Raw genomic sequence first — 72,089 nt, 5'->3', positions numbered from 1 at the left:
ATTTGACATTTTATTTTATGAAATATTTTATGAAATAAAAATGATTTCTTTGTGTCTATTTGTATTATTTTCTTTGAATTGAAATGTCACAGACTACATTCTGTAGTTATACTGTAATGAAACAATGAAAAACAACACACAAGCAATAATAAAGTGTGCTGCTTCTATATAAAGGTGTATATGAATAAGATTCATATTTAACGGAATATGTCTATCTAATAACCACAACCAATGTATAATATACTGTATCTTGTTTATTTGTCAGTGAGGAATTTGCCTTTGACAGTGTGGCCGGTAAGATAATATTTATTTCGTTTGGATAATGGTTAGCTGCATTAACTATGCTTTAAATTAAATGTAAGTGTGTTTTAAAATACTAACCATGCTGATAGTAAGTAAGTGGTCATGAAATTAGATTAAGTGCCTTGTGTTAAAACAGGAGTCTATATTTCTTATTTTAAAATATAATTGTAGTCTTCTTATCCCCCCAAACAGGTGGGGAGGAGTGCCAGGATGTTGGTGAGAAATGTTTAGATGATATGATGCTGCACAAACATTTACTAATTATGATGTAAATGAAAAATAGGTATGTTTTTTCATTCTTATATTTGCAATACTGGGTAAATGTAAATTTAAAAAAATATAGATATTTTTAGCATCTTGAATTTTATAAAAGGATGTTTAAATACATTGCTTTAATAAGAAAATAAGATATTTCATCTTCTAATCTCTCACACATGTGATACAACATACCAACATTTGAGTGAGAAATGCTAGATAATGAAGTTTTAAAAAATGATGATAATAATGATAATTACAATTTTGAATAGGTATGTTTTTCTGATACTGGGTAAATGGTCATGACTGAAATAATATGCCACATCTTGAGTGAAAATAATTAACATCTTAACATCTTCTAATCAGGTGATGAGATTGATACAAACCATGAAATGGGTGAGAAATGCTTAGATATTATGAAGCTCCATAGAAATGCAATGATTATTTTGTGACATTTACAGTACTGGGTAAATGGTGATCTAACAGACTTCAGGGCCTTGGGCATTTTTTTTGTTGCTAAATAACACGTTTTAATTATATATATTTAACTTCCATCTTCTCATCTCTGAAACAGTGGATGCCACGTACCAAGAAATTCTGGTGAGTTGTGAGATCCAAATGAGCTTTGACTAATGATAACTAATGATTATGTTGACTCTTAGTTATATAGGCTTACAGGTCTAGACTCAATTTCTTCCTCTTGTACTTTTCCGAGCATATTGTAATTTTACATTTCAGGTTGAAACACGGACAATTAAACACGTTATAGCACGTATTTGAGGTGAGTTCAATAGTTTGAAATAGTAATAATAGTAAGTTAGGTGTATTTATGGAGATTGCCATACGTCAGGCAGAACGAGTCAGGTATTGTTTCATGGTATCTAGCGGACCATGCAAAATATCTTGTCTCACTTTCTATGTCAATGGTGTAATTTCTGATGGTTTGACACGTAAGTAGGTAGCATAGGAAACCACAGATGCATTCAGTCACATTCTTGCTATTCATTGTACTTCACATAAAGCAACCCAAGATAAGAATGGTTTACATCATGATCTGGGTATATATCCTCTGTGCAGAGAATACAGGCTTGAGACCTTTTCCTCAGAGCCTCAGTGTATCATGTGGTGTACACTCTTCAATTTAGCATTGCGTCTGTGATAAACCTATTTAGTCATTGTCTTAATTAATGTCATTGTCCTACCTCATCTTGGATCCTACAATATCCTGAAAACTGAAACATTTCTGCTATAAGACTGAACACACAGCTGTCATCTAACGCGACGAAAGATTTGTTGGACCGGATATAATATGTGGAGGACTTTTCATCCACAGATGCAGCAAATCAAGGCCCATATACAGAAGTTGTGTATGCCAAGTCATGCAAGAAGAAAAGACGTCATCAATACATGCCTTAATCGTCATTAGATCGGCATTAGTTCAAAGCAGTAGTGCATGTGTACTTCATGGTTTACAGGATCTATAATTCAGTATTTTATGTATTGTGTATTCAATGTGTTGGACTACTCCCTGCATGTTCAAGTTGACGATGATGCCAAATTGTTTTGTGACCTGACATTTGCGGTGCATTGTATTACATTTGTTTGGAATCATTTTGAAGTACCACATGAAGTATTATTGCTGGATATACTATTGCATTCTCCCTCATGAAAAAAAAATATGTTTCAATGTTCTCAAACTGGGAATGTGGTATCACATTAGATGACAGCTGTGTGTTCGTCTTATAGGCAGAGTTTCAGTTGGCACAGCAGTTTAGAATATCACCTTTGATAACAAGGAAGACTGTGGGCTCACTTAGTCTAACCAATAATGTAAGGCTGTCCCATTCTACAGTCCCCCTCTAAAACATGCAAGGATACATTGTAGTTTAAAATAAGCCATTCTTAAATATGTGAATCTTAGACAGTTTTTTGTTTTTTACTTTTATGCAACTAGAAAGCCCAGTGATAAATAATACATATATTAACAATGGACATAGTCCAACCAACCTACGGACAATTAAATAAGGAAATTAGACTGGCACTGCAAGGCTAATCACTAATTACACTGTATCAGACACATTTCAATGTTGCTGATGTGAACACCATAAACAATGAAGATGAGGTCAGAGGACTGATGTGTTTCTTCAAAATGAGCTGCCCAGGACCAAGCCAAAGCTCTGTGAAGAAACTTTGCATGAAGGTTAGACGCTTCTAATTTGGTCCTATACAGTTTACCATAATTCACATAGCTACATGGTTACCATAATTCACATAGCTACATGGTTATAGACACAGTATGTTATGTGTGAAAACATCACAACAGGCTGAAGATCACACCACGAGTCCTATCTTATTCACAATATGTGAGTATTTTCACAGTATTGATCAAGGTAAAGCATACATTTGGTCAAATTTTATTTTCAATATTCAACCTGGTTATACCAACTGTTATCTCTATTTGTTTCCAAATTCAGCTTTACTGGTTAACTTGGCAGAGACAGGTACACTTACATAATTTCATTCTAAAACACAAATAGTAAAATCTGTCATTTTATTAGCTAATGTCCGAGAATATTCATTGTAAACATTGGAACTTGTGAGACTTACATTTTTGTTCATAAATTGTATTTTTCACTCTTTAATGATGAAGCTAGTATCTACCCAGCAAAGCTCTTTGGAGCTGGTACCCACATGAGAGAAGGAATGCCTGTTGATGTGAAGTGCAGCACTACAGGCAGCAGAAAACCATTGAGCAAGGTCTATGTTTACCTTTGCAAGAATGGAATTGGAATGAGAGTAAGAGAGCTGGAGAAAGGTGAAGATGACACGATTTTCACCATCAAGGATGTTGAACGAGAGGACTCAGGCATCTACAGCTGTGTGTACACCATAGAAAAAATCAAACTCAGTCAAGTGAATGCAACAGGTGTCAATCTAGTCATCATTCAGGTCTACAGGGATGGAGAAGGTAGGACCTACTTTGTATTGTATGTGGATGGATATTCAATTGTTAATATTGACTATATGGCAAGCTCTGTGTAAATATGTACATGTCTATCTGTTCTGCACTTCAGAAGAGGTTCATCAAGAGGTCCATGAAGAGGCTGCACGTGATGTGAGAATGGTCAATGTAATCCGACTGATAAGTTCAGCTGTTATGGTTATTCTTCTTTTGACTGTAATGTATGCTAGTTACTACTGTCCAAACATATAATGATCTGTTTCCTGGATGATGCACTGACAGAATAACAATACTATTTTCTTGGTAATTCTTACATGTAATCTACAATAGGCCGAAATCTCCCTGTGCTCCTCCCTCATGACACAATTATAATTGAATTTGAAAGAATATTCATTGAACCTACCAGACCAGGTTGTTGTCGATATCAATCAGGCCTTTGGTTTTGTGGTTGGGGTGGTGGGTAAAATGTTCAATAAATTGTACATAATTTAATTTATTTTGTTAAATGAATGTATGGTGGCAAGCAAGTAATAAATATTGTATATTTAATTATAAATCTTCCTGCTGTCTGTGTTTTGAGTTATGCAGACCAGAAAGTCACACAATTTAAGACACTTTTAGGGTAGAGAGAGTTTAAACAATATTTCACACCATGATCATGTTCGTCTTTATCCTGTGTGAGTATTTATCAAATAAAGAACATATTTTATCATATTTTTGGAACAATATTAACTTTCAATTTGTTTCACGTTTTGCAATGTATTCCTTGTCAAGAGGCCATAGCCCAAGCAAAAGGAATGTCAACGTTGTTTCATTAACGTTGTTATCGTAACCAAAAACGTTCTAGTATGTTTTTGATCATTTTGAAGATTGAATTCTAATTTAAAGCTACACAGGTTTTTTGTTGTTGTTGAGTTTTTGTATTTTAATTTCAGAAAATATTCATAAAATATCTGTAGTAATAGTGGAATGATAGTGTTTCACAGTATTACTTACCCACCAGCGTTGTGAGTTGTGATTGGCTGTGATATTCGCCTATTGATTTTGTTCTTCCGTCTGTAAGGCCCAGTACATCACCGGGAGCAAGCTTCCTGTCATCCAGGAACTTTATACCAGGCGGTGTCAGTGGAATGCCCTATTTATTGTCAAAGACTCCATCCACCCTACTCATAGACTGTTCTCTCTGCTACCGCATGGCAAGCGGTACCGGAGCACCAAGTCTAGGTCCAAGAGGCTTCTAAACAGCTTCTACCCCCAAGCAATAAGACTCCTGAACAGCTAATCAAATGGCTACCCAGACTATTTTCACCCCCCAATACTTTATAGAGCCACCTTTTGCAGCAATTACAGCTGCGAGTATCTTGTGGGTATGTCTCTACAAGTTTGACACATCTAGCCACTGGGATTTTTGAATGATATTTTCAATATAATATGGAACACAAAAATACTGTATATGCATGTTCTATGTGCCAACTACTTTTCCTTTTTTCAAATATTAGTTAAGGACATTTTTCCAGCAAAGATCTATGGGACAGAAACAATAATAATGGAGGACAGTGACCGAGTAGTAAAATATAGTACATTTGGGCGCAAGGATGAGTCAGAAGTGGTACATGTGTACTTGTGTTTGGATGGGGTTGCAGTATATGTGGACTAGCCAACAGAGGGGCAGTTACAGTTGTGTGTTCTCTAAAACCCAATATGTCATGTTTTGTCATATATTGTCATGTCTTGTCCTTGTGCTTCCCCTTCTGTTCGTTTCCCCCTGCTGGTCTTATTAGGTTCTTTCCCTCTTTCTATCCCTCTCTCTCTCTCCTCTCTCTCCTCTCTCTCTCTCTCTCTCTATCTCTCTATCGTTCCGTTCCTGCTCCCAGCTGTTCCTCATTCTCCTGACTACCTCATTTACTCTTTCACACCTGTCCCCTATTTTGCCCTCTGATTAGAGTCCCTATTTCTCCCTCTGTTTTCCGCTTCTGTCCTTGTCGGATCATTGTTTGATGTTCGCAGTTCTGTGTCCTTGTTCCGCCCTGTCGTGTTCTTACCTTCTTCAGATGCTACGTGTGAGCAGGTGTCAATGTCAGCTACGGCCGGTGCCTTCCCGAAGCGACCTGCAGTCTGTGGTCGCGTCTCCAGTCATTCCTCTCTACTGACGAGTGGATTTCAGTTTTCCTGTTTTTGCTTTCACCTAGATAATATCCAGGATTATCGCTTTTGTCTAAGACTGGAATAAAGACTCTGTTTTCGTTAAGTCGCTTTTGGGTCCTCATTCACCTGCATAACAGAATGATCCGACCAAGAATGGACCCAGCGACTACGGATTCTATCTACTCTACTGTCGAGTTCCAGGGAGCGATGCTCGGCAGACACGAGCAGGAATTGTCTGCTGCTCGTCATGCCGTTGAGACCCTGGCCGCTCAGGTCTCCGACGTCTCAGGACAGTTTCAGAGTCTTCGTCTCGTGCCACCAGCTACTTCCTGGTCTTCCGAGTCTCCGGAACCTAGGGTTAATAACCCACCATGTTACTCTGGACAGCCCACTGAGTGCCGCTCCTTTCTCACCCAGTGTGATATTGTGTTCTCTCTCCAGCCCAACACATACTCAAGAGAGAGAGCTCGGATCGCCTACGTCATATCACTCCTTACTGGTCGGGCTCGGGATTGGGGCACAGCTATCTGGGAGGCAAGGGCTGAGTGTACTAACGATTATCTGAACTTTAAAGAGGAGATGATACGGGTTTTTGATCGTTCTGTTTTTGGGAAAGAAGCTTCCTGGTCCCGGTCTTCCCTATGTCAAGGTAATCGATCCATAATGGATTACTCTATAGAGTTTCGCACTCTTGCTGCCTCCAGTAACTGGAACGAGCAGGCGTTGCTCGCTCGTTTTCTGGAGGGACTCCAAGCTAAGGTTAAGGATGAGATTCTCTCCCGGGAGGTTCCATCCAGCGTGGATTCTTTGATTGAACTCGCTATTCGCATTGAACGACGGGTAGATCTTCGTCACCGAGCTCATAGAAGAGAGCTCGCGTTAACTGTGCCCCCCCTCTCCCTGACACTACCACCTTTCCCCACTGACTCAGGTGTTGAGCCCATGCAGCTGGGGGGGTATTCGCATCTCGACTAAGGAGAGGGAACGGAGAATCACCAACCGCCTCTGTCTCTATTGCGGTTCCGCTGGTCATTTTGTCATTTCATGTCCAGTTAAAGGCCAGAGCTCATCAGTAAGCGGAGGGCGACTGATAAGCGCTACTACTCTGTCCTCTCCGTCAAGTACCTGTACTACCTTGCCGGTCCATCTACGCTGGACCGGATCGGCAGCTTCCTGCAGTGCATTAATAGACTCTGGGGCGGAGGGCTGTTTTATGGACGAAGCCTGGGCTCGGGAACATGACATTCCTCTCAGACAGTTAGGGGAGCCCACGGTCATGTTCGCCTTGGATGGTAGTCCTCTCCCCAGTATATTATGTGAAACACTACCTTTAACCCTCACAGTATCTGGTAACCATAGTGAGACCATTTCTTTTTTGATTTTTTGTTCACCTTTTACACCTGTTGTTTTGGGTCATCCCTGGCTAGTGTGTCATAATCCTTCTTTTGATTGGTCTAGTAATTCTATCCTTTCCTGGAACGTTTCTTGTCATGTGAAATGTTTAATGTCTGCTATTCCTCCTGTTTCTTCTGCTCCCTCTTCACAGGAGGAACCTGGTGATTTGACAGGAGTGCCGGAGGAATATCATGATCTGCGCACGGTCTTCAGTCGGTCCAGAGCCAACTCCCTTCCTCCTCACCGGTCGTATGATTGTTGTACTGATCTCCTCAAGAAGCGTTTTGCATCCGCTCCTATCCTTGTTGCACCTGACGTCACTAAACAGTTCATTGTCGAGGTAGACGCGTCGGGGGTGGGCGTGGGAGCCATTCTGTCCCAGCGCTCCGATACTGACGATGGGGTCCACCCTTGCGCGTATTTTTCTCATCGCCTGTCGCCGTCGGAACGTAACTATGATGTGGCTAACCGCGAACTGCTCGCCATCCGTTTAGCCCTAGGCGAATGGCGACAGTGGTTGGAGGGGGCGACCGTTCCTTTTGTCGTTTGGACTGACCAAAAGAACCTTGAGTACATCCGTTCTGCCAAACGACTCTATGCGCGTCATGCTCGTTGGGCGTTGTTTTTCGCTCGTTTCGAGTTCGTTATTTCTTATCGCCCGGGTACTAAGAACACCAAGCCTCATGCTTTATCCCGTCTCTTCAGTTCTTCTGTAGCGTCTACCGATCCCGAGGGGATTCTCCCTGAGGGGCGTGTTGTCGGGTTGAATGTCTGGGGAATTGAGAGACAGGTCAAGCAAGCACTCACTCACACTCCGTCGCCGCGCGCTTGTCCTAGTAACCTTCTTTTCGTTCCTGTCTCTACTCGTCTGGCTGTTCTTCAGTGGGCTCACTCTGCCAAGTTAGCTGGCCACCCCGGCGTTCGGGGTACGCTTGCTTCTATTCGCCAGCGGTTTTGGTGGCCTACTCAGAAGCGTGACACGCGCCGTTTCGTGGCTGCTTGTTCGGACTGCGCGCAGAATAAGTCCGGTAACTTTTTTTCTGCTTCTGCTCCTGGTCTTGCTGGGTCTCAGTCTGTCCCCAGCCACCGCATCTCTCCTGCCCTTGCTGTGTCTCAGTCTGTCCCCTGCCACCGCATCTCTCCTGGTCCTGCTCCTGCACTTGCTGTGTCTCAGTCTGTCCACAGCCACCGCCTCTCTCCTGTTCCTGGTCTTAGCCTTGCTGTGTCTCAGTCTGTCCCTAGTTGTTACTCGCCTGGCCTGTTTGGTCCTGATTGCTCTAACGCTTACAGTTCTCTACCCGTGTCTCATTTTTATAAGAGTAGTAGCCCTAGATTCCCTCTTCATCGTCTCCCGTTACGGTCCTGAGGAGAGGAGTTGGGTTCTTTCTCGGGACGTGCTGGACCGTTTGTTGATCTATGATTTCCTCCGTTGCCGCCAGGGTTCCTCCTCGAGTGCGCCAGGAGGCGCTCGGCGAGTGGGGGGGTACTGTCATGTTTTGTCATATATTGTCATGTCTTGTCCTTGTGCTTCCCCTTCTGTTTGTTTCCCCCTGCTGGTCTTATTAGGTTCTTTCCCTCTTTCTATCCCTCTCTCTCCCCTCCCTCTCTCCCTCTCTCTCTCTCTCTCTCTATCGTTCCGTTCCTGCTCCCAGCTGTTCCTCATTCTCCTGACTACCTCATTTACTCTTTCACACCTGTCCCCTATTTTGCCCTCTGATTAGAGTCCCTATTTCTCCCTCTGTTTTCCGCTTCTGTCCTCATTGTTTGATGTTCGCAGTTCTGTGTCCTTGTTCCGCCCTGTCGTGTTCTTACCTTCTTCAGATGCTGCGTGTGAGCAGGTGTCAATGTCAGCTACGGCCGGTGCCTTCCTGAAGCGACCTGCAGTCTGTGGTCGCGTCTCCAGTCATTCCTCTCTACTGAAGAGTGGATTTCAGTTTTCCTGTTTTTGCTTTCACCTAGATAATATCCAGGATTATCGCTTTTGTCTAAGACTGGAATAAAGACTCTGTTTTCGTTAAGTCGCTTTTGGGTCCTCATTCACCTGCATAACACAATATCCACTCTCTGAAGAGCAAGAAAAAGGAGATAATTCACTTTCCATCCAAGTGATGGGTAAGTATCGTTTTACTCTCTAGATCTGTTATCGTTGTTAGAAATAGTGAACATATGGATACAATACAGTTAAAGTCGGAGGTTTACATTCACTTTCGCCAACTACATTTAAACTAATTTTCACAATTCCTGACATTTCATCCAAGTAACAATTCCCTGTCTTAGGTCAGTTAGGTTCACCACTTTATTTTAAGAAAGTGAAATGTCAGAATAATAGTAGAGAAAATAATTTATTTCAGCTTTTATTTCTTTCATCACATTCCCAGTGGGTCAGAAGTTTACATACACTCAAATAGTATTTGGTAGCATTGCCTTTAAATTGTTTAACTTGGGTCAAACATTTTGGGTAGCCATCCACAAGCTTCCCACAATAAGTTGGGTGAATCTTGGCCCATTCCTCCTGACAGAGCTGGTGTAAATGAGTCAGGTTTGTAGGCCTCCTTGCTGGCACACGCTTTTTCAGTTCTGGCCACGCATTTTCTATAGGATTGAGGTGGCCACTCCAATACCTTGACCAATACCTTGACTTTGTTGTCCTTAAGCCATTTTGCCACAACTTTGGAAGTATGCTTGGGGTCATTGTCCATTTGGAAGAACCATTTGCGACCAAGCTTTAACTTCCTGACGGATGTCTTGAGATGTTGCTTCAATATATCCACAGAATTTTCCTCCTTCATGATACCATCTATTTTGTGAAGTGCACCAGTCCCTCCTGCAGCAAGCACCTCACAACATGATGCTGCCACCCCCGTGTTTCACGGTTGGGATGGTGTTCTTCGGCTTGCAAGCTTCCCCCTTTTTCCTCCAAGCATAATGATGGTCATTATGGCCAAACTGTTCTATTTTTGTTTCATCAGACCAGTGGACATTTCTCCAAAAAGTACAATATTTGTCCCCATGAACCAGTTGTATCTTCCTTGCTGTGAGGCCTTTCTGGTTATGTCGATATAGGACTCGTTTTACTGTGGATATAGATACTTTTGTACCTGTTTCCTCCAGCATCTTCACAAGGTCCTTTGCTGTTGTTCTGGGATTGGTTTGCACTTTTCACACCAAAGTACGTTCATCTCTAGGAGACAGAACGCGTCTCCTTCGTGAGCAGGTTGACAGCTGCGTGGTCCCATGGTGTTTATACTTGCGTACTTTTGTTTGTACAGATGAACGTGGTACCTTCAGGTGTTTGGAAGTCAGAAGCTTCTAAAGCCATGACATCATTTTCTGGAATGTTCCAAGCTGTTTAAAGGCACGGTCAACTTAGTGTATGTAAACTTCTGACCCACTGGAATTGTGATACAGTGAATTATAAGTGAAATAATCTGTCTGTAAACAATTGTTGGAAAAATTACTTGTGTCATGCACAAAGTAGATGTCCTAACCGACTTGCCAAAGCTACAGTTTGTTAACATGAAATTTGTTGAGTGGTTGAAAGACGAGTTTTAATGACTCCAACCTAAGATTTCCAAAGTAATATTATTATAACACTCCCCCCTCCAGAGAATTAAAATGACCAGTCATTCTTACCTCTGCAAGAATGGCTCTGGCGTTCAGATGGAGGAGTTTGATGTTAATCGGATGTGGGCAACTGTTATGATTAAAAGTGTTATTAACATTGACACAGGCAACTACAGTTGTGTGCTTGATCTGCAATCAAAACCCCTGGATACAGGCAGGAAATTATATGAAAATAATTCAGCCTTTCTTCAGGTTAATGGTGAGAATGTATAGCTTAAAACTTTGCAAAACACTTTTTACTCATAGTCACTATATGAAAGGAAGAGTTCAAGAGACCAAAACAATGGACAAAAAAAGGGTAATTCATCCATCTACTCTGTATTTCAGAGGCTGCACATGATGTGAGACTTGTCATTGTAATCCGATTGATAAATTCAACTGTTGTGGTCGTACTTCTACTGACTGTAGTGGCTGTTAATTACTACTGTCCAGACATCGTGAGTTCAATGTCTTGAAACATGGGACACAGGGAACTTTGGTATAGTTTGGGGATTTTCACAAAAGTCAGGTAGTAAGTTATACGTTTCTCTGTTGGGGGTGTTATTTCTGATCATGAGAGGTGCAAGAGGCCATTTGCATAGAAAACCTGTCCGGATGTAGACCTAGTCAGTCACATTCCTATTTTTAGCCATGACCTCTGTCTCACAGTTATTTCACCCGCATTGCTGTTTACAGAGAAGCACTGAAGTGAAAATGTATAATGGTGAACACAGGAATATAAATAGGACGTGGGGTCTCTCCACACATAGCTTCCATCTACATGTCAAGTCACAATGAGGGACGAGGACCTGACGTTCTCTGTGGTTTTTGTTCTCAGATGCAGCAACTGAAGGGCCTTAAGCAGAAGCCGTGTACCAGACCACACACACAGACAGGATGTTATCAGTACATTTAATAACAGCAAACTGCAATCTTTTGTCAAGCCATACACGTGGACTGTTTATCTTGCACTGTGCAAGTCTACAATATTGCATGCTGTAGTTTAATGTAGTTTAATGCAGTGAACATTATTGTTAAGTCCACGTTATTGTCAAGTCCACATTTTAATTATGTTGATAACTGATACACTCAGCATTCCATTTCATGTTTCACTCGTGCACTAGTTGAGCTACTGAGCTAGTGAATAACAATGCATGGATCCCTGCAATGGTTTCAGTAAAGTTCAAAGGATATCAAAGGCCCGACCTCCATTCGTATAATCATAGGACATAACATAAACAACATAAATAGAGACGTTACATATGCTCTCTTGCAAACTCTAGTTGATATGATTGCCTATTTTTTTGGACTTCATTTTGTGAAGTAGTGGAACTTGAATGATAGTTTTGAAAGGGATGAAAACATTTTCTAGAGTACTACAGGCTACAGTATCATTGTTGGACACTATTGTTGGAAATGTTTCTATTCGTTATAAATGTGTTGGTGTGAGCTTTTTATAAGCTCAGTATCATAGGCCTGTGGAGTTTGGAAACCAGCATTTGAAAATTAATAGGAAGACTGTGTGTTACACATTGCAAAAAGGTCTAATGTAACACTGTCACGCCTGTGGCGCCAGACTGCCTTCGTTACTTACACCTGTCACCATCATTACGCGCCGTTGCGCATCATTGGACTCACCTGGACTCCATTACCTTGTTGATTTCACCTCCTATATCTGTCTGTTTATTTGGTTAGATCCCTGTGTCAGCATTAATGTTGTTGTGTGTTCCTGTCCAGACGCTGTCCTGTCCTGGTCCATGTCCGTGGTTAATTAAATGTTCACTCCCCTGTACCTGCTTGTCATCTCCAGCATCGTTCCTGACAGTGACTCCCCATCACTTACAAAGCCCTAGCTAAAACAGACTCAAAGATCTAATGTTGCTGAAAAAAAAAAATCCACATCAGTAGATACCAACCTACACCTGTTATGCTGGTGAATGAGGACCCAAAAGCGACTTAACAGAAACAGAGACTTTATTCCAGTCTTAAACAAAAACGATACTCCTGGATATTATCTTAGGTAAATACAAAACAGGAAAACTGAAATCCTCTCGTCAGTAGAGAGGAACGACTGGAGACGCGACCACAGACTGCAGGTCGCTTCGGGAAGGCACAGGCCGTAGCTGACATAGACACCTGCTCACACGCAGCATCTGAAGAAGGCAAAAACACGACAGGGCGGAACAAGGACACAGAACAGCAAACATCAAACAAGGATCCGACAAGGACAGAAGCGGAAAACAGAGGGAGAAATAGGGACTCTAATCAGAGGGCAAAATAGGGGACAGGTGTGAAAGAGTAAATGAGGTAGTTAGGAGAATGAGGAACAGCTGGGAGCAGGAACGGAACGATAGAGAGAGAGAGAGCGAAAGAGGGAGAGAGGGAGGGGGAGAGAGAGGGATAGAAAGAGGGAAAGAACCTAATAAGACCAGCAGAGGAAAACGAATAGAAGGGAAGCACAGGGACAAGACATGATAATCAATGACAAAACATGACAACACCATTAATCACTACATATGAATCCCACAGCCTCGAGTCTCTAACTGTAATGATACAGGTATCAAGGTGACGGAGGACTAGAAAGTCAAAGAAGATGATAAAGTAGTAACCCATAGTAACTGATTGAACAAATACATTACATGTTTGGGTTGCATTGTAATCAGAACATCATATCATAGAAATTGTCCAAGTCACTGCTTCGTAAATGCTGCTGCATTAGCGAGCATTTACCATACATTTAACTGTAGTTAAATTCATCACAATACATGCATGCACACAGGTTCTCTCTTAAGGATGGATAGCCATTGTAATATATTATTTTCATGATCTCTTTTCTACTGATTATGTGTGTGTAAACAATCACATAGGTTATAAAAAGCAGTCGTGCTGCGTCCAGCCATCTCACTCAATGTATTACCTGGTGTTAATCAGAAAGGTGTGTGATAGTTGGGAGAGAACTCAAAGGTAATACCTAAGTACTGGTGCTTGTTATGGTGAATCAAAAAGAAGTAACAACTAGGTAATTATTATGTAACTACTAGATTAAATGAACTAAGAGATTTGACTGTGTGTGTCTTTAATATAAGCAGGGCGAAATGGGTCATTGGAAGCTCTGTGATGCAACCTCTCATCATGATCAAAGACGCTTCAAATAGGCCCCTATTGTTTCCCAGATATTCACACTTAAAAACTGTACATGATGATACCTACCTACCTCAGTCTTGCATAGTGTCAGATAGGCCTAGAGAATCACAAAAGGCTTCAAGTTACATCATGGGTTCCATCTTTCTTATGATATGTGAGTATCTTTACAAATGCAGATTAGAGTAAGCAAATGGTCTCAAAATGATCCGTTCATACAGTACGTACTCAGTATGTAGTCAATCTATTACTAATAGTTGTATGTTTATCTATTTTTATTACTGCCTGCTCCGTAAATCTCCCATTATTTCTACACAGTAACAGCAGCTGGTGGGAGGAGCTATAGGAGGATGGGCTCATTTTAAAGGCGGGAATGGAATGAATGGAACGGTATCAAACACATCAAACATATGGAAAACACGTTTGACTCTGTTCCATCTGTGCCATTCTAGCCATTACAACGAGCCTGTACTCCTATAGCTCCTCCCACCAGCCTCCTCTGGTTAACATTGACCTTTTCTCTGGCCGATTATATACTTTATACTTCCATTGAAGTAAGATTTGTCCTTATTGATGTTATAGGGGAAGTTTTAGGGTGTGGCAGATGGGGGGAGGGGTTTATTCCACGTCATTGACCACATGGATACACTTAGATAGAATAAGATCTGTCTAAATGATGATGCATCTGTCATTTGGTCTCTATTTCAGAGGCTGCACATGGTCTGATACTGGTCAATGTAATCCGACTGATAAGTTCAACTGTTGTGGTCATTCTTCTATTGACTGTGGTGGCTGTTAGTTTCTGCTGTTCAAAAAGAGGTAATTATGATGATTAATATGTCTTTCTGGATGACATACAGTAGTGATCTACTGACAGATAACAACTGTTGGTAACCCTTTGTGTTAATACTCTCTTCATAATGCATTACAAACAAGTACACTGAGTGAACAAAACATTAAGAACACCTTTCCATGACATCGACTGACCAGGTGAAATCTATGATCAATTATTGATGTCACTTGTTAAATCCACTTCAATCAGTGTAGATGGGCCTCCTGAGTGGCGCAGTGGTCTAAAACACTGCATCTCAATGCAAGAGGTGTTACTGCAGTACCTCATTCTAATCCAGCTGTCATTGGGAGTCCCATAGGGAGGCGTACAATTGGCCCAATTTCAGCTAGGTTAGGCTGTCATTGTAAATAAGAATTTGTTCTTAACTGGCCTGCCTAGTTAAATGAAGGGAAGGCGATTGGTTAAAAGTTTTTTAAGCCTTGAGACATGGATTGTGTATGTATGCCATTCAGAGGGTTAATGGGCAAGACAAAAGATTTAAGAGCCTTTGAATGCAGTATGGTAGTAGGTGCCAGGCGCTCTGGTTTGTGTCAAGAGCTGCAACGCTGCTGTGGTTTTCCACATTCAACAGTTTGATATGTGTATCAATGGTCCACCACCTGAAGGACACCCAGCCAACCTGACAACTGTGGGAAGCACTTGAGTCAACATGGGCCAGCATCCCTGTGGAAAGCATTCGACACCTTGTAGGAACGTTATACCCTGACGAATTGAGGCTGTTCTGAGGTTAAAGGGGGTGCAACTTAATATTAGGAAGGTGTTCATAATGTTAGGTATACTCACTGTATAACGCCTTATGAGACATGCATAACACATTATAATTGCAGAAGCTAATAACTGCTCTTAAATATAATTACATTCATGAAGCATTAAATACTAGTTCTACTGTACTCCTCACACATGGCATAATTGTAATTGAACCTACAACAAGGGATTATGCTGTTACATTTTAGTGGGATATAAATTATCAATAGGCTTTTATTTGCCTTTTAACATGCTACATTAACATGCTAAGATATGTGTTAATATATTGTAGAGAAAAGAGCCAAGCAGCGAGTGCCCAAGGAAGATACTTGAGTAGTAATAGTCCTTCTGTAGCTCAGTTGGTAGAGCATGGCACTTGTAACGCCAGGGAATCCCCGGGACCACCCATTGAATGTATGCACACATGACTGTAATAGCTAAATCATATATTATTATTATTATTTATAATATCGTCTCCATACTAGTGTTACACAACAAGAGATATTGAAACAATGGACTTTGTTTCATTTTCACAGGCACTGAAGCTAAAAAGGACTACAACAGTATGTACTGTAATATGCCAACCTGGTCCAATGGTACAATATGACGGTGAACGCAGGGGGCAAGTTAGCTTTACAGGGCCAGCCTTTTGTCAAGAAAAAGGAAATGAATTAGCAACCTACAATCAATAACCAATGTTACTTTGTGGGAAATGAATGAGCAACCTACAATCAATAACCAATGTTACTTTGTGGGAAATGAATGAGCAACCTACAATCAATAACCAATGTTACTTTGTCCGCCCACGTGTTCTCGCACACCCCGAGAGCTTCTGGTCAGCGGGGTGGTGGCACCGGGATCCTCATCTCTCCCAAGTGGTCATTCTCTCTTTCTCCCCTTACCCATCTGTCTATCGCCTCCTTTGAATTCCATGCTGTCACAGTTACCAGCCCTTTCAAGCTTAACATCCTTATCATTTATCGCCCTCCAGGTTCCCTCAGAGAGTTCATCAATGAGCTTGATGCCTTGATAAGCTCCTTTCCTGAGGACGGCTCACCTCTCACAGTTCTGGGCGACTTTAACCTCCCCACGTCTACCTTTGACTCATTCCTCTCTGCCTCCTTCTTTCCACTCCTCTCCTCTTTTGACCTCACCCTCTCACCTTCCCCCCCTACTCACAAGGCAGGCAATACGCTCGACCTCATCTTTACTAGATGCTGTTCTTCCACTAACCTCATTGCAACTCCCCTCCAAGTCTCCGACCACTACCTTGTATCCTTTTCCCTCTCGCTCTCATCCAACACCTCCCACACTGCCCCTACTCGGATGGTATCGCGCCGTCCCAACCTTCGATCTCTCTCTCCCCCGCTACTCTCTCCTCTTCCATCCTATCATCTCTTCCCTCCGCTCAAACCTTCTCCAACCTATCTCCTGATTCTGCCTCCTCAACCCTCCTCTCCTCCCTCTCTGCATACTTTGACTCTCTATGTCCCCTATCCTCCAGGCCGGCTCGGTCCTCCCTCCCGCTCCGTGGCTCGATGACTCATTGCGAGCTCACAGAACAGGGCTCCGGGCAGCCGAGAGGAAATGGAGGAAAACTCGCCTCCCTGCGGACCTGGCATCCTTTCACTCCCTCCTCTCTACATTTTCCTCCTCTGTCTCTGCTGCTAAAGCCACTTTCTACCACGCTAAATTCCAAGCATCTGCCTCTAACCCTAGGAAGCTCTTTGCCACCTTCTCCTCCCTCCTGAATCCTCCTCCCCCCCCCCTCCTCCCTCTCTGCAGACGACTTTGTCAACCATTTTGAAAAGAAGGTCGACGACATCCGATCCTCGTTTGCTAAGTCAAACGACACCGCTGGTTCTGCTCACACTGCCCTACCCTGTGCTCTGACCTCTTTCTCCCTCTCTCTCCAGATGAAATCTCGACGGCCGGCCGCCCAACAACCTGCCCGCTTGACCCTATCCCCTCCTCTCTTCTCCAGACCATTTCCGGAGACCTTCTCCCTTACCTCACCTCGCTCATCAACTCATCCCTGACCGCTGGCTACGTCCCTTCCGTCTTCAAGAGAGCGAGAGTTGCACCCCTTCTGAAAAAACCTACACTCGATCCCTCCGATGTCAACAATTACAGACCAGTATCCCTTCTTTCTTTTCTCTCCAAAACTCTTGAACGTGCCGTCCTTGGCCAGCTCTCCCGCTATCTCTCTCTGAATGACCTTCTTGATCCAAATCAGTCAGGTTTCAAGACTAGTCATTCAACTGAGACTGCTCTCCTCTGTATCACGGAGGCGCTCCGCACTGCTAAAGCTAACTCTCTCTCCTCTGCTCTCATCCTTCTAGATCTATCGGCTGCCTTCGATACTGTGAACCATCAGATCCTCCTCTCCACCCTCTCCGAGTTGGGCATCTCCGGCGCGGCCCACGCTTGGATTGCGTCCTACCTGACAGGTCGCTCCTACCAGGTGGCGTGGCGAGAATCTGTCTCCTCACCACTCGCTCTCACCACTGGTGTCCCCCAGGGCTCTGTTCTAGGCCCTCTCCTATTCTCGCTATACACCAAGTCACTTGGCTCTGTCATAACCTCACATGGTCTCTCCTATCATTGCTATGCAGACGACACACAACTAATCTTCTCCTTTCCTCCTTCTGATGACCAGGTGGCGAATCACATCTCTGCATGTCTGGCAGACATATCAGTGTGGATGACGGATCACCACCTCAAGCTGAACCTCGGCAAGACGGAGCTGCTCTTCCTCCCGGGGAAGGACTGTCCGTTCCATGATCTCGCCATCACGGTTGACAACTCCATTGTGTCCTCCTCCCAGAGCGCTAAGAACCTTGGTGTGATCCTGGACAACACCCTGTCGTTCTCAACCAACATCAAGGCGGTGGCCCGTTCCTGTAGGTTCATGCTCTACAACATCCGCAGAGTACGACCCTGCCTCACACAGGAAGCGGCGCAGGTCCTAATCCAGGCACTTGTCATCTCCCGTCTGGATTACTGCAACTCACTGTTGGCTGGGCTCCCTGCCTGTGCCATTAAACCCCTTCAACTCATCCAGAACGCCGCAGCCCGTCTGGTGTTCAACCTTCCCAAGTTCTCTCACGTCACCCCGCTCCTCCGTTCTCTCCACTGGCTTCCAGTTGAAGCTCGCATCCGCTACAAGACCATGGTGCTTGCCTACGGAGCTGTGAGGGGAATGGCACCTCAGTACCTCCAGGCTCTGATCAGGCCCTACACCCAAACAAGGGCACTGTGTTCATCCACCTCTGGCCTGCTCGCCTCCCTACCACTGAGGAAGTACAGCTCCCGCTCAGCCCAGTCAAAACTGTTCGCTGCTCTGGCCCCCCAATGGTGGAACAAACTCCCTCACGACGCCAGGACAGCGGAGTCAATCACCACCTTCCGGAGACACCTGAAACCCCACCTCTTTAAGGAATACCTAGGATAGGATAAGTATTCCCTCTCACCCCCCCCTTTAAGATTTAGATGCACTATTGTAAAGTGACTGTTCCACTGGATGTCATAAGGTGAATGCACCAATTTGTAAGTCGCTCTGGATAAGAGCGTCTGCTAAATGACTTAAATGTAATGTATTGAACTCCTTAATTTGCCAAATTGGTATACTGTTTGGAATGTAGAATTTGGAATTATTATAAACCAATCAGTAAACAGTCAAGTTTAGCAAGATATTTGTTTTTATATTGTAACTGTAGATTAGTCCACTAGCAGAACTGTAAGGAAAGCCTGTAAATGTTACTAAAAATGTGATATTTAATAAATAAACACATCTGATATAAAGTTCTACATGTTGCTGATGATTTCAATGATAGCTTATATACCAGGCCACTTTTCCTATGCAACATAAGGGTGTGACACTGTAATGACAAAATGGCTTTGTTACGAAAGTACGCCTAAATATGTCTAAAGTATTTGAGAAAACGCACCAAACAGACCTATGTTCCGGGTTTTGACTTGTACAATGTGTGGTTACCATCATTAGTCTGAATAGGTATGGTACGTCAACAATGCATTTCGCTGAAACCACCACTGAAGTCTCAGCCAACATCATGGCAGCATTAGGACTCCTATGGCTTGTGAGCTGTGAGTAATTTTCTACTTTTCAAGTAATACAAACATTTTCAAATAAATATTTATGTTCATTTCCTGAACAAAATACTTTCCCTGAGTGATTTCATTTGTCCATGCAGCCATAGCATCCATCCTTGTCAAATGTGAAGATGCAACATCTGAACACAAAAGTAAAGTATTTATGTTTATTGTTTTGTAGTGATTAGTGTTTTGGAAATATTTAATACATCAGTGTATACAATACAGTATATATTTTTTTTAAACAGAAATTACATTCTTAATAATACACACACTTACACTTAAGGAAAATCCTAACTTCCATTTAAGTCACATTTTCAAAAAGAAAATGAAGGGCACACCCCTTATTGGTATTTTTTTAATGCAGAAATCTACCCAGCAAAGATATTTGGACCATCTAGTGTGACTGAAGGGGTAAACATCCATTTTAAATGCAGCACTACTGGCATCAGAGGACCTGAGGACAAGTTCAATTTTTACCTTTGCAAGAATGGAGTTGGGATAAAAATTACACTGCTGGAGAAAGGTGAAGATGATGCTATTTTCGAAATGAAGAATGTCACACGAGAAGACTCAGGCAACTACAGCTGTGTGTACACCAGATATAAACTTGTACCCAGTCACTTGAGGTCAATAGGGGATAATTTAGTAGTCTTTCAGGTTGATGGAGAACAGAAAGGTAAGATTCTGTCAATATTATGTTTGTAATGATAAGATTGCTATCCATACAGTATATTTGTCAATTTGTTGCAGTGCAGTTTGAATATTTGTAATTCAGTCACATTTTCAGCCAATATATTGCTTTGCAATGACAGACTACATACTCTGACTCTGCAGCAAGTTTAACACCAGCGTGTACTGTACACCAGAATCTATTATATCAATCTTCTACACAGAGGGACTAAAGAATATGGGAGGACAAGGGAGAGCGGGACTGGCAGCAGCCTTGGTCCTCCTGTTTCTGACGCTGTCTGTACTGCTATTAGTGTGGAGGTACTGGGGAATCCTGAAACAAAGTAAGTGAAGTTGACAGTCTGTTCAGTTTAGGCCAGGAATCACTTATTAACACAGTGCGCTGGACAGCCGACAATTCAGCTTTAAAAGGCACTTTCACCGCCATTTGCGGAGATCTCATTCACAAAACACTGCAGATGACGCCTCAATCGGAAATTCCCTTTAAATGTCAACCAAGCAATGTGGAATTTTGAATTTGGATCTAATCCGTAAAGAGTTAAGTTTAGCAAGATATTGGTTTATGTATTTTAACTGTAGATTAGTCCACTAGCAGTTCGCATTCACAAAACACTGCAGATGACGGCTCAATCGGAAATCACCTTTAAATATCAAGCAAGCTATAACGCAGATCAAACGCGGATATTTGAATCCCGGCCTTACAATCACCATGTCTAGCTATGTGACATGGTGGGGGAAAGTGAACAAACGCTTGATGTTAAACTAAGTATCTATGTATTTTAACACAATGCTTTAAGTCATTCCTTACTGTTGCTTTCTGTTACAGTGATAAGCATTGACCATCAACCAAGGTATAGAAAACCTACCAAATTAAAACAAAATATTACTTGATTTATCAATGTCCACATTGCTGAGACAGGGCAAAAAAATACTTGTATTCTTACTTGTACACTTGTATTACTTGTTCTAAGAATACTTGTATTCTTAGTGAGAATCAGGATACGGATCAAACATACAGTCTAATCTCAGTTGTACCAGGTATTGTATATCAGTTCATATTTTGCATCACATATTGTTCCTTTCCTTCATTTTTTAAGAACTAAGTTATAATGTATGTTTTCTGTCTTTGATTTTCATATCCTGGATGTTTTAGTCGCAGCTGGTATCATGTAAGTTTCTCTTCAGCACCATTTCTTTTTTTAAATGGGCAATTATGCTATTTCACCATACTATTGAGATTGATAAAACAATGAAGTTACCATATAGGTTTAGTATGCATTTTGTAAGAGTACTTTTCATACAATAACCCCTTTCATAGTCTAAGATGATATCCCTTTTCCATGGCTTCTGTAAGTTGTTTACAATGGCGTCAATGTCTTGTCTGTAGTGAGGTCCCCTTTGATGTTGATGAAGGACACTATTCTATGATAGGTGAGTGGAGAGGTACAGTTTGTCTAATCATGACATTATTAATACTAACCGAGCCGAGAAAACACTTTGTTTATGATATACTGTATCTGACTATTAAGAAAGACATTCTAATACAGGGCTGGAATCGTCAGGGAGACTACAGTAAGACATTTTAGTAACTACCACATTATTTCTAAAGATATGACACAAATAATAATACTAATATTTCATTTGTAAAGTGCATTTCCCACACTCAAGATGCACAAATGATCAATGATATATGCCAAATGATCAATGATATATGTAATATTTCCCTTACACAGAAAGAATCCTGTGCCCTTGGGTTCACAAGGTGTGTCAGGTATGTATGCGATCTCATAGTTGTTCCTCTCTTTTCTGGAGTCCCTTAGACTTTACAGCACATAGAACTGATCTCACTTTTATTCCCAGCAGGCATGGGATCGATGGTTCATCAGTGAGTCTGAATCCTGCTCTTACATTTCCTTCAGTGTCAGGGACATTAACGAGTTGTATTGTTGATATTTCTCTAATTACATATTTACATGTCTGAGTTTGAAGATAATTTTCTGTTTCTGTAGCTCTCCAACTGGTCCTACAGGAGATGAGGCTCTGTACACCGTAATAACTAGAGGTAGGTACTAAAAAAGAAACCAGTAGAATAGTATACGTACATGTATAGTATACATATATGTACTGTCTGATGGGTTACAAATGTAGGTTCACATCATACCTATTTTTGTCTGTTGTCTGTTATACTGACGTAGAGGCAGCCCTGAGCATCCCACGTAACCAGATACTACACAGGTTGATGAATGTTTAGCCACATACACACAGAGACCAACAGGCCTGCAGACAGAGGAAGGCAATGTGTCCCTCACCACTCAAACCACAGTGCACTGACGCAGCTATATTTATATAAAGATACACTTAACTGTAGCGATTTGGTTTTCCACAGACACTTCATTCTCAGAACACTCAGTTAACTTTCTCTACATACAGTGTCCAGCATGTTTGACTAAATCTAGCAACCTCTCCCCTCAGTGAAAAGACCAGAGCAGCAGGGTGAAACTGCCATCTATGCCAAAGTGAAAACAAAGAAGGAGAAAGAAAAACAGGACCCTGTTTACAGTCTGTGTCATTACAAATACAGTAGTGCTATACAGTAGTATATGACATGCGAAATGACATGACAGAACATGTGGTTTATCTGCCCTTTTGGTCATAGAAGTATGGGGATAGTAATACTGTACACCTAGGTGTATGCTAAAATGTGTTTTTTTAAATACTGCTTTGGTTTTGAACATATTACTCTTTGATGCAGTCTGCAGTCTGGGTGCTATCTTTGAGCCTAGCAAAGATGTAGATGACATTATTCCACCTTTTATTCAATAAAAACAAACCAAGCTTGAAATGAAAGCAATATAAATTCAAACAAAGTGTTAGCCAATGTTTTCCACGTGTTTGTTATGCCAACATGGAAGTATGAATTAAGACACACAAATGAATGATAAGACAAGACCGAGACATGCATAGAGAAAGAGATGTGGACAGAGGGGAATATGTGGCAGGCTAATGTGGGTACAGTGTTTCAATAGAAAGCTCAGTCTAATGGGAGAGTGTTAGTATAATTGAATTATGACAATGTGCTTTCATCAATTGAAAGCCCTTCATCTATTTTATGAGAATTTGTAAGATTTCTTGTTTGCATAAAATAGACGCAGACCAGTCTTTAAATAATAAGTAATAGAATTTATTCTCGGAGCGCGCTGCCACTTAAACACATGCATCAGTTTATATACAGATCATGACATCATTTAACCGAATCCCCTCCTCTCGACCGGGACAAAGTAAGGTGAGAAGTTCATTCTAACTTACTAACACACTCCCAGATAACTTTTGACCCCTCAACATTATCGATCACCACTGAACTGACAGTTTTAATGAACAGAAACCCTAGGAATGCACTCACTGCCTTATCTAAAAACCCCAGAGCTAAGTTTCAGTTGGGTGAACCATAGGCTAACGACCTTATGTGTTTACACAGTCCACAACCCATTTGTTCCTGCCTAGTTGGAATGGTGTTCATTAACATTTTATTACTCCTTGTCCTGTCACACAATTTCTTCTTATGAACTCATATTGTCTATTACTTATACAACAGAGTATACGTTTACCTAGATACAATTCTATTTAAAATGGGGATATTGTTTATTCATTTATCCAAAATAAATCCATAATAAATTCAACAGAGAGGGAGACAGAGCTTAGTAATAGACAAGCCACTATCATCATGCCTCCCAGCAGAGAGGGGAGGAGAGGAGGAGAAGTGGAGAGGAGGGAAAGAGTGGGAGGCTGTCTGCAACATATGACCATTTCTCCACACACACCATGACCCAGGGGCTAGGCAGAAGAGATTGATTTTTTTCCTCCCAGCATTTTCCATTTGCTGTCACTCTCACAAGACATCGTCATCATAGACCCATGTCACACACCAGATGGTTTCACTCCTACGCGACGCTCATCCCTCAACTCAACAGTGCAGACGGCCGTCCCGCTATCTGACGTGAGACAATGCATGATAGACATGATGGAGTTCTGTGGCTCACAGACATGCATACAGACACACACACGAACACAAACACACAAACAAACATACATACACACAAAATAACATCTCAAAATCGAAATCTTCTCATCCCACAGGTACTCCAGCTACTGTGGTATCAGGGGAATGGATGCTGTATATTAGACAAGCTCTCAATACACACATACAGATGCACACTCCTCCACCCCTATTAACCCTGACATTAAACCTGAAGCAACTGTCTGAAGCTACCTTAGTTAGACGTATGGCTGAGGCAGCCTCGCTGCTAGCCACTGTCTGTGGGGAGAGAACGAGAGAGAACAACAACAGTGTGCTGGATCTATGTAGGTAGAGCTGCTGGGGCAGGGCTTGCAGTGTAGACACTTGGCTGTGGACGGGCTACAGGCTGCAGGCAGTGTGCTGCTGGGGAAGATAACTGGTAGTGATTAGTGATCAGACTCTTCTGGGGGAGAGAGGGGGGCTGTTTTTTCCTGGAGGAGGTTGAGGAGGAGGAAAAGGAGGAGAGAGAGGAGAGAGAGGAGAGAGAGAGAGAGAGGAGAGAGAGGAGAGAGAGTGCACTACCGTTCATTTAGAGGCAGCAGCAAGGGACTGAAGCATCGCCTGTCTGAGCTGAGGCAGGGCTGCATTGAATGGGGGAACACTAGAGACCAGCGCTGCCTGTCTGTCTGTCGATACTGCCTGGACTCTCACGCTGCATCCAGGATAGATTGTGTGTTGAGTGGATGATAGGAATAGAGGATGCAGGTCTGATATGCACAATATGTCTGTTTGTGATCATATGTGTATTGGTTTGTGTGTGTTCACTACATCCAAGCAGGTGAGTGTAATGTGTCCGCATGTACACTGTTGTGCGTGTGTGTGTATGTGAAATGTGTAAAATGAAACGTGTGTGTATGCAAATGTAAAAAATTGTTTCTGTGTGAATGCAGTATGCGTCTGTATTCATGTTTGTGTGTACATGTTCGGTATCTATACGGATGTATACATGTCCCATAACTTCTTCTGTGTGTGAACTGTGCCGTGATTTTAATGTTGTGTTTTCCTAGGCTCCAGCTGTGTTGTAGTCATGGCTGCCTGAGGGACTGCTCCCTGGCTGTGTGGATCTGGAGCCCCCTCTGATATCATGCTGAGAGTTGGGCCAGCGGCCACCACTCTACTCCTGCTGCTGTCATACTGCTGCTGCCACCTGTGTCACTCTCTGGGTAAGTTCTCCTCACAGTACCACCGTGGAGGACATGGAAGACACTCTCAGAGTGATGGGCCATCAGAGATGTTATCAGACTGAGAGATACCTACTCTGCACAACTAGGATCATCTACTGGGAACAGGATGATAAGGAGATGAGTGGCAGGGCAGGTGGAATATCTGGGGTTGGGAGATAGTGAAGAGGCAACGCCAGCTGAGACTAATACTAAATTAAAAGAGGAACTGATTAACAGATGGGCTGAGTAATGTCAATATGACCACTCAGTATATCCAGACCTAATGTCCCTTTTAAGTAGATTTCTAATCAAGGTGTATGGTCTCAGGGACTTTGCCAACATGTATTATGAAGGTCAGTGGTTTGGGATCCTGCTCTCAGTTAATTCAGTATATATGATACGCAGCCCTGTCTGGTTTAGTGCAGTCATTTCCTGTGGTTGGGGACCTTCTGTTCAGCTGGGAGAGGTGATGAGCTGAATAAGGGAAGAAATATCTCTATTCACGACTTGGCGAAAGAACCTCAGAGTTCAAATAACTCTGTCCAGTCAATATCAGAAATATAAGCTGGCCAGCCCAGATAGCTCCACACTGCTGCCTCCTCCACGCCAGCCAGCCTTTGCAGAAACAAGATTGATTCTCACACTGACTGTGAGACGCTGATTGTAATTTGTTTTGGATAAGAGCGCGAGCGTCCGCTGAATAACTAAAATGGAAAAATGTAATGGAGCTCCTCTTCTGGAATTCTGTCCTTCGTTAGCGGGCTGGGTTTAATACCATGGGCTGTGTGGACAGCAGAAGAGGGTTAGGAGATGAGTACGGTCACAGATTTGAATCTGCCATCTCTTAGGGCATTTTTGTAAACCCCACATCTTCGAGGTGACTCATAAAATATGAACACCTTTCATCAGTACAGTACACAGCCAGGGATCCTCTGGAGAGATAGACTGGCCTAATGCCTCACTGGTCACACACTCAGGTTACGCTAATTGTAGATACAACCAGTGATTGAACATAATGAAGATACGACTGAGCATTTATAACACAATCTATACACTGGATTAGAGATATTGTAAAGGGTTGGGAAGTGGTCTTTAGATTGTGTTTATCATTCAATCATGACAATTCATGCTGAATTGTTGCTCCATTACAAAAATCAGAGGAAGCACCTATAGTGTAGTCCATGTATGTAATGCCCTTGCTCTGTGAGGATTTCCCAGTTGTGCAGACTCTTCCCCTCTGCTTTGGAATAGATGTTTTTGCTCAGTTTAAATGAATAGTGTCCCGTGGTTCTCAACATACTTGCTGGTGTTAATGAAGGACGTCAGAGCTAGCTGCAGAAGAGATTTGGCACGAGTTGTCTTTACTCACTTAAATGATTTCTATTTCATATATACCTTATTTAAAAAGTATTACTTAAAGGTATCTCATTGCTAAGTTACTACTTGTAATGACATACAACAGATGATGGTTGTACTATAGGTGTTATATGACACATTGTTGGATCATATTTATAGTGGTTTTCACAAAGGGTAGTGTTCAGAATCTCTCAGAGAAGCCAGACATGAAGCAGGATTTTCTGCAGGAAGCTGTGCTGAGAGTGACAGAGACAAAGTCGAAGGATGATGAATCTGCTAATCCCAGTGATATTGACTGAGGTCTAAGAATGCTGCTATTGATCCTGAGCCTGAGGATGACACAGGGGTGTTTATTAACTGTCCTCAGCCCCGTCATGGGCCTGTCATCCTCAGGTCAATTTGCGGTCAAATTGAACGCACAGAAAATAAGACCATAAGCATGTGGGGAATGATTTAAGAGCATTGTGTCCATGAAGAATTGAATCAATACTTCTTCATTTTCTCCTTGCGCTGGAGAGCTGTTTCCAGTGATAATACAGCAACGTTACATCCTTCGTTTGAACTAAAGTGCTGAATATAATAAATGAATCCTGAGAATTGCTTGTGCTTAATTCTGCATTTACAGAGGCTAACTCTAGATTTTCCTCTCAGCCTGCAGTTGTATGTATGTGACGGCTGACATCATTAATATGAAAGGTGCACCCCCGTTCTCTCTCTGTCTAAAACCCAGCGAGCCCTTAGAGGGGCACAAAGACCTCACTGTGTCCTTCACACGTAAAAAGTCTCCTCTATCTATAGATCCATCCTCCAGCCCTTCTCTCCATCATCAACCCCCCTAGGGCCTACACCACTAGGCTGTCATGGATACCAGCACGTCACCGAGGCCAGCTGATGCACTAATACAATGAGGTATCCATCAACCACAGTCACACGATCAGACCCATCTGTAATGAAGTTATGGAGAGAAAAACTCATTGGAGCTTCCTTCCTCATGATCCAGATAGAAAACACACTGAGACAAATGAAATTAGAAGAGCGGGGGATGACTGACTGAGGATTTACAGAGTGAGAGAGACACCACATAAAACAGAGCTGATAGGAAGAAACACATTTGTTTTGGATGATGGAGGGAGGCTGACTAGTCTGGCAGCCCACACTATTGAACCCTTCCCACTTGACACTGGTGGTGGCATCACACACATGGAATAATGGAGTCATATTTAATCTCTCCATGTCTATGCAGCCCGCTAACAGTGAGTCATCAATTACGGAGGAAATAGGTGCACAAACGCTACCCTGGCTGCTATCTTTAGTATATACTGTGCCAAACCTTCATCAGCTTTTAAAGGTTTGGGCAGCCTTTTGTTGCCTGAACCACAGCCAAGTGACTCTTAACCTTTAATCACTGTTCCATTGTTTATAGGCCTACTTCCATGGTGAAGAGCTGGAGATGAAGCACCACTGTATTTATTGGTAGCAGAGGAGTCTCGTCCATGGAAGAAGAGGATTCATTTCTGGGAAAATACAATAAAATATATTATTCAAACATCCTCCTTGTAAATAAAATTACACCTCTGTAAATATTCACCAACATATTTGATCAAATGTACTAGTTTGCAGAGAATTCTAACAGGAAGGACACATTTGACCTTTGTCTCCTTCCACGAGGAGTGGAAAACACCAAATCATGAATAAAAGTTATTGACTATGTTGCCATGACAAAGTGACAGTTAGATTTCTTCCTCTCTAGAAAGTGAATGTCTGGTCCTGATCTGGGGATAACAGAGACCAGAGATGTGATTGCCGTGATGCTGAGAGTGCTGGGGTGATTTCTTGCATGTTAAACTGGAGATTGATGGGGTTATTGACAACGTGTCAGGTGCCAGGGACTATGAATCATTGTCAATGTGCTTTTGCTGGGCTGAACATGGGCCAGGATAATGCCCCCTGTTAACACGTCGCTGACATGATGCAGCTTAAGGAAGGCTAATGTGGTGTTTCCCTGCCTCTATAGGAATCCCTAAACTGTCCTCCTATGCCAAGACAGAGGACAAACTGTTCAAGAACCTCTTCAGAAACTACCAGAAATGGGTGAGGCCTGTGGAATACCTCAACGGCACAGTACAGGTCAGATTTGGACTGGCCATCTCCCAGCTAGTGGATGTGGTGAGAAAAATATGATTATTATGGGATATTGTGGTTTGTGTCTTCCTGATGATTATTTTGATGTTTGTCAATGCAAGCTGGACTTTCAAGGCAAAGAATCGGTGGTGGAAAAAGTACCCAATTGTCATATTTGAGTAAATGTAAAGATACCTTAATAGAAAATGACTCAAGTAAAAGTGAAAGTAGCCCAGTAAAATATTACTTGAGTAAAAGTCTAAAAGTATTTGGTTTAAAATATACCTAAGTATAAAAAGTGAAAGTATAAACTATTTCAAATTCCTTATATTAAGCAAACCAGACGGCACCATTTTTTCTTATTTATTTATTTATTTATGGGTAGCCAGGGGCACACTCCAACACTCAGACATCCTTTACAAATGAACAATGTGTGTTTAGTGAGGCCGCCAGAGGCAGGGGATGACCAGCAATGTTCTCTAAGCATGTGAATTGGACCATTTGCCTGTCCTGCTAAGCATTCAAAATGCAATGATTACTTTTGGGTGTCATGGAAAATGTATGGAGTAAAAAGTACATTTATTTTCTTTAGGAATGTAGTGAAGTAAAAGTTAAAGTAATAAAAAATAGAAACAGTAAAGTACAGATACCCCAAAAAACTACTTGAGTAGTTGAAAGTATTTTTTACTTAAGTACATTACATCACTGGAAAGAATATAACACTATAAATATATTTAGGCTAATTTACATTGTTGATTTTTGTAACCACATTTACACACATGCGGTATAACAAGACAAAGGTACAGAGAAAACCTTTACAGTAATGGTCTCTCCATGACAGGACGAGAAGAACCAGTTGATGACAACCAATGTGTGGATGAAACAGGCAAGATCTTAAACATATTTTTTGGGGGGCATAGTATATTTAAGTGATCATTCCTGAGAAGCCAGTGTTAGGAGGATATATTGGCAGGGGTGTTGTTAGGCAAACCATGCCAATATGTCCTCCAATCACTGGCTTTGAGGGACATTATCACTTTTATATGACGAGTTACCAACATATTTCAATAATGATTTGCATATTTTCACTAAAAAGTTATTTTGAGGAATGTATTCATACTATTTCATCGTTCCACAAGATATAGTCCCGGTCGTTCGTTCTATCGGTTCGCTTCCCAGAGACGTGACCAAGTTGTTAAGTATTTTTGTTCTGTATTTATGGACGAGACCCAGTCGTTCATTCTAAATGTTCTATTGCCATACTGGCTGGCAACGTTCTTGCTTGCTAGTTAGCCAACTATGGCTAACTTATAGTCACGTCAAACAGTGCAGACAGAATAACAACAAAGTAACTGAATCTGCATTTGTTTAAGCTGTTTTCTAGCAACATTTATTTGGATACATCCATAACAATGACGCGCAATTTCACCTGGCATAGAAAACACTGTTGTTCAGAGGAGCTAGTCCACAACACAGCCAACACAATCACTTCAAACTGAAGCTGGACAGACTGCAAACTAGATGCACTTCATCTCATTTGACCTGTTTTCTATTGACATTTCTTTGTATATATCCATAAAAATGTTGACTGGCTGAGAAAAAGCTGCCTGCCTATCTGTCTTGTCCCGACTCCCAACCCCTACACATTCATTACTATGGGACAGCTGGAGATCAAGTTTCTAAATGAACAATGTTACAAATGTCAGACAGACAGACAGCAAGGTTTATACAAATCTCCACTATTGAAAACCAATTGCTAGTCTAAAAGAAATGGGAGATAATGTCTAGACGCTTTTTACATTCAAGGTCAAGGTTATAAGTTGCCTGTTTGGGCTGATCAGACAGTGGATTGTGCAGTGAGATTGAACAGTGCAAATAGGCATTTCAACATCATAGCTTTAGATGGTTTATAACTTGTGGAATAGACAACAGCTAGAATACGGTTTTAACCAATCAGCGTCCAGGATTAGACCCACCCATTGTTTAATTCATAACACTCTACAGCATGGTTCCCAACCAGGGGTACTAAGACCCCCGGGGGTACTTGGCCTATCCAGAGGGGGTAATTAAAAAGACTCATAAGTCCATAGGGTTACATGCACGTAAGCGGAAACTTCAGGCGTACTGAAGGCAGAGCCAAATTCAATTGGGAGGAAAGTAACCAAAAAAGGTTGGGAACCACTGCTCTACAGCAGCGTCAGCTTTACAAACAAAGGCGATATGGAATTTAGAGCAACAATCAATCTCCCTTCCTCCTGCATGTTCCCTTGTTCTGGTGGCATTTCCCGATGAACTCACATCTTTAATTTCTCACAAGCAACCCAGTTTGCAACTCCCGCCCCCCGGCAACCTGCCTTGCCACCCAGCCCTCATGGCAGCTTAATTCATATCATTCGACTGCATCTGCTCTCTGCAGCCAGGGAATCATCACTCCCAGACCAGGGTGAAGGCAACATCTATTCATCAGCGGTGAATGAGGAGATAAGATTGAAGATATGTCCCTGTCCACATCATTGCTTTTCTCCCACTATCTACTTTATTTGGCCATACATTTTTATATCCACCATGTGACAATGCAAACACTCTGAGATATTACATCTGCTTATCACAGATATGCAGTTGCATTGTTACACATACACCGAGTGTACAAAATATTAAGAACAGAACTGTTGAGTGTGAAAAAACCCAGCTGCGTTGCAGTTGTTGACACAATCCGGTGCGCCTGGCACCTACTATCATACCCCGTTCAAAGGCACTTAAATACTCTGTCTTGCCCATTCGCCCTCTGAATGGCACACATACACAATTCATGTCTCAATTTTCTCAAGGCTTAAAAATCCTTCTTTATCCTGTCTCCTCCCCTTCATCTACACTGATTGAAGTGGATTTAACAAGAGACATCAACAAGGGATCATAGCTTTCACCTGGTCAGTCCCATGTCATGGAATGAGCAGGGGTTCATAATGTGTTGTACACTCAGTGTATACTGTAGTGGAATCAATTTTCTCTCAGGGGGAGAAAAGTAATTTATGGTGATTTCCAGTAGCAGTCTGGTCAAAAGAATCCGCTTGTAAACAGAGATGGCCATTCATGAATGATGATAAGGTTGTATCATCTGTGATCTACATCTGTTTATATGAGTTACTATGCTCTTACTAAGTGGTAATGTATTACGGCAAAGAACTTTTCAAAGATGGCTACGGCGAAATACAAGACTTCACAGCAAAAGTCAGAGTGCAAGAAGGAACCAAGCCAATCTTTCACAAACCCCGTCCAGTTCCCTATGCAGGAATAAGGCACATCCTGTCACCACCTTACCACCCGGCATCAAACGGAGCAGCGGAGAGAGCTGTGCAAAACTTTAAGAAGGACTAGACTCGAGGTTCAGTCTGTGCCCACCCACCAAAGGCTTCCTCGGTTCCTGTTTACTTACCGTAACACACCACACACAGTAACGGAATGTACACCAGTTGAGCTGTTTCTGAAAACGCCAACCACGTACCCGCGTACCACGTACCACGTACCCGCCTGACATTGTTGAAACCAGACTTGTCAAGCACTGTGGCAAAGCACCAGCTACAGCAGAAGAACTATTCTCCTGACGGTGGACATACGAGAGAGACAGAGCCTGACCTTCCACCCGAACCTGGCCCACCACAGGAAGCCCAGGAGGAGCGGAGATATCCTATTCGACAGCGAAGGGCACCTCAAAAGCTTGACCTGTGAGTTGAGCTGGTTAAGGAGGTAACAGACAGTAAAACAAACAAACTCTTTAATATGTCCTAGATTAAAGGAAAGATAAAAGGACATTACCTGGGTTAGTTATTAGGACACAAATTCCATCTTCAGGGCAGAATAATCCCCTGGATTTGTGCTGGGCTTTGAAAAGTCTGCTTCAACCCAGTAGTTGAAAAATGTTTAAGAAGGCATTGTTCAGATAATGCATTAGTAGTTACCTAACATATTTACCTTGTTCTCTGGGAGTTAAACACTATGGGGGAGAAGTGTAGAATCCGTGATCTACAGCTGTTTATATTAGTTACTATGCTGTTACTAAGCAGTAATGTATTATGGCAATGTTATGTTACTACACCTAATAGGAAATGCAAATGCGCACTATTGTGCCGGGGGCGGTAGAGCACGAGAGGTTTTGGCGAAACGAAACAAACTGTGTCTCCTGCCTGGTCATTTCTCCACAACACAAATATTACAAAGGTGACTCGTCCATCTCTCGCTCCTGTTTAGGAATGGTTGGACATGAAGCTACGCTGGGACCCTAATGACTACCTGGGCATCACTACCATCAGAGTCCCATCGGACTCTGTCTGGATCCCAGACATTGTGCTCTATGACAAGTAAGTACCATGCCTATGACTTCCACACAAGGGTTGCAAAGGGAGGATATATTACCTGTGGTTGACTTGGAGAATAGCTGTCTGGTGTTGTGCCAAACCTCCCTCCCTTCTAATTTCCTTAATTTTGTGGCTAGAGTCAAATACTTTCTGTGGCACACATCAGAGTCAAATAGTTTCTATAGAACAAACTTCTATAGAACAAACTTCACGTTAGGATAGGCAACTGAAAATAATAATGCTGATCAAGGCAGAATGAAGGTGGGATCTTAACTGAACAGCAATGGCGAGTGGGTATTCGTTTCCTGTTTCTGCTTTGTTCAAGTTTATTCGCCGCTTGAATCTGTGAGTGGCAATATCGGCTATTCGAGATAGCGCAGATTGAAAATGTGGCATGATACCTGCTCCAAATTGCCAAATTAGGTTTTGTAAGGTCATGAAAAGTCTTGGAAATGAGCTTAATAATTGTTTCTAATGTAATTCATAAAAGCACACTTTTAAATATGGCCAATCAATAAAAGAAACGACATATCAACCATTATCGGAATGACCCTTTAGTGCATGTCTGTGTTGTTGCGTGTGTGCCAGTGTGGGGTTGCGTGTGTGTGGGGTTGCGTGTGTGCCAGTGTGGGGTTGCGTGTGTGCCAGTGTGGGGTTGCGTGTGTGCCAGTGTGGGGTTGCGTGTGTGCCAGTGTGGGGTTGCGTGTGTGCCAGTGTGGGGTTGCGTGTGTGCCAGTGTGGGGTTGCGTGTGTGCCAGTGTGGGGTTGCGTGTGTGCCAGTGCGAGTGGGCGGTTGCCGGAGGAGAGAGTGCAAGCAACATTTCAGCAGAAGGTATACGGTAATGAACGACAGACTAACTAGATCACCAATTCAAAATATTACTTGTAGCAGTTATCTCGCTAGTTAGCTGTCGCTAACTAAGCGTTCATTTCATTGTTGCCTTTCCACCTGCACTGTAGAGTCTAAATATATCTGCAACGTTAAACAACTTGGATTCCCCTCTATTATTTTATTTATTATATATAACCTTTATTCAAACAGGGAGTCACATTGAGATTAAAAATATATTTTACAAGAGAACCCTGTACACATAACAATACAAACAGAATATTAAAACAACATACACATGTATAAAACAATACAATTCAGCACCATAAAAATGTCAATAAGCATTTAATAAAAGCAATCACATTCAACTGTATCCTCAATCAATAATGGAAACTGCCCGAGTGGCACCAGCACATCTAACTGCAGTGAACTTTGCAGAATATTCCACAAATTTGGGGCATAAAAACACAACAGAGATTTTCCCAAATCTGTGGAGACTGGAGGGATCTCTAGTGTTATCCATTCCTGTGAATGGGTTTGGTAACTTATGTTTCTTCTCTTAACTAATGATGTTACTGTCACGAGAATTTTCAATCCCAATGATAATAACTGACAATCAATAGCTCTGACAATTCCCCGAGATCTGTAAGAGCATGGGTTTAATAATAATTAGTCAAGGACTCAGTTTATGCAAAAAGATAGTCCATTATACAAAGACATCCATTTTATAGCTGCGCACATACTTCCACACAAACAGTAGGTATCCTACGCACATACATACACACCAACAGTAGGTGAGTTTTATCCTTCTCCATAGTTCTCACCACTGTGTATCACTACCTAGCCGACAGTTCCATTCCCCCGAGATTAGGGAAACCTGGAGAAGTACTCCCTGTCTTCATACATTTTCTCAGAGTTCCTATTTTCTTAGGCACACACACACACACACATACAAGTTCAAATCCTAAGCTACACCTTGCTCAGACAGTCTGTGTTTTTCCACTATACAGATACATTGTTTAATCTAATTCTGACCAAAACTACACACATCATCAGCAGATTATAATTTTATGATTCTAATCAATTTCATACAATTACAAGGTTTCAGAGTGGAATTATTTTATCATTATCTTTCAACATTTAAATTATTTTATCGGTTACATATAGAGAGAGGGTTTCTGTAAGATTGCTTTGTAAATAAATAAAAGAGAATGCAGCTTCCTTCTTACAGACAGAGAGGTCCATCCCACATTTTATACAGACTACAATGATGAGTCCTAAAGTTGTCCCCCTGTGATACAACTTATTGCTGAATGGTAGACTGCATCCAAGAATTTAAAAACATAGGTTGCCGCATGTAAACAATATCACCCAAATCCAATACATGGAGAAGCGTTGTTTGAACAATCTTTCTCCTTTTTTAATACTAAGACAGTTTTTTTATATAGAAATAAATCCTATCTTGGATTTTAGCTTCTTAGTCAGATTTTTTTTATGCGTTACGAAGGACAACGTGTCATCAATCCAGACACCCAGGTACTTATATTGAGAAACAAGCTCAAATTGGGCTCCATTTATAGCGCAAATATGCAGGTTCTTTATTATTTTGGTTAGGTGAGGGTGTGACGAGGGTAGTTTGTTTAATTTTTGTATTGTCTAGGGGTTTTTGTATGTCTAAGGGTTTTGTATGCCTAGGGGTTTATATGTCTATGGTTGCCGAGATTGGTTCTCAATCAGAGGCAGCTGTTTATCGTTGTCTCTGATAGGGGACCATATTTAGGTAGCCATATTCATTGTGTGTTTTGTGGGTTGTTATTCTATGTTTAGTTGCCTATCTGCACTAGCCATATTAGCTTCACAGTTCGTTTTGTTGTTTTTGTATAGTTTGTTCAGTGTTCATTCTTTCATTAAATAAGTATGTACGCTTACCACGCTGCGCCTTGGTCTCCTCATTATGACGACTGTGACAGAACAACCCACCATAACAGGACCAAGCAGCGTGAAAAGGAGGAGCAGCGTTTAATGGGGAAATGGACTTGGGGGGAGATATTAGATGGAGCAGGACCCTGGACGCAGCCGGGGAAGAAATAGAAGCAGCAAAAGCGGAACGGCGAAACTACGAGGAGAAATACCGGAGAATAGAGGAACAGCGACGATATGAGGGTACACGGCTAGCACGGAAGCCCGAGAAGCAGCCCCAATAAATTTATTGGGGAGGCACACGAGGAGATTGCATGAGTCAGGTCGGGGACCTGAGCCAACTCCTCGTGCTTACTGTGGGGAGCGTGTTACTGGTCAGGCACCGTGTTATGCAGTGGAATGCATGGTGTCTCCAGCGGGCTATTCTAGCCCGGGGCTCTCTATTCCAGCACCTCACATTGGCCGTTGAATGGGCATCCAGCCAGGAAGGAGGGTGCCGGCTCAGCATTCCTGGTTTCAGTATACCTTCTTGGACCAGGATATCCTGCGCCGGCTTTGCGTACTGTGTCTCCGGTGAGTCTGCACAGCCCAGTGCGTCCTGTGCCAGTGCCCTGCATTTGCAGGGCGAAAATAAACATCCAGCCAGGACGGGTTGTGTCAGCTCTACACTCCAGACCTCCAGTACGCCTCCACAGTCCAGTAAGTCCTGTTTTTCCTCCCCGCACTCACCCTGAGGTGCGTGTCACCAGTCCGGTACCACTAGTGCCGGCACCACGCACCAGGCCTCCAGTGCGCCTCCAGGGTCCAGTACACCCTGTTCCTGCTCCTCGCACTCGCCCTGAGGTGCGTGTCCCTAGCCCGGTACCACCATTGCCGGCATCACACACTAGGCCTACAGTGCACCTCGGCAGTCCAGAGCTTCCGGCAACAGTACCCAGTCCAGAGCGTCCGGCGACAGTACCCAGTCCAGAGCGTCCGGCGACAGTACCCAGTCCAGAGCGTCCGGCGACAGTACCCAGTCCAGAGCGTCCGGCGACAGTACCCAGTCCAGAGCGTCCGGCGACAGTACCCAGTCCAGAGCGTCCGGCGACAGTACCCAGTCCAGAGCGTCCGGCGACAGTACCCAGTCCAGAGCGTCCGGCGACAGTACCCAGTCCAGAGCGTCCGGCAACCGTACCCAGTCCAGAGTGTCCGGCGACAGTACCCAGTCCAGAGCGTCCGGCGACAGTACCCAGTCCAGAGCGTCCGGCGACAGTACCCAGTCCAGAGCGTCCGGCAACAGTACCCAGTCCAGAGCGTCCGGCGACAGTACCCAGTCCAGAGCGTCCGGCGACAGTACCCAGTCCAGAGCGTCCGGCAACAGTACCCAGTCCAGAGCGTCCGGCAACAGTACCCAGTCCAGAGCGTCCGGCGACAGTACCCAGTCCAGAGCGTTCGGCGACAGTACCCAGTCCAGAGCATCCGGCGACAGTACCCAGTCCATAGCGTCCGGCGACAGTTCACAGACTGGAACCTCCAACAACGGGCCACAGTCCGGAACCTCCAACGACGGGCCACAGTCCGGAACCTCCAACGACGGGCCACAGTCTGGAACCTCCAACGACAGGCCACAGTCCAGAACCTCCAACGACGGGCCACAGTCCGGAACCTCCAACGACGGCCTGAGTTATGTTGCTAAGATCATTCTGAAACCATAAACAGGCTGTATATCCCAGGACTACCCTTGATAATTTCTTCAGTAAAACAGAATGATCAACAGTGTCGAACGCCTTTGACAGATCAATAAACAAGGCAGCACAGTTCTTTTTAGCATCCGAGGCATTGACAAGATCATTAATAACTAGCATGGTTGCTGTGGTAGTACTATGCCCAGGCATAAACCCTGATTGGTTTATATTAAGGATACAATTATCAGATGAAAAGGAACAAAGTTATGTGTTATCCAAGGATTCAAGAATCTTAGCTAAACAATGTATTCTTGAAATGGGGCGATAGTTGTCAAGATCATTTGTATCCCCACCGTAATGGAATGGCAGTACATATGTAGATTTCCATGCTTCTGGAATACTTCCTGATAACAATGTTAAATTACAAATGTGGGCTACCGAGTCGGCAATACGTCTGCACAATTAAGCAGACCAGGCTCCAAATGATCAGCCCCTGTAGATTTTTTGTCTAATGTTAACAAAGCATCCAGGACTTCTTTATCAGTGAATTTCCAAAAATAAAACTCCTGAGCAGCATTTTCATATCATTCAATAGATTTTCCCCATCTACATACGAACTACTCTTTTCAAGAGCTGGCTTTGAAATGCATTCAAATATAAAGCCCGCAGAGATAAAATGGTGATTAAATGCATTAATGATGATCAATTTTGTCAGTAAAAGTGCCTGAATCTAAATGAATTTGATGGGAGAGAAGAGGAGACACAACCTTTCAGCGATTTAACAGCTTTCTAGAATAGTGTACATATAGTGTAGTGTACACACAGAGTAGTGTACATATTAACATAATAATCAGATTTGGCTTTTTTAACTAGTTTTACACACAGATTTCTCAATTGCCTAAAAGACTGCCAGCCTGGACCCGAGTCTGTGAATCTAATCAAATCAAATCAAATGTTATTTGTCACATACACATGGTTAGCAGATGTTAATGCTAGTGTAGCGAAATGCTTGTGCTTCTAGTTCCGACAATGAAGTAATAACCAACAAGTAATCTAGCTAACAATTCCAAAACTACTACCTTATAGACACAAGTGTAAAGGGATAAAGAATATGTGCATAAAGATATATGAATGAGTGATGGTACAGAGCGGCATAGGCAAGATACAGTAGATGGTATTGAGTGCAGTATATACATATGAGATGAGTATGTAAACAAAGTGGCATAGTTAAAGTGGCTAGTGATACATGTATTACATAAGGATGCAGTAGATGATATAGAGTACAGTATATACGTATACATATGAGATGAATAATGTAGGGTATGTAAACATTATATTCGGTAGCATTGTTTAAAGTGGCTAGTGATATATTTGACATCATTTCCCATCAATTCCCATTATTAAAGTGGCTGGAGTTGAGTAAGTGGGTTGGCAGCAGCCACTCAATGTTAGTGGTGGCTGTTTAACAGTCTGATGGCCTTGAGATAGAAGCTGTTTTTCAGTCTCTCGGTCCCAGCTTTGATGCACCTGTACTGACCTCGCCTTCTGGATGATAGTGGGGTGAACAGGCAGTGGCTCGGGTGGTTATTGTCCTTGATGATCTTTATGGCCTTCCTGTGACATCGGGTGGTGTAGGTGTCCTGGAGGGCAGGTAGTTTGCCCCCGGTGATGCGTTGTGCAGACCTCACTACCCTCTGGAGTGCCTTACGGTTGTGGGCGGAGCAGTTGCCGTACCAGGCGGTGATACAGCCCGCCAGGATGCTCTCGATTGTGCATCTGTAGAAGTTTGTGAGTGCTTTAGGTGACAAGCCAAATTTCTTCAGCCTCCTGAGGTTGAAGAGGCGCTGCTGCGCCTTCTTCAAGATGCTGTCTGTGTGGGTGGACCAATTCAGTTTGTCTGTGATGAACTTAAAACTTACTACCCTCTCCACTACTGTTCCATCGATATGGATAAGGGGGTGTTCCCTCTGCTGTTTCCTGAAGTCCACAATCATCTCCTTAGTTTTGTTGATGTTGAGTGTGAGGTTATTTTCCTGACACCACACTCCAAGGGCCCTCACCTCCTCCCTGTAGGCTGTCTCGTCGTTGTTGGTAATCAAGCCTACCACTGTTGTGTCATTCCGCAAACTTGATGATTGAGTTGGAGGCGTGCATAGCCACGCAGTCGTTGGTGAACAGGGAGTACAGTACAGGAGAGGGCTCAGAACGCACCTTGTGGGGCCCCAGTGTTGAGGATCAGCGGGGTGGAAATGTTGTTGCCTACCCTCACCACCTGAGGGCGGCCTGTCAGGAAGTCCAGTACCCAGTTGCACAGGGCGGGGTCGAGACCCAGGGTCTCGAGCTTGATGACAAGCTTGGAGGGCACTATGGTGTTAAATGCCGGGCTGTAGTCCATGAACAGCATTCTCACATAGGTATTCCTCTTGTCCAGATGGGTTAGGGTAGTGTGCAGTGTGGTTGAGATTGCATCGTCTGTGGACCTATTTGGGCGGTAAGCAAATTGGAGTGGGTCTAGGGTGTCAGGTAGGGTGGAGGTGATATGGTCCTTGACTAGTCTCTCAAAGCACTTCATGATGACGGAAGTGAGTGCTACGGGGCGGTAGTCGTTTCGCTCAGTTACCTTAGCTTTCTTGGGAACCTCTTGAAGCATGTAGGAACAACAGACTGGGATAGGGATTGATTGAATATGTCCATAAACACACCAGCCAGCTGGTCTGCGCATTGCTCTGAGGGCGCGGCTGGGGATGCCGCCTGGGCCTGCAGTCTTGCGAGGGTTGACACGTTTAAATGTTTTCCTCACATCGTCTGCAGTGAAGGAGAGTCCGCATGTTTTAGTTGCGGGCCGTGTCAGTGGCACTGTATTGTCCTCAAAGCGTGCAAAAAAGTTATTTAGTCTGCCTTGGAGCAAGACATCCTGGTCCGTGACAGGGCTGGTTTTCTTTTTGTAACCCGTGATTGACTCTAGACCCTGCCACATACCTCTTGTGTCTGAGCCATTGAATTGAGATTCTACTTTGTCTCTATACTGATGCGTAGCTTGTTTGATTGCCTTGCGGAGGGAATAGTTACACTGTTTGTATTCGGTCATGTTTCTGGTCACCTTGCCCTGATTAAAAGCAGTGTTTCGGGCTTTCAGTTTCACGTGAATGCTGCCATCAATCCACGGTTTCTGGTTTGGGAATGTTTTAATCGTTGCTATGGGAACAACATCTTAAACGCACGTTCTAATGAACTCGCTCACCGAATCAGCGTATTCGTCAATTTTGTTGTCTGACGCAATACGAAACATATCCCAGTCCACGTGATGGAAGCAGTCTTGGAGTGTGGAATCAGATTGGTCGGACCAGCGTTGAACAGACCTCAGCGCGGGAGCTTCTTGTTTTAGTTTCTGTCTGTAGGCAGGGATCAACAAAATGGAGTCGTGGTCAGCTTTTCTGAAAGGAGGGCGGGGCAGGGCCTTATATGCGTCGCGGAAGTTAGAATAGCAGTGATCCAAGGTTTTTCCAGCCCTGGTTGCGCAATCGATATGCTGATAAAATTTAGGGAGTCTTGTTTTCAGATTAGCCTTGTTAAAATCCCCAGCTACAATGAATGCAGCCTCCGGATAAATGGATTCCAGTTTGCAAAGAGTCCAATAAAGTTCGTTCGGAGCCATCGATGTGTCTGCTTGGGGGGGAATATATACGGCTGTGATTATACTCGAAGAGAATTCCCTTGGTAGATAATGCGGTCAACATTTGATTGTGAGGTATTCTAAATCAGGTGAACAGAAGGACTTGAGTACCTGTATGTTGTTATGATCACACCACGTCACATTAACCATGAAGCATACGCCCCCGCCCCTCTTCTTACCAGAAAGATGTTTGTTTCTGTCTGCGCGGTGCGTGGAGAAACCAGCTGGCTGCACCGACTCCGATGGCGTCTCTCCAGTGAGCCATGTTTCCGTGAAGCAAAGAACGTTACAGTCTCTGATGTCCCTCTGGAATTCTACCCTTGCTCGGATTTCATCAACCTTGTTGTCAAGAGACTGGACATTGGCGAGAAGAATGCTAGGGAGTGGTGCACGATGTGCCCGTCTCCGGAGTCTGACCAGAAGACCGCTCCTTTCCCCCTTTTACGAAGTCGTTTTTTTGGGTCGCCGGCTGGGATCCATTCCGTTGTCCTGGGTGAAAGGCAGAACACAGGATCCGCTTCGCGAAAGTCATATTCTTGGTCGTACTGATGGTGAGTTGACGCTGCTCTTATGTTCAGTAGTTCTTCTCGACTGTATGTAATGAAACCTAAGATGACCTGGGGTACCAATGTAAGAAATAGCATGTAAAAAAAACAAAAAACTGCATAGTTTCCTAGGAACGCGAAGCGAGGCGGCCATCTCTGTCGGCGCCGGAAGTAGGCATTGGCCCAGGCAGCATCTCTGTTGTATATTTCTTCAGATAACTCTGGACTGAACCAAGGGTAAGACTGATTTTGAATTCTCCGTTTTTTAAAAGGGAGCATGTTTATCATGTTTATTGAAAACATTTGTGAAGTGGTTCAGAGCCAACTCTGGGTCAGGTATAGATGCAATGCAATCAAAGTCCCAAAATAAAGGTCACAAAAAAAAGCCTGTTCTTTGAAATTTTAAAAATTCCTCTTGTTGATAAAACAAGGTTTGGATCGTGGCATCTGTATATCCCTGACACATACAATGGGACAATGTTCACTAATATCTAAAGCAAATCCCCACTCCCAGCATATTTCTCTGGAGTATTTGTAAATATGAGGTCAATCAAAGTCGATTTCGTAGAGTCATTTAAGTTTGGACGAGTGGGCTTTGTAATCAGTTGGGTCAAATTTAAATGAGTAAAAAAATCATTTATACAGTCAGCATCCTGCGTTCCCCATGCAAGATTAAAGGTCATGGAGAAGTCTGAGTTCAAATCAAATCCAAATCAAATTTGATTTGTCACATACACATGGTTAGCAGATGTTAATGCGAGTGTAGCAAAAATGCTTGTGCTTCTAGTTCCGACCATGCAGTAATATCTAACAAGTAATCTAACAATTTCACAACAACCTGATACACACAAGTGTAAAGGAATGAATAAGACTATGTACATAAAAATATATGGATGAGCGATGGTCGAACGGCATAGGCAAGATGCAGTAGATGGTATAGAGTACAGTATATATATATGAGATGAGTAATGTAGGGTATGTAAACAAAGTGGCATGTTTAATCAAACCCAAGTCAAGCACTGTATAATACTGGAAACTTTCTAAGGATTTTCAGGGATTTTATGTAATCTATTACAAGAGTTGTGGCCCATTTGGGTACTTCAGATTATCACAGGTGTCTGTAACAATCTCTAGCCATCTGTGACTGCTTTTACACAGGCATCCCAATTCTGTGATTCTTTTTTCTACCTATTGGTCTTTTGACCAATCATGTCAAAACTTTTAACGTCAGATATTTTTCAGAGTTGATCTGATTGTTCAAAAGATCAATTAATAGCCTCCCGAGTGGTGCAGTGGTCTAAGGTACTACATCGCAGTGCTAGCTGTGCCACTAGAGATTCTGGATTCGCGACCGGGAGACCCATGGGGCGGTGCACAATTTGCGCAACGTCGTCTGGGTTAGGGGAGGGTTTGACCAGCAGGGATGTTCCTGTCCCATTGAGCTCTAGCGACTCCTGTGGAGGGCCGGGCGCAGTGCACACTAACACGGTCAGGGGTGTACGTTGTTTCCTCACATTGGTGCGGCTGGCTTTCGGGTTAAGTGGGCAGTGTGGCTTGGTTGGGTTATGTTAATACTATATATGTATTATTTTTTTTAAATATATATACATTCTTCAAGAATAAATTACGAAACTTACGATAGGTTGCCATAGATTTTCTGTTATTTACCAAAATGACTGAAGATTCCAGTAACTTTGGGAAATTACCATTAGCTTTGCAGCCATACACAGCATAGACTATATTTTAAACAGCACAAAATTCAATTAATCCAACACATCAAGAAAAGCCTGATTCGACCCTGTAGGAGAATAACAGATGTTAATCCATTCCTCTAACAGTGCCGATGGACGTTTTGAGGGCTCTGTCACCAAGGCTGTTGTCAAGTATGATGGCACCATCACCTGGACACAGCCCGCTAACTACAAGTCAGCCTGCATCATCGATGTCACCTTCTTCCCCTTTGACCTGCAGAACTGCTCCATGAAGTTTGGCTCCTGGACCTATGATGGCTCACAGGTTGTAGCCTACACAGCATTGTGAAACAGTCTACAGTATAGTAATGACCATACAGTCATTAATTGATGTCAGAAATGTGTTAATCTCTTGTTTATACTTTGGGGAGTTGAAGGGAAGATACGTCTGTTGATGTTTCATCTTTTCTAACCTTGTATTCATTCAACAGGTTGACATCCTCCTGGAGGACTTTCATGTGGATAAGAGGGACTACTTTGACAGTGGCGAATGGGATATAGTGAAAGCAACAGGCAGCCGTGGTCTGAGGATGGACGGATCCTGCCACTTCCCCTTCATCACCTACTCCTTCATCATCCGTAGACTGCCGCTCTTCTACACCCTCTTCCTTATTATCCCTTGTATCGGCCTTTCCTTCCTCACCATCCTGGTCTTCTACCTGCCCTCCAACGGCGGGGAGAAGATTTCCCTGTGCACCTCTGTGCTGGTGTCCCTTACAGTCTTCCTTCTCGTGATCGAGGAGATAATTCCGTCCTCCTCCAAGGTCATCCCTCTGATTGGGGAGTACCTGGTGTTCACCATGATCTTTGTCACGCTCTCCATTGTCATCACCGTCTTTGCCATCAACATCCACCACCGCTCCTCATCCATGCACCAAGGCATGGCGCCCTGGGTGCGTCGTATCTTCCTGCACAGGCTGCCTAAGCTGCTGTGTATGCGCAGCCACGTGGACCGCTATGCTACCCCCGGTGGGGCCTGGGCAGGACTGGCAGGGAGAAAGGGGGCAGGGCTGGCAGGGAGAGAGGGGACAGTAGGGGGCATTATGAAGTCCACCCCTCATCTCTCCCCCATGAATAACCTGCAGGCTGCTTTGGACTCTATCCGTTACATCACCATGCATGTGATCAGGGAGAACGAGGTCAGAGAGGTATGATCCCATAGAGTTACAGAGAATCAGTCTGCCCCTGCAGTATCAATGACACGGTTGGCATGAGAGAATATTGTGTTTGTTCTGATACAAAATCAATCATACAGTACTGAATTTAGGTTTTTGAAGTCTTACTGTAATTCTCTCTCTATATTAATCTTCTCCATATTGTGTATTTGTCTCCATCCTCTGATTGTCACATGCAACTGCACATCTGACTGCAAAGCCATCGCAGCCTGTGTCAATGAGGTCATGTGTTGGAGTCTGAAGGGCATGTTTGGTCTCTCTCTCTCTCTCCAGGTGGTGCAGGATTGGAAGTTTGTGGCTCAGGTTCTGGATCGTGTGTTCCTGTGGACCTTCCTCCTGGTCTCAGTACTGGGCTCTGCTCTGCTCTTCGTCCCTGTCATCTACAAATGGGCAAACATCATTGTCCCCAACCATGCAGGCGGCAGCGGATATGACTAAACTGAGTCTATGTACACTGAGCACAACAAAATTCAGAGACACTACAGTCAGTGCAGAGATGGAGACACTCACTCACATGTGGGTGTGGGAGAGCAATGTATTCTAGTTCCATCATCATTTTTGATTTGTGTAAATGAACGAGGGATTATTGTCTCTATGTTGCTGTATCTGTTTCTAGATTAAATTAACATACAATTGTTTCATATGAAATAATCCCTCTATATTCTGGAAGGAGGTGTAATGCTCCGGGTGTCGTGGGTGTGGAGTCAAATGCAGGAGACAGAGTTCAATGCTGTGCGTCTTTTAATAGCACCAATGCACCACAGGGTGCTCACAAAAGTTACGTTCCCAACCACAGGGAATCAAAAATGTACAATGGAAAAAATCACGACCAGGCACTAACACGTACCTCTACAACAGAGCCGAAGGTTACATTGAAATAATCCCGCACAACAACCAGGCGGGCCGGCTGTCTAATAAAGACAAACTAATTAAACATGAACAGGTGCGACCACTAAACATACAAGGAGGGGGAGGAAAAACAATCAGTGGCAGCTAATAGGCCGGTGACGACGACAGCCGAGCGCCACCCGCCCGGGAAGGGGAAACACCCTCGGTCGGACTCGTGACAGGAGGATACCTCCCTGTAGACATATCTCACAAAGTATAACAATGAATACATTTCTCCAGGTTATGTAAGGACCGACGCTGGAGAAGAGAAGCAGGTACAGGGAGTCGAACATTTAATATGGAACAGACATCAAACGGAGACAGCGTCAGAACCGGCAAAGACAAACAAACATTAATCCTGAAGCAGGGAACAGAGCTTGGTAACAAACAGATATAGGGGAGGTAATAACACAGGTGATTGAGTCCAGGTGAGTCCAATAATTGCTGAAGCGCGTGATGAGGGAAGGCAGGTGTGCGTAATGATGGTGGCAGGAGTGTGTAATGCTGGGAAGCCTGGCGCATTCGAGCGCGAGGAGGGGGAGCGGGTGCAGGTGTGACAAGTTATTGTTTTTCTTGCCTCTGAAAAACAGGCTTCTCACGGTTAACGAGACAGGATTATGGAAGGCTGGCCACATGAGACTAGCTAATAATTAACAGGGGTGAATAAATAACTTTTATTCCCCCTTTATAAATAAGTGTACATTATAAAGGTGTATGTATATGACCCCATTACCTTTTGTATTTCATATATTTAATATATTTGTATTTAATTATATTGTATATAATGGGGTCAGCGTAGCCTAGTGGTTAGAGCGTTGAACTAGTAACCGGAAGGTTGTGAGTTCAAACCCCGAGCTGACAAGGTACAAATCTGTCGTTCTGCCCCTGAACAAGCAGTTAACCCACTGTTCCCAGGACGTCATTGAAAATAAGAATATGTTCTTAACTGACTTGCCTGGTTAAATAAAGGTTAAAAAAAAAAAAAATTTTAAGTCGACATTACTCTTTTATACACATTAACCTTTCATATTACATGTTTAAATATATTACCTTTTTACCCGTACATTACTCTTTTATACACATTAACCTTTCATATTACATGTTTAAATATATTACCTTTTTACATACACTACCCTTTTACAGTATATTACCCGTATATTACTCTTTTATCATTTATTAAAATAATGGCTAAAACGTAATTAACTGGGCCCTAGGTTGGTAAAATACAAAATAAATTGCCCGTTTTTTTGACAGTGGCTACATTCTCAGAAAAACAATATTACATAACAAGATCAAGCAAGAGTTTAATTATAATCCTCTTTGAATAAGCTTCACTGAAGAATTCAGCTGTGAATGCTCTTGTATGATCAAAAGCTACAACTGTTTGGCTTGTGGGATACAGTTAATTTAGCAGACAAATCATTGTTACAGTGAATTAATTTTCCTACTTTCCAGCTTCTAAGACCATCTCTTTGTATTATAAAGGTGTCTTGAGATGAGCTTTTAAGTCTGTGAGTCTGTTAGACACTGGGAGACTTAGTTGGGGACTTAAAACTTCTTCAGGATTGGTGGGTCCCCTGCTGGACGGTTGCGCTAACATAGGCTCATGCGATTAGCATGAGGTTGTAAGGAACAAGAACATTTCCCAGGACATAGACATATATTGATATTGGCAGAAAGCTTACATTTTTGTTACTCTAACTGCATTGTCCAATTGACAGTAGCTATTACAGTGAAATAATACCATGCTATTGTTTGAGGAGAGTGCACAGTTTTGAACATGAAAAGTTATTAATAAACAAATTAGGCACATTTGGGCAGTCTTGATACAACACTTTGAACAAAAATGCAATGGTTCATTGGATCAGTCTGAAACGTTGCACATTTCAGACTGCTGGTGCGGCAGGGTAGCCTAGTGGTTAGAGAGTTGGACTAGTGACCGAAAGGTTGCAACTTCAAATCCCCGAGCTGACAAGTACAAATCTGTCGTTTGCCCCTGAACAGGCAGTTAACCCACTGTTCCTAGGCCGTCATTGAAAATAAGAATTTGTTCTTAACTGACCTGCCGAGTTAAATAAAGGTTTTAAAAAAATACAACATCTAAATTGCACCTCGGCTGGACTTACATTATGGCCTTTTTCTTGCATTTCAAAGATGATACAAAAGACAAAAACGGTTGTTGTTATATTCTTTGTATTATCTTTTACCAGATGTGTTACAATATGTTATATTCTCCTACATTCCTTTCACATTTCCACAAACTTCAAAGTGTTTCCTTTCAAATGGTACCAAAAAATGCATATCCTTGCTTCAGAGGCTGAGCTACATACAGGCAGTTAGATTTGGGTATGTCATTTTAGGCGAAAATAGAAAAAAAGAGTCCAATCCTTTTTTAAGTCGGTCAGAGTCCACCTGATACAACAACAAGAGTTGATGTTTTGCATTCTGTTCAACCTGCCGTCTGATTTCTCCTATCATTCAGATGAAAGATGGCAAGCTACAATGGAAGCATAAGCTCATACCTTCTCATATCTTTACTGGTTGCTTCTTGGAGAATCTACGATGGTGGGAAAATTCTGGTATTTCCCTTAGAAGGTAGCCACTGGGTGAACATGGACATTCTGATCAAGGCTCTTCACTCTCAGGGACACACCATCACAGTGGTACGGACAACTCAAAGTTGGTATATTAAAGAAGAGTCTCTACATTACAGTTCTATTACAATACCTGTCATTGATGGTGTGGAATTTGAGCAATTTGTAAAGCCAATCATAAAGAATGTAATTGATTTAGAGAGAGGAACAAGCTCTGTATTAAACTTTATACATTTGCAAATCGAGATGTTCTCTGCAATGTCTAAGGTTCATGGACTGGAATGTGACATGGCAACTGCTGTATTGAAAGACAAGGATTTAATGAACACCCTGGAGGAGAACCAGTATGACCTGGTGCTTACTGACCCAGCATGGGGGACCGGTATTTTGGTGGCTCATTATCTTCAGCTACCTCTAGTCTACAATGTACGGTGGATAACCAGTGGAGAGGGACATTTAGCCATTGCGCCATCCCCCATGTCTTATATTCCAATGACTGGATCAGGGCTCTCACACAAAATGACCTTCACAGAGAGAGTAAAGAATATGATTTTCTATTTGCTTTGGGAAGTTCAGTACAGACTTGTAATCCAGCCACATTACCAGGCTGTTTGTGATGAGTTTTTCCAACCAGGTGTGGACTTCTATGAGTTATTACAGGGGGCTGATCTGTGGCTCATGAGAGTTGACTTTGTGTTTGAGTTCCCTCGTCCCACCATGCCTAATGTTATCTATATGGCAGGGTTCCAATGTAAACCTGCAAAGCCTCTTCCCCAAGAACTAGAGGAGTTTGTTCAGAGTTCTGGGAATTATGGAGTCATTATCATGTCTTTGGGGACTTTTGTGTCTGAGTTTCCACATGATATAGCTGATGTGATAGCTGCTGCTTTTGCCCAACTGCCTCAGAAGGTAATCTGGAGACACAAAGGAGACAGGCCAGCTACTCTGGGCAACAATACCTTACTAGTTCAATGGATGCCGCAAAATGATCTGTTAGGACATCCAATGACGAGGCTGTTTGTAGCTCATGGAGGAACAAATGGGGTTCAAGAGGCTATTTACCATGGAATTCCTGTTGTGGGTCTACCTCTGTTTTTTGATCAATATGACAACCTCCTTCGTCTGAAAAAAAGAGGAGGAGCGAAGCTTTTATCCATGGCAACAGTAGACCAGAACAATAACTTCCTGGAGGCCTTGCAGGAAGTTCTGGATGAGCCATCCTACAGGACGAACATGCAGAGACTCTCCAGGCTACACAGGGACGTGCCAATGGAGCCTCTGGACACTGCCCTCTTCTGGATTGAGTTTGTCATGAGACACAAAGGTGCTGCTCACCTGCGTACAGAGTCCTACAGAATGCCTTGGTACTCCTACCACTCTCTAGATGTTGTCCTGATATTGTTGGCTGTTGTAGTACTGCTTATTCTTCTTCTTGTTGCAATAGTCAGATATTTAAGCGTTAGAAGTTGCTTGAAAAGAAAGATTAAAGGTGAATGAACAGATCCAATTCTCCACATTCTGGTACACAAAAATAATAGGATAAGTATGAATCAAAGCTGTAATATGTAGCTTTTAGGGTGAACCAACAAAATTCACATAGATATGTGTGTTATAGATCTGTCATTCTCATTGAAAGCAAGTCTAAGATGCCGTAGATATATTCTATGTGCACTATTTCTATGATTCCCGTGTTTTAGGTTTAGTTTTTGTGTATTTTACTTTCGGTTTTGTACACCAGCTTCAAACAGATGAAAATACAATATTATTCGTTAAGGAAATATATATTTCACAATCTTTAGATGGTACAATGATTATTTACACTAAACATGTTTGTTTTGTCATATAAACTGAAATTAGGCAAACTATTACAATTTTATCAACCAGGAAATGGCAGAGCGATTTCTGCATAGTGCATCTTTGAATCATGAAAATGTATAATGTTGAATTGTTGCCAACATAATAAAATGTTAATGTGTAATTTAGTGTGGAATATATTTATTTGTCAAGTATTTCCAGTTGTTTGTGCATTTTGTGATTCAATGCCACACTGCAAAAATGTACTTTATGTGTTAAATTCACAGTGTTAATGTTTTTTTTTACTCTGTGTAGTGTAGAAAAATATAAATAAAATCCTGCCCATCATTATCAGATTTCACATCATGCTCTATTGCAGGTTGATGTTTAGAATGATTTGTTTCAATATCTGTGTTTTTGCATGTACATTGATTGAATTATTGATTTCATGCTACAGAAAGATACATACTTTGCCAACCAGCATAATGTGATTTGCAGGCCTGATGTGGCTTGAAAGCCAACAATTTCAGACCGCTGTGTTAGGGAGAAACTAGGCCATCAAAGAAAGGCCATAACATATATGTAATATATTGTCATAAAGGGTTTAATCTTAATTACATGATAACACTTAGGCACTCACTTCGTAAAGGCTACAGGCCTGGAAGTGAATGAACGAATGCAACAACCTCTGTCACTAACAAACACAGTCATGGGTGGTAACTCGATCATTCCCTCAAAAGGCACACTGGTAAATATACAAATAAGGCTTTACACCCTACAGTGTTTAAATATAATAAACTGTGAGAGTAAAAACTTTCAAAACTGTTATTTTAACACCAGTTAAGTTGTACTCATACATACATTATGATATAGTACAATGTACAATCTCCGAGTTCAATGTACACTGGGGATTTCGCTGTGTACAGCTAAATAATAACAATGTATGCCATTAAGCAGATTATTTGATCCAAAGTCACTTACAGTCATGCGTGCATACATTTTTCGTATATATTGGTGGCCCCAGCTCTCACAAAAACATATTGTATGTGGCAAACATGTACAAATTGGTGAAAGTCCACAAACACAAAAACATTGTGTTCACTCAGATTAGCTCATTGAACTCTCCCTCTCATCAATGGATAATATGCTAATGATCGCATCTGTCAAATAATTGATATGGGTCTGTTTATGTGTTAAAACAGAAACAATGTAAATGTTAACAAGCCCGCTAAAGTACACTGAGTGTACAAGACATTAGGAGCACCTTCCTAATATTGACTTGCCATTTTGTCCAAGTTGGCTGGATGTTCTTTGGATGGGGGATCATTCTTGAAACAAACTGTTGAGCGTGAAAATCCCAGCTGCAATATGTCACTTTTTGGGCGACCCGACAAAATTCACAATTCAGATACGTAAGTTATAGATGACACTCAAACCGGGGCACCCGAATCCTACTACCATACCCAGTTCAAAGGCACTTAAATCTTTTGTCTTGCCCATTCACCCTATGAATGGCACACATACACAATCCATGTCTCAATTCTCTCAAGGCTTCAAAGTCCTTATTTGACCTGCCTACATCTACACTGATTGAAGTGAATTTAACAAATTACATCAATAAGGGATCCTAGCTTTCACCTCGATTCACCTAGTCAGTCGAAGTCAAGGAAAAAACAGCTGTTTCTAATGTTTTGTACACTTCAGTGGGCTCCTGAGTGGTGCAGCGGTCTGAGGCACTGCATCTCAGTGCAAGAGGTGTCTACAAATCCAGGCTGTATCACATTCGGCTGTGAATGGGAGTCCCATAGGGCGGTGCAAAATTGTCCCAGCGTTGCCGGGGTAGGCCGTCATTGTAAATAAGAATTTGTTCTTAACTGACTTGCCTAGTTAAAAAAAAAGTGTATAATCTTTAATGATATTCTATCCCTAGAGAAGAGCCAGTTAGACCTGGTGCTTACTGACCCAGCATGGGGGACTGGTATTTCCAATTCTCCCTATCGTGTGGGGTAGAAAAAGCATGAGGTAGTTCTATATAGGCAATTCCGGGAGGGTTTCATTGACATGTTTGGACCAGCAAATCTTGTTGTTTGACTTTGTGAAATGTGTCTGCTATGTTAAACAATATATTAATATCATACAACCATATTATATGATACATCCATCGTAATAATATATATCCATATTATAATCATGTTCACTCACTGAGTTTTGAGTAACCATCACTGTGACTTTAACAAATGGAAAGGAAATCATAAAAGCAGTACTTTGACCTTTACTTAACCCCTATAAACCAACATGCCACGCAAAAGCCAAAGTGAGCTACACATTTTACATGTAAGTAACATTTCACTACATCTTACCTCTAGACTGACTAAAGTAATAATAATGACATTAAGTTAATAGGCAAGGATGTAATGTATTGTGTTTACATACTGTATCAAACGTGAATCTAAAATTTTGACCTTTATTTAACTAGGCAAGTCTTAAGAATGACGGCCTAGGATTAACTGCCTTGTTCAGGGACAGAACAACAGATTTTTACATTATCAGCTCAGGGATTTGATCTTGCAACCTTCCAGATACTAGTCCAACGCTCTAACCACTAAGTTACCAGCCTAGTGGTTAGAAAAGAATAAAGTTTCATCTTCATTGTCTCAATCTCTCAAACCCCTATAGAGAATTAATTACGCCCTATTGAGAACAGCTTTCATGGTCTTTCATGATTTGTATCACATCAATGGTCGCATACGCACATTTAGCAGATATTATCGCGGGTGTAGCGAAATGCTTGTACATTAATGAGAATACATAGTCAGCTAACTGACTATATGTCAAAATCCGTTCAACGTGATCAGGATTTCCTAGCTGTTTGTTTTATATTTCAGATAATTGATTTCAGATAATATTTCAGATAATTGATAATTGATCATTGATATTGGAAGCATGACTTGTGCCTATTTATAGTTATGTTGATTGTGTCTGGTTCAGTTTGGCATGGTGGGAAGTTGCTGGTCTTTCCCGGGGAGGGAAGTTAATGGGTTAACATGGACATTCTGATCAAGGCTCTTCACTCTCAGGGACACACAGCCAGAGTGGTACCGAACGACAAAAAGTTGGTATATCAAACAAGAGTCGTCCAACTACAGTTTTATTACAATACCTGTCACTGATGCTATGGATGAGGAATTTGTAAAGCAAATCATAAAGAAAGTAATTGATATAGAGGGAGGAACAATCTCTGTATTAAACGTCATACATTTGCAAATGGTGCATTCAATATGGTGCATTAAAACTTAAAGAAGATTTACCTAGCTTTGGAGACCCTAGGAACCTCAACAGTTAACCAATCCTGTGAACTGGTTAGGCAACTCAGGTGTGTATACTTCAACAGCAAAGTTAGATAAGACGGAAGTTTATGAAGTAGGGCCTTGTAAATATAAAGGGAGTAATGTAGAGATCTACGGGTCTTTAGCGACGTTCAGCCAAACTTGTGATACAGGATACAGGGATGAGTATCAAAACTGTCACCTGTAACAAAACAAAGCCCACTATGGTATATGGCATCCGAAGGTTTAAGAGTAGTAGCAGCTGCACTTTGATCAATAATATCACCATAATCAAGATCAGATAAAAAGGATGACTAATGATCTACTTCCTACTGCTTAGAGAAAGGCACCATCTGTTTCTATAGAAAAAGCCAACTTTAAAACTTCTTAACCAGCTCATCTAATTATTTTTTTAAATGTCAAATCCATACATATCCAAATGCCTAAGTATTTATATCCAGGAACACATTAGATTGGAGAATGAGGGAACATGTAGTTCATCTGTAACATTCTTATGAGAGTTTAAAAACAACATGAAGGTGAAAGACCACAAACACAGGAACATTGATTCACTCAGATGAGCTCAGTGAACTCTCACTCTGATTGTGGGATTTTCTGTTTATAGTTACAAGGTCTGTCAAATAATTGAGTTGGATAGGTCCATTTATGTGTTTAAACAAAAACAAGGTCAATGTTAACAAGGCCACTCTAAAGTTTTGTCTCTAAGGCATCCTGTCCCTACAGGAGAGCCAGTATGACCTGGTGCTTACTGACCCAGCATGAGGCACTGGTTTTTTGGTGGCTCACTATCTTCAGCTACCTCTAGTCTACAATGTAATGTGGGTAAACAGTGGAGAGGGACGTTTAAGTTTTGCGCCATCGCCAATGTCATACATTTCAATAACTTTATCAGGGCACTCAGACAAAATGACTTTCACAGAGAGAGAGAGAGTAAAGGATATGATTTTATATTTGCTATTTACTCTTTACGACAGGTTGCCTCTCCAGCCACATTACCAGGCTGTTTGTGATGAGTTTTTCCAACCAGGTTTGGACTTCTATGAGTTATTACAGGGGGCTGATCTATGGCTCATGAGAGATGACTTTGTGTTTAAGCTCCCTCCCACCATGCATTATGTTATCTATATGACAAGGTTTCAATTTATCAAATTCTCCCTATCATGTGGGCAGACAAAAGCACTTGCATTTGGGGCAGCATTTTGACAATTGGCTGCGGTCCTCCTGCGCCCCTGATCTGTTATTACACCGCCTGCGGCACCCGAGCCACAAACTCATAGCCACCCCACACCATTCCACCCCAGCCACCCCACCCCTCCCTAAGTTCACTCCCACTAGCTTGGTAGCTAGGGTGATGTGTGTGTTTATATGGGATGATCCAATTGTGAAACATTAATACAAATTAATCTGCCAATTAAATGATTGTATTTTTTGTCATGTTTGTGTGTGAAGAAGACGATTAATGTTAGCTAGCTACTACTCGTGGATATCATTTTAGTTTAAAGTAATCTATAGAGATTTGAAACAATTTTATACCATGTCTAAGAGACACAAACTATCAGGAAGCGATTTTTTTAACAATGAGAGGAGAGGCACAATCTCTAAACCAAAGAAATTTGCTGGTGAAATGTATCCGCGTGCAGCAATGTCCATCAGCCGGTGAAGAAAATGACACGCCTTGGAGGATAGGCCTTTCATTTACCGAGAACGAGCCCCAGCTCGCTGATTCTGGCAAACCGGAGGAGTCCGAGCCATGCACTTCCACCGATGATGAAAGCTCTCAAACAATGACGGCGAAGACCCTACTATCTTGGACCCAGACTCAGATTCGTTGCTCCCGGTCTCGGATGACAGTGGTGGTGCTGCTGCTAAATCCGACTCCCAGACAAAAAAACATAAAAGATCCCGCTGAGTGGTCAAAATATAGGAATGGATCTTTACGGGATATGGTAGTGCAGGCTGGGCCACATCAGGATAAGGGGGAATTTCCCAAGAGATGAGGGGCAACGAAAGTTTTCGGTGGCCCACTACAATAGGAGAATGGCGAACGGGGAGAGAGTGGAGAGACCAAGGCGTATCAAATTCCAAGCAAAACGATGCAGCTTTCTGTTTTTGCTGCAAACTTTAATCACACGACATCTGCACTGGTCAGGGATGGAAGCAGGGACTGAAACAATCTGTGCCACCTACTCAGCTTGCATGAGAAGTCGCATGAACACCTTGATAGTTTCCAGAGGTGGAAGGAGCTGGAGATCAGGCTGGTGTCCAAGCAAACTCAGATGATTTGATTCCAGGACCATGGACAGAGACGGAGAGAAAACATCGCTGACTGCAATGCAGCACCACAGCAGTGGAAAGATGCCACTCTAGCTGGAGATTAAATAAAAACATGTTTGAAACTGATGTTGGACAATCAAATTCAACATGGAACTAAACTAAATTCGTTACGGCTGGGTCATTGACATGAAGCTTATTTTACACTGCTCCAGCGAAACGAGGCCCGCCATGCATTTATGACAGCAGTTGTTTCCAAAGCTCAAATGATCTTACTCTGTTTTACAGTTCTACTGAAATATTAAAATAGATGTCAAAAACGTTATATAAAAGTGTTATTTTGATTGTAATTGTAACAATTATGGGGTCGTGCCATGTGTGATAACCGGTGGGATATTAATAAGAAACTCGTTTTCTACTATAGGTAGTAGGTTGCATAGTGATAGCAACATTGTAACTCTCCGATGCAGGGTTTAAATATGATTGGAGCTTATTTGTAGATCTTCCAATAAATAAGTGGTAAGTCTACATGTTTGACAGACACACTTATCAAATCCATAGATGTCGGTATTGCCAAAAAGTAAAATACTGTCGCATGCACTGATTAAATACCTCCGTGTCTGGGAAGGGCTTGGTGTGTTTGACTAAAACTTGGGCTCGAGTTGAGTGAGAGTCAAATCAAATCCAATTTTATTTGTCACATACACACGGTTAGCAGATGTTAGTGCGAGTGTAGCGAAATGCTTGTGCTTCTAGTTCCGACAATGCAGTAATGACCAACAAGTAATCTAGCTAACAATTCCAAAACTACTACCTTATAGACACAAGTGTAAGGGGATAAAGAATATGTACATAAAGATATATGAATGAGTGATGGTACAGAGCGGCATAGGCAAGATACAGTAGATGGTATTGAGTGCAGTATATACATATGAGATGAGTATGTAAGCAAAGTGGCATAGTTAAAGTGGCTAGTGATACATGTATTACATAAGGATGCAGTAGATGATATAGAGTACAGTATATACGTATACATATGAGATGAATAATGTAGGGTATGTAAACATTATATTAGGTAGCATTGTTTAAAGTGGCTAGTGATATATTTTACATCATTTCCCATCAATTCCCATTATTAAAGTGGCTGGAGTTGAGTCAGTGTGTTGGCAGCAACCACTCAATGTTAGTGGTGGCTGTTTAGCAGTCTGATGGCCTTGAAATAGAAGCTGTTTGTTAATGAAAATTATATCTATTGTTTGCTTTATATTTTGAAATAAATACATAAAACGTGTCCAGATTATGTCAAGCGTTCTATAACAATTCTTAACTCGGTGATTGATGCCTTAAACGGAACCCAAACCTGCTGCGCGCCTGCGCCATCGTGCATGAATTTATTTTGTCCCCCCACACCAAACACGATCACGACACGCAGGTTAAAATATCAAAACAAACTCTGAACCAATTATGTTAATTTGGGAAAGGTCGAAAAGCATTGAAGATTTTGGGCAATTTGTCCTATTTAGCTAGCTTGATGTTGCCAGCTAATGTATCCTGGGATATAAGCATTGAGTTGTTATTTTACCTGAAATGCACAAGGTCCTCTACTTCGCCAATTAATCCATACATAAAACGGTCAACCGAATAATTTCTAGTTTTTCTTCTCTTGACTTTATATTGCGATTGGCAACTTGAATCAATTATGTGCATTACCGCCACTGACCTCGGTCGTCTTTCAGTCACCCACGTGGGTATTTTATTTATTTCTATTTTACCTTTATTTAACTAGGCAAGTCAGTTAAGAACAAATTCTTATTTTCAATGATGTCCTAGGAACAGTGGATTAACTGCCAGAGCTGTAATCGATGCCAAAGGTGTTTCTAACATGTATAAACCCAATACTTATTCAAAGACTATATTTTAGTTATTACATTTTATTAATCTTGAGAATGTGTAAGAATTTTTCTTCCACTGTGATATTACAGAGTATTTTGTGTAGATTGTTGACAAAAAATAGCAATTAACTTAATTTAAATCCCACTTTGTAACACAATAAAATGAGAAGAAAACCAAGGGGTATGAATACTTTTGCAAGGCGCTGTATACCGAACGTATTCACACCCCTTGACTTTTTCCAAATTTTGTTACTTTATGGCAGGGGTGGGAAACTCCAGTCCTCGAGGGCCTGATTAGTGTCACAGTTTTGCCCCAGCTCCAGCCAACACACCTGACTCTAATAATCACCTAATCATGATGTTCAGTTTAGAATCAAATGTGATTAATCAGCTGTGTTTGCTAGGGATGGAGAAGAAGTGTGACACCAATCAGGCCCTCAAGGACTGGAGTTGCCCACCCCTGCTTTACAGCCTTATTCTAAAATGGATTAAATAAAATAAAGCCTCAGCAAGCTACACAAAATACCCCATAATGACAAAGTGAAAACAGGTTTTTAGAAATGTTTGCTAACTTATTAACAATAAAAAACAGAAATACCTTATTCACATAGGTATTGATACCCTTTGCTGTGAGGCTCAAAATTGAGCTCAGGTGCATCCTATTTCCATTAATCATCCTTGAGCTGTTTCTACAACTTTGAGTCCACCTGTGGTAAATCATATTGATTGGTCATGATTTGGAAGGCACACACCTGTCTGTATAAGGTCCCACAGTTGACAGTGCACGTCAGAGCAAAAACCAAGTCATGAGGTCGAAGGAATTATCTGTAAAGCGCAGAGACAAGATTGCGTCACGGCACAGATCTGGGGAAGGGTACCAAACATTTTTTGGGCAGCATTAAAGGTCCCCAAGAACACAGTGGCCTCCATCATTCTTAAATGGAAGAAGTTTAGAACCACCAAGACACTTCCTAGAGCTGGCCGCCCGGCCAAACTATGCAATCGGGGGAGAAGGGCCTTGGTCAGGGAGGTGACCAAGAACCCGATGGTCGCTCTGACAAAGCTCTAGAGTTCCTCTGTGGAGATGGGAGACACAACAAATTGGAATTCATAACATATCATACACGTAACATATCATCCGAATTCTAATTCATAACATATCATACGAAATGGAGGATGCATGTCAACAATAACATGTAGCTCCCTAGTCTTAAACTGCATCAAATATTGCCAATATAGAACTAACTCGTGTTTAAATCTACCCCACATGATAGGGAGAATTTGATACATTGGAATCTTTCCATGTAGATAACATTATGCATGGTGGGAGGGAGCTTACACACAAAGTCATCTCTCATGAGCCATAGATCAGCCCCCTGTAATATCTCATAGAAGTCCAAACCTTGTTGGAAAAACTCATCACAAACAGCCTGGTAATGTGGCTGGAGAGTCAACCTGTCGTAAAGAGTAAATAGCAAATATAAAAGCATATTCTTTCATCTCTCTCTCTCTCTCTGTGAAAGTAATTTTGTCTGAGTGCCCTGATAAAGTAATTGAAATGTACGACATTGGTGATGGAGCAAAAGTTAAATGTCCCTCTCCACTGGTTACCCACATTACATTGTAGACTCAATTATTTGACAGACCTTGTAACTATGAACAGAAAATCTCTCAATGAGAGAGAGAGTTCAATAAACTCATCTGAGTGAACGCAATGTTCCTGTGTTTGGACTTTCACCTTCATGTTGTTTTTAAACTCTCATAAGAATGTTACAGATGAACTACATGTTCCCTCATTCTCCAATCTAATGTGTTCCTGGATATAAATACTTAGGCATTTGGATATGTATGGATTTGACATTTAAAAAAATAAGTAGATGAGCTGGTTAAGAAGTTTTAAAGTTGGCTTTTTCTATAGAAACAGATGGTGCATTTCGCTAAGCAGTAGGAAGTAGATCATTAGTCATCCTTTTTATCTGATCTTGATTATGGTGATATTATTGATCAAAGTGCAGCTGCTACTACTCTTAAACCTTCGGATGCCATATACCATAGTGGGCTTTGTTTTGTTACAGGTGACAGTTTTGATACTCATCCCTGTATCCTGTATCACAAGTTTGGCTGAACGTCGCTAAAGACCCGTAGATCTCTACATTACTCCCTTTATATTTACAAGGCCCTACTTCATAAACTTCCGTCTTATCTAACTTTGCTGTTGAAGTATACACACCTGAGTTGCCTAACCAGTTCACAGGATTGGTTAACTGTTGAGGTTCCTAGGGTCTCCAAAGCTAGGTAAATCTTCTTTAAGTTTTAATGCACCATATTGAATGCACCATTTGCAAATGTATAACGTTTAATACAGAGATTGTTTCTCTCTATATCAATTACATTCTTTATGATTGGCTTTACAAATTCCTCATCCATAGCATCAGTGACAGGTATTGTAAAATAACTGTAGTTGGACGACTCTTGTTTGATGTACCAACTTTTTGTTGGTGTGTCCCTGAGAGTGAAGAGCCTTGATCAGAATGTCCATGTTAACCCATTGACTTCCCTCCCCGGGAAAGACCAGCAACATCCCACCATGGCAAACTGAACCACACACAATTAACAAAATTATAAATAGGCACAAAGTCATGTTTCCAATGTATGTTATCATTTATCTGAAGTATAAACAAACAGAGCTAGGAAATCATATTCAGTTTGTATGACACGTTGAACGGATATTGACATATAGTCAGTGAGCTGACTATATATTCTCATTTATGTACACGCATTTCGCTACACCCGCGAAAATATCTGCTAAATGTGCGTATGCGACCATTGATGTGATACAAATCATGAAAGACCATGAAAGCTGTTCTCAATAGGGCGTAATTAATTCTCTATAGGGGTTTGAGAGATCGAGACAATGAAGATGAAACTTTATTCTTCATTTAGATTCACATTTGATACAGTATGTAAACAATATCTCACAATACATTACATCCTTGTCTATTAACTTAATGTCATTATTATTACTTTAGTCAGTCTGGAGGTAAGATGTAGTGAAATGTTACTTACATGTTAAATGTGTAGCTCACTTTGGCTTTTGTGTGGAATGTTGGTTTATAAGCATTAAGTACATGTCAAAGTACTGCTTTTATGAGAACCTTTCCATTTGTTAAATTTACCAATGATTTTAGGCTGATCTGAGGGAAAAGGAGGGAAATATACTCTCTATATTTCTAAGTGAACAAAAAACTAAGCGAGGCTTCCAAAAAAAATCACTTCTGCTCTATGCAGACCACCTTGGTTGGCTTATTTATTGCAGATCAATGCTGTCATTTTATAAGCATCAGTATGAAAATCCCCTCACATTCCTCCTCCGATCTCATAGGATTATATTACCTCTGAATTATCAACCCTTCTAGAATGAATGAAGAATGATGTTGTCGTTAAAGTCTGTGTAACGACAAACTGAAAGTTCTTAGTTATTTTGAAATGACCTCCCCAATAGATGTGGAAGAAAAAAAGAACAAACCAATGAGGGACAAAGTGTTTTTGGCAAACATCTAAGCTGCATAATATCTTCAAACATCTAAGCTGCATGATATCTTCAAACATCTAAGCTGCATGATATCTTCAAACATCTAAGCTGCATAATATCTTCAAACATCTAAGCTGCATAATATCTTCAAACATCTAAGCTGCATAATATCTTCAAACATCTAAGCTGCATGATATCTTCAAACATCTAAGCTGCATAATATCTTCAAACATCTAAGCTGCATGATATCTTCAAACATCTAAGCTGCATAATATCTTCAAACATCTAAGCTGCATGATATCTTCAAACATCTAAGCTGCATAATATCTTCAAACATCTAAGCTGCATGATATCTTCAAACATCTAAGCTGCATAATATCTTCAAACATCTAAGCTGCATGATATCTTCAAACATCTAAGCTGCATAATATCTTCAAACATCTAAGCTGCATAATATCTTCAAACATCTAAGCTGCATGATATCTTCAAACATCTAAGCTGCATGATATCTTCAAACATCTAAGCTGCATAATATCTTCAAACATCTAAGCTGCATGATATCTTTATTAAAAAACAGAGCTCCTTAACGGTCTTCTGGAGAATCAACATTTACATCAGTTTAACTATTACACACAAAGAAAGCAGCCACACACAACTATAACAGCATTCATATTTAAAGTGCACATTTGGACTTTCCTATTCAAACCTTTGATTAAATGGGCTGAACAGTTAAATGGGCTGAACAGTTAAAGTACAGTTGTAAGTTTAGCAAAATCTTCAAAAAGCAAATAGATAAAACATCTGTCGACAATAATGCCACATATATTTGTCATGTGAACAAAAAGTATAATGAGTGAGACAAGTAAAAACATATTGTTGTACCACACTGTGTACAGATGAAAGCCATAATCATTCCTCTTTCATTTTCATTTTCAAACATGACCTGCAACAGAAACATCTGATAATGCCAATGAAAGCCAGCAGAGTAAATAACACAACAGTCAGTAAAAACACCATTACATCTACAGAGTGGTAGGAGTACCAGGGCATTCTGTAGGACTCTGTACGCAGGTGAGCAGCACCTTTGTGTCTCATGACAAACTCAATCCAGAAGAGGGCAGTGTCCAGGGGCTCCATTGGCACATCCCTGTGTAGCCTGGAGAGTCTCTGCATGTTCGTCCTGTAGGATGGCTCATCCAGAACTTCCTGTAAGGCCTGGGATAATATGTTTCTATCTAGTGTTGCTAAATCCACAACCTTTGCTACACCCTTCACTTTTATTCTAGAAAGATTGTCAGTTTGGTCGAACACCAGAGGAAGGCCTACTATTGGAACACTGTGGTAGATAGCCTCGAAAATCCCATTTGTTCCTCCGTGAGCTACAAACAGCCTTGTCTTAGGGTGTCCTAAACGATCATTCTGAGGCATCCAGTCAACTAGTAAGGTGTTGTTGCCCAGAGTAGCTGGCCTGTCTCCTTTATACCTCCAGATTACCTTCTGAGGCAGGTGGGCAAAATCAGCAGCTATCTCATCAGCTATATCATGTGGAAGCTGCCCAATTAAAGTCCCCAAAGACATGATAATGACTCCATGCACCCCAGAACTCTGAACAAACTCCTCCAATTTTGGGGGAAAGGCTTGGCAGATTTACATTGGAACCCTCCAATATAGATAACATGGTGGGACGAGGGAACTCAAACACAAAGTCAACTCTCATGAGCCATAGATCAGCAGCATGAAACAATGAGAAGTAGTCGACCACAGGACCAAAGTATCGACTAACTAAAGCAGAATAATGAGGTCTAAATGCCTGTCTGTACAGATACTGCCTGATGATATAAACAAGGAAGTTACGGACCCTCTGAAAAAAACTCATCTTCTCTGTTAACTCTCCAACAGGAATTGGAACATAAGATAGTGGAGAGGGAGCAATAACAAAATGACCCTCACCGCTTATAGTCCATCTAACATTGAAAACAAGTGGCACATTTAAATAGTGCGCCAGCACAATGCCTCCCCCATTTATTGGGTCTGTCAGAACCAAGTGATACTTGGTCTCTCTAATAGACTGCATCAACTGTTTATTCTCTAACATTTTGATTATCATCTCACACACTTTGCGGTGAACTTCAAATAACCCGTCCTTCAACTCCATGTCCAAACTAAAACGAGTCCAAGCAGAGTTTCCCTCTCTCTTTATCTGTATTAGTCTTGACACAAATGAGCGAAAGAATTCCTCATCAGCTCCACCTGGAATATCAATTGTGATTGAACTGTAGTGGGGAGAGGTTTCAATGATGTACCAGCTGTCTGATGGCCGTACTACTGACACACTGTGACCTCTTGAATGCAGCGCTTCAATAATGACCTTCATGTTGACCCAGTGGCTGCCGTCTTGAGGAAACACCAGGACTTTCCCACCATGGACAGCAGGAATAGAGAGGGTCAACAGGGTAATAATGAAGATACCAGGGAGACACATCTTCACTAGCTGCTTCACATAAGCATGCATCAATTTTACCTGAAATATACAAATATAAGGTCAAATAAATCTAATGAAATTATGTTTTGACATAAGAATAATTAAAACAGGCCTATGTTTTTTTCTTTAGGCTACAAATAAGTTCCTACACTGTCCACAATATTGATTGGCCTACTTTAAAGTTTAGCCAAGTTATGTCAAAAGGTTGATTACGTAATACAGTATAATCTTTGACTCCAAGAGAGAAATACTTTTGTTTTAAATGAGAAAAATTAAAACAGGCTTGATTGTGACGTCTAAATATATTTTTCGCTACAAATAAGTCTCTATACTATCCACAATATTGATACTTTAAAGTTTAAACATATTTTCATAACAAAAGGTTGATTACGTAATTCAGTATAATATTTCATTCTGAGAGAGAAATACTTTTTTTCACCGATGTAAATGTCTCTTGAAGGTTAGGAAATTGTCAAATTCTGTAGATTTTGCCGAGGTGAAACCTATTTCACATCCTAATGTTCGGCTACACGTTAACATTGTATTATTGTAGCTCCGAATCAACAATCTATCGTGAGTGTGAACAAACAACGTCACGACAGAATCCTTGCATGCGGAGCTAATTTAATTGAAGGCTTGCGTTCTGGTTTTCATCCAAATAACAAAGAATTTGAAATGAAGGCTATTTCAGAGCCCGTCTGTCTGTAAATCAGTTCGAAGGTATTTGTAATAATCTCGGAAATCAGAGAGGAAGAGGCGAAATCAGTATAGTCTCTAGACATCCACGTTGGCTCCCACAATTTTCAAATGCTCCTTCTATTTCTGTTTTTCAAGACCGTAGACTTGTCAGCACATTGAATTGGTGCGTTCGAGCCGATCGCTTTTATCAAGTCGCTCACCGCCTTTCAAAGCTTATTGCGTAATGAATGGCAGTGTCGGTCCTAGACAATTCTGCCGCTCCCCCTTTTTTAAAATCAACTAATAGTTGGAGGAACAAAACATAACAGCAGCCCAATTAATAAGCCTATGCTACAAATTAAACACCGTTTTTAACACATCTGGTTAGTAGGCTGTATAATCAGTCAATAACATAGCCCCATATTTTCAATCTGATTACATTGATAAAATCACCAATGCCCTAGACGTTCTGCCGCCCTAGGCGAGGAAAAATAATTACAATTTAGACATTCCTCTTAAACTAAGCATGGCACTTTCAAAAGTTACCTTTCCTACCCAGACAGAGGCTCTACTGATGCAGAAAACGGTAAGCTTCAACTACTGGTTACTAGGCCATTGTACAGTGGCTTGCGAGGGGGGGGGGGGGTTGTGTCATTTGAAGATGCAAAATATTTTTCGTTTTGTAGCGCCATCTTTTGCAGCAATTACAGCTGCAAGTCTCTTGGGGATTGTCTCTATGGCTTGGCACATCTAGCCACTGTGATCTTTTTTCCAATTCTTCAAGGCAAAACTGCTCCAACTCCTTCGAGTTGGATGGGTTCCGCTGGTGTACAGCAATCTTTAAGTCATACCACAGATTCTCAATCGAATTGAGGTCTGGGCAATGACTAGGCCATTCCAATACATTTAAATGTTTCCCCTTAAATAATTTGTGTGTTGCTTTAGCAGTATGCTTAGGCATTGTCAGGCTGGAAGGTGAACCTCTGTCAGTCCCAGTCTCAAATCTCTGGAAGACTGAAACAGGTTTCACTCAAGAACTTCCCTGTATTTAGCGCCATCCATCATTCCTTCAATTCTGACCAGATTCCCAGTCCCTGACGATGAAAAACATCCCCACAGCATGATGCTCCCACCACCATGCTTCACTGTGGGAATGGGGTTATTGGGGTGATGAGAGGTGTTGGGGTTGCGCCAGAAATAGCGTTTTCCTTGATGGCCAAAAAGATCAATTTCAGTCTCATCTGACCAGAGTTCCTTCTTCCATATGTTTGGAGCGTCTCCCACATGCCTTTTGGTGAAAACCAAACGTGTTTGCTTATTTTTTCTGGCCACTCTTCCACAAAGCCCAACTCTGTGGAGTGTATTGCTTAAAGTGGTCCTATGGACAGAAACTCCAATCTCTGCTGTGGATCTTTGCAGCTCCTTCAGGATTATCTTTGGTCTCTTTCTTGCCTCTCTAATTAATGCCCTCCTTGCCTGGCCTGTGAGGTTTGGTGGGCAGCCCTCTCTTGGCAGGTTTGTTGTGGTGCCATATTTTTTCAATTTTTTATAATGGATTTAATGGTGCTCTGTGGGATGTTCAAAGTTTCTGATATTTTTTTTATCACCCAACCCTGATCTGTACTTCTCCACAACTTTGTCCCTGACCTGTTTGGAGAGCTCCTTGGTCTTCATGGTGCCACTTGCTTGGTGGTGTCCCTTGCAAAGTGGTGTTGCAGACTGAGGCCATTCAGAACAGGTGTATATATACTTAGATAATGTGACAGATCAGGTGACACTTAGATTGCACACAGGTTGACTTTATTTAACTAATTATGTGACTTCTGAAGGTAATTGGTTGCACCAGATCTTATTTAGGGGCTTCATAGCAATGTGGGTGAATACATATTCACACACCACTTTTCCATGTTTTATTTTTTTGAATTGTTTGAAACAAGTTATTTTTTTTCCATTTCACTTCACCAATTTAAACTATTTTGTGTATGTCCATTACATTAAATCCAAATGACAACCTATTTAAATTACAGGCTGTAATGCAACAAAATAGGACAAACGCCAAGGGGGATGAATACTTGTGCAAGGCACTGTATAACCCAACAACAGAAGTGCTTCCCTAAAAGCTGCCTGCATTAAAACAAACATCTTCTCTTTTCAGAAAGAGAAAAGCTCAATTAATAAAGATAGAATAGCAAAGTCTATTTTATTTATCTCCTCTAATATTATAGGCTGCAGTTTAGCTTCAGATTGTCATAGAGAGGAATCAATATATCACCATATGCATCGGAGTCACGTCTTTAGAACTTGTTTCTACCATAAGGCATCACCGAGTTAAGCATTGTTATAGAACGCTTGATATAATTTGGAATCGTTTTATGTATTTATTTCAAAATATAAAGCAAACAATAGATATCATTTTCATTAACAAAGGGTATGTGATACCCTCACTCAACTCCAGCCCAAGTTTTAGTCAAACACACCAAGCCCTTCCCAGACAAGAAGGTATTTAATCAGTGCATGCAACAGTATTTTAGTTTTTGGCAATACCGACAGCTATGGATTTGAGTTTGTCTGGCAAACATGTAGACTTACCACTTATTTATTGGAAGATGAACAAATAAGCTCCAATCATATTTAAACCCTGCATCGGAGAGTTACAATGTTGCTATCACTATGCTACCTACTACCTATAGTAGAAAACTAGTTTCTTATTCATATTATCCCACCTGTTATCACACATGGCACGACCCCATAATTGATACAATTACAATAAAAATAACACTTTTATATAATGTGTTTGACATATATTTTAATATTTCTGTAGAACTGTAAAACAGAGTAAGATCATTTGAGCTTTGGAAACAACTGCTGTCATAAATGCATGGCGGGCCTCGTTTCGCTGGAGCAGTGTAAAATAAGCTTCATGTCAATGACGCAGCCGTAACGAATTTAGTTTAGTTCCATGTTGAATTTGATTGTCCAACATCAGTTTCAAACATGTATTTATTTAATCTCCAGCTAGAGTGGCATCTTTCCACTGCTGTGGTGCTGCATTGCAGTCAGCAATGTTTTCTCTCCGTCTCTGTCCATGGTCCTGGAATCCAATCAGGAGGAGGCTAACACTGTAGCAAGAGGGGCACAGATAAGGTGCATCGCAGGACAGTGGTGCAGGAGGCTAACACATACTGTAGAAAGAGGGGCACAGATAAGGTGCATCGCAGGACAGTGGTGCAGGAGGCTAACACATACTGTAGCAAGAGGGGCACAGATAAGGTGCATCGCAGGACAGTGGTGCAGGAGGCTAACACATACTGTAGCAAGAGGGGCACAGATAAGGTGCATCGCAGGACAGTGGTGCAGGAGGCTAACACATACTGCAGCAAGAGGGGCACAGATATGGTGCATCACAGGACAGTGGTGCAGGAGGCTAACACACTGTAGCAAGAGGGGCACAGATAAGGTGCATCGCAGGACAGTGGTGCAGGAGGCTAACACACTGTAGCAAGAGACCTGAAGTTTTAACATAGTTATAGTACTGGAAATAAAGTTGTTACACAAAGTGTTGTAACAAAATGTAACATAGTTAACCTGAAGTCATACATTGGTAAAGCTGAGTATAATTGATTGTTACCCTGCCAAAGAAGTCAGTTTGCTGCTCCAAAATCCACATAAATGCCAGACGGGACATTCCTGGGGCTGACACTTTCAGCTCCTCAAAAGAGCTGAACAGGTCTACCTGGTATATGGTGTCACAGTTGACAGTGGCAGGCCAGTACCCATTCTTTATCAGATCTGCCAAGTTTGCTGTTACATTGCAGCAGGCACTGTGACATTGCAGCGAGCTTGAGGGAAAAAACGTAGTCTGAATTAAGTTTGTTTTACATTGCATTGCTTCATCACTGTTTGGTTCTTGTAGAAATTGCACATACCATTTATTACTACGAGGACTATATGTTTCCAGGGGCCAACATGGACGGTGCTTGTCAGGCAACCACATATCACCTCTGGTACATCCAATGGTAAGAAACAATCTAGGGACAATATTTATATACAACAATATACAAGAATACATTTGAACTTTGATATAATACATTCAGCCGCAAAAAATAAATAAACACACCCTGTTCATGAAGAGCATATTTGCCATCACTGTGGAGAGAGATGGCTGTAGTTGGAGGAAGGGGCGTGTAGAACCCCTTGATGATGGACTGTCTGTTGTGCAGGGGGAACTTTGCATGTGTAGAGACATCGCAGTCTTCGCAGTAAAGCTGTTTCGGCAGACAGTCTCTACATCGTAGAGAATCTACCATCTCAGCCCTGGACTCCCTCCACCTATCCTGTGAGAGTTCCTTCCTCACACTCCAACTGTGCGATGCCCCAGGCACAGCAGGATTTGAACACCCAGGGTCTTCTAAGTCAGCTAGGAGGATGTTAATTTCTCTATGAAGTATTGCTTTTTTGAAAACACAAAAATGGGAAAAGGATTCAATTAAGAATATTATATAATTCATCTATTAAAACGCACACAGGGCTGTAAGTAGGTGACAGCAAATATATCTCTGCACAATCTATGGCGTGACAAGCCAAAAACCTCAGCTTTGATTCTACAGTAAATTCACTTAGAGGGCAGAACAAAATGTTGAGTAAAGTCTAAATTGGAATATCGAACAATAGAACTTGATCCCATCGTCGAATAAAAATTTGGAATGTTTTTAAAACATCAACAACACACTAAGTACAAAACGTTCTCTTTCCCTGACAGACTGACCAGGTGAAAGCTATAATCCCTTATTGATGTCACCTGTTAAATCCACTTCAGTGTAGATAAAAGGGAGGAGACAGGTTAAAGGAGGATGTTTAAGCCATGAGACAATTGAGACATGGATTGTGTCTGTGTGCCATTCAAAGGGTGACTGGGCAAGACAAAATATTTAAGTGCCTTTGAAAGGAGTATGGTAGTAGGTGCCAGGTCCAACGGTTTGTGTCAAGAACTGCAACACAGCTGGGTTTTTCATGATCTACATTTACCCGTGTGTATCAAGAATGGTCCACCACCCAAAGGACATCCAGCCAACTTGACACAACTGTGGGAAGCATTTGAGTCAACATGGGCCAGCATCCCTGTGGAACGCTTTCGACACCTTGTAGAGTCCACGCCCCGATGAATTGAGGCTGTTCTGAGGGCAAAAGGGAGTGCAACTCAATATTAGGAATATTTTATACACTCAGTGTATTTTGACTACAGAGTAAACTCTCCTCAAAGGCAAATGCTTCCAGCTTTCACAATTACAGACAGTGGTTACAAAAGGAACGACTCTGTGTAAACATTCCAATAGTGGATTTGAATGAATTCAACTAAGACTAATTCCATAATGTGGAATGGCAGATTGCTTCATATTAAAGGAAATGCGGAGGAAACATCTCTATCTCAAGGCCATCAGACTGTTAAACAGCCACCACTAACATTGAGTGGCTGCTGCCAACACACTGTCATTGACACTGACCCAACTCCAGCCATTTTAATAATGGGAATTGATGGGAAATGATGTAAATATATCACTAGCCACTTTAAACAATGCTACCTTATATAATGTTACTTACCCTACATTATTCATCTCATATGCATATGTATATACTGTACTCTACATCATCGACTGCATCCTTATGTAACACATGTATCACTAGCCACTTTAACTATGCCACTTTGTTTACTTTGTCTACACAATCATCTCATAAGTATATACTGTACTCGATACCATCTACTGTATGCTGCTCTGTACCATCACTCATTCATATATCCTTATGTACATGTTCCTTATCCCCTTACACTGTGTATAAGACAGTAGTTTTGGAATTGTTAGTTAGATTACTTGTTGGTTATCACTGCATTGTCGGAACTAGAAGCACAAGCATTTCGCTACACTCGCATTAACATCTGCTAACCATGTGTATGTGACAAATAAAATTTGATTTGATTTTTGATTTGCCAGGATGTTGTTATTGCCCTACAGAAGTATATGGATGTTGTTATTGCCCTCCCCTACAGAAGTATATGGATGTTGTTATTGCCCTCCCCTACAGAAGTATATGGATGTTGTTATTGCCCTCCCCTACAGAAGTATATGGATGTTGTTATTATACTCCCCTACAGAACTATATGGATGTTGTTATTATACTCCTCTACAGAACTATATGGATGTTGTTATTATACTCCTCTACAGAAGTATATGGATGTTGTTATTGCCCTCCCCTACAGAAGTATATGGATGTTGTTATTGCCCTCCCCTACAGAAGTATATGGATGTTGTTATTGCCCTCCCCTACAGAAGTATATGGATGTTGTTATTGCCCTCCCCTACAGAAGTATATGGATGTTGTTATTATACTCCCCTACAGAACTATATGGATATTGTTATTATACTCCTCTACAGAAGTATATGGATGTTGTTATTGCCCTCCCCTACAGAAGTATATGGATGTTGTTATTATACTCCTCTACAGAAGTATATGGATGTTGTTATTGCCCTCCCCTACAGAAGTATATGGATGTTGTTATTATACTCCTCTACAGAAGTATATGGATGTTGTTATTGCCCTCCCCTACAGAAGTATATGGATGTTGTTATTATACTCCTCTACAGAAGTATATGGATGTTGTTATTATACCCCTACAGAACTATATGGATGTTGTTATTATACTCCCTACAGAAGTATATGGATGTTGTTATTATACTCCCCTACAGAACTATATGGATGTTGTTATTATACTCCCCTACATAACTATATGGATGTTGTTATTATACTCCCCTACAGAACTATATGGATGTTGTTATTATACTCCCCTACAGAAGTATATGGATGTTGTTATTATACTCCCCTACAGAACTATATGGATGTTGTTATTATACTCCCCTACAGAACTATATGGATGTTGTTATTATACTCCCCTACAGAACTATATGGATGTTGTTATTATACTCCCCTACAGAACTATATGGATGTTGTTATTGCCCTCCCCTATAGAAGTATATGGATGTTGTTATTATACTCCCCTACAGAACTATATGGATGTTGTTATTATACTCCCCTACAGAACTATATGGATGTTGTTATTATACTCCCTACAGAACTATATGGATGTTTTTATTATACTCCCCTACAGAACTATATGGATGTTGTTATTGCCCTCCCCTACAGAAGTATATGGATGTTGTTATTCTACTCCCCTACAGAACTATATGGATGTTGTTATTATACTCCCCTACAGAACTATATGGATGTTGTTATTATACTCCTCTACAGACGTATATGGATGTTGTTATTATACTCCCCTACAGAACTATATGGATGTTGTTATTATACTCCCCTACAGAAGTATATGGATGTTGTTATTATACTCCCCTACAGAACTATATGGATGTTGTTATTATACTCCCCTACAGAACTATATGGATGTTGTTATTATACTCCCCTACAGAACTATATGGATGTTGTTATTATACTCCCCTACAGAAGTATATGGATGTTGTTATTATATTCCTCTACAGAAGTATATGGATGTTGTTATTGCCCTCCCCTACAGAAGTATATGGATGTTGTTATTATACTCCTCTACAGAAGTATATGGATGTTGTTATTGCCCTCCCCTACAGAAGTATATGGATGTTGTTATTATACTCCTCTACAGAAGTATATGGATGTTGTTATTATACTCCCCTACAGAACTATATGGATGTTGTTATTATACTCCCCTACAGAAGTATATGGATGTTGTTATTAT

At 41.7% G+C, this 72,089-nt stretch overlaps 3 protein-coding genes and 1 pseudogene across 8 annotated transcripts; 3 read left to right on the top strand and 1 right to left on the bottom strand.

The window, feature by feature from the left end:
- Positions 1–19,390: 19,390 nt before the first annotated feature.
- LOC124035783 lies at positions 19,391–23,035 on the top strand. Of its 4 annotated transcripts, none has more exons than XM_046349496.1 (13): positions 19,391–19,508; positions 19,616–19,666; positions 19,882–20,193; positions 20,411–20,530; positions 21,034–21,058; positions 21,196–21,245; positions 21,361–21,376; positions 21,595–21,638; positions 21,755–21,779; positions 21,941–21,978; positions 22,071–22,092; positions 22,217–22,269; positions 22,680–23,035. In XM_046349496.1, exons 1-13 carry the CDS (start codon positions 19,433–19,435, stop codon positions 22,802–22,804), a joined length of 957 nt encoding a protein of 318 aa, XP_046205452.1. In that variant the 5' UTR covers positions 19,391–19,432; the 3' UTR covers positions 22,805–23,035. The 4 variants fall into 4 exon arrangements, with proteins under 4 accessions (XP_046205452.1, XP_046205451.1, XP_046205454.1 ...); XM_046349495.1 differs by having other exon boundaries at positions 22,068–22,092; XM_046349498.1 differs by lacking the exons at positions 21,034–21,058; positions 21,196–21,245.
- A 971-nt stretch (positions 23,036–24,006) lies between these two features.
- On the top strand, positions 24,007–45,471 carry LOC124035782 (neuronal acetylcholine receptor subunit alpha-5-like). Of its 3 annotated transcripts, none has more exons than XM_046349491.1 (8): positions 24,007–24,201; positions 25,290–25,445; positions 28,816–28,967; positions 29,764–29,808; positions 33,168–33,277; positions 43,747–43,924; positions 44,091–44,807; positions 45,108–45,471. In XM_046349491.1, exons 2-8 carry the CDS (start codon positions 25,367–25,369, stop codon positions 45,270–45,272), a joined length of 1,446 nt encoding a protein of 481 aa, XP_046205447.1. In that variant the 5' UTR covers positions 24,007–24,201; positions 25,290–25,366; the 3' UTR covers positions 45,273–45,471. The 3 variants fall into 3 exon arrangements, with proteins under 3 accessions (XP_046205447.1, XP_046205449.1, XP_046205448.1); XM_046349493.1 differs by lacking the exon at positions 24,007–24,201 and adding an exon at positions 24,762–24,987; XM_046349492.1 differs by lacking the exon at positions 24,007–24,201 and adding an exon at positions 24,762–25,060.
- Positions 45,472–48,104: 2,633 nt separating this feature from the next.
- Positions 48,105–50,471, top strand: LOC124035781 (UDP-glucuronosyltransferase 2B13-like). Its single transcript, XM_046349490.1, has one exon. The coding sequence runs from the start codon at positions 48,212–48,214 to the stop codon at positions 49,811–49,813; it is 1,602 nt and encodes a 533-aa protein (XP_046205446.1). The 5' UTR covers positions 48,105–48,211; the 3' UTR covers positions 49,814–50,471.
- Positions 50,472–61,629: 11,158 nt separating this feature from the next.
- LOC124035067 lies at positions 61,630–63,651 on the bottom strand (annotated as a pseudogene).
- Between the last annotated feature and the right edge of the window lie 8,438 nt (positions 63,652–72,089).

This window comes from Oncorhynchus gorbuscha, linkage group LG05, assembly GCF_021184085.1.
Source record: "Oncorhynchus gorbuscha isolate QuinsamMale2020 ecotype Even-year linkage group LG05, OgorEven_v1.0, whole genome shotgun sequence".
Classification (NCBI taxonomy): Eukaryota; Metazoa; Chordata; class Actinopteri; order Salmoniformes; family Salmonidae; genus Oncorhynchus; species Oncorhynchus gorbuscha.
Note: the sequence above shows the minus strand (reverse complement) of the source record. Positions and strands in the feature narration are given on the sequence as shown.

Bases quoted from the DNA above. Each gene is read 5' to 3' on its own strand.
- LOC124035783 (XM_046349495.1), top strand. From the start codon at position 19,433: ATGCATTTCGCTGAAACCACCACTGAAGTCTCAGCCAACATCATGGCA. The intron at 19,509-19,615 runs GTGAGTAATTTT...TTGTCCATGCAG, and splicing joins ACTCCTATGGCTTGTGAGCT to CCATAGCATCCATCCTTGTC. The intron at 21,780-21,940 runs GTAAGACATTTT...TCCCTTACACAG, and splicing joins GAATCGTCAGGGAGACTACA to AAAGAATCCTGTGCCCTTGG.
- LOC124035782 (XM_046349491.1), top strand. From the start codon at position 25,367: ATGCTGAGAGTTGGGCCAGCGGCCACCACTCTACTCCTGCTGCTGTCA. The intron at 43,925-44,090 runs GTTGTAGCCTAC...TTCATTCAACAG, and splicing joins GGACCTATGATGGCTCACAG to GTTGACATCCTCCTGGAGGA. The intron at 44,808-45,107 runs GTATGATCCCAT...CTCTCTCTCCAG, and splicing joins GGGAGAACGAGGTCAGAGAG to GTGGTGCAGGATTGGAAGTT.
- LOC124035781 (XM_046349490.1), top strand. From the start codon at position 48,212: ATGGCAAGCTACAATGGAAGCATAAGCTCATACCTTCTCATATCTTTA.